The sequence below is a fragment of the Helianthus annuus genome, chromosome 5 (genome assembly GCF_002127325.2).
Source record: "Helianthus annuus cultivar XRQ/B chromosome 5, HanXRQr2.0-SUNRISE, whole genome shotgun sequence".
Taxonomy (NCBI): Eukaryota; Viridiplantae; Streptophyta; class Magnoliopsida; order Asterales; family Asteraceae; genus Helianthus; species Helianthus annuus.
Window position 1 is genome coordinate 130,087,458 of NC_035437.2, and position 72,089 is coordinate 130,159,546.

General features: G+C 37.9%; 2 protein-coding genes and 1 long non-coding RNA gene across 3 annotated transcripts; all 3 read right to left on the reverse strand.

Annotated features, from left to right (window-relative positions):
- Positions 1 to 18,802: 18,802 nt before the first annotated feature.
- Positions 18,803 to 23,746, reverse strand: LOC110888760. Its single transcript, XM_035989972.1, has 5 exons — positions 23,308 to 23,746; positions 22,529 to 23,220; positions 22,400 to 22,450; positions 22,214 to 22,355; positions 18,803 to 22,110 (listed from the first exon to the last, which is right to left on the reverse strand). The coding sequence occupies exons 1-5, from the start codon at positions 23,744 to 23,746 to the stop codon at positions 18,803 to 18,805; spliced, it is 4,632 nt and encodes a 1,543-aa protein (XP_035845865.1).
- Positions 23,747 to 23,990: 244 nt separating this feature from the next.
- Positions 23,991 to 25,049, reverse strand: LOC110888759 (putative F-box only protein 15). Its single transcript, XM_022136267.1, has one exon. It carries the CDS (start codon positions 25,047 to 25,049, stop codon positions 23,991 to 23,993), a length of 1,059 nt encoding a protein of 352 aa, XP_021991959.1.
- Positions 25,050 to 25,500: 451 nt separating this feature from the next.
- Positions 25,501 to 26,000, reverse strand: LOC118492334. Its single transcript, XR_004893236.1, has 3 exons — positions 25,880 to 26,000; positions 25,724 to 25,793; positions 25,501 to 25,619 (listed from the first exon to the last, which is right to left on the reverse strand). It is a non-coding gene; the product is annotated as an uncharacterized LOC118492334 (long non-coding RNA).
- Between the last annotated feature and the right edge of the window lie 46,089 nt (positions 26,001 to 72,089).

A 72,089-nucleotide genomic window follows, 5' to 3' on the forward strand; every position in this document is an offset into this window, starting at 1 on the left:
GTTCACAACGTTTTCCATGTGTCGGAAGAAGTGTCTGTCAGATGAGACCCACGTATCCTCTGAAGGAACTTACGATCGATGAACAGTTGAAATTCGTCGAAGAACCAGTCGAAATCACGGACCGGGATGTTAAGGTCCTCAAGAGCACTAGAATACCTCTTGTTCGAGTTCGTTGGAACTCACGTCGTGGCCCAGAGTTCACCTGGGAGCGCGAAGATCGGATGAAACAAAAGTATCCCCAACTGTTTGAGAACAGTACAACCGCTACTGAGGCTGAAGCTACGGAATTTCGGGACGAAATTCCAGATCAACGGGGGGTGGATGTGACACCCCAGGAAAACCAGGAAAACCATGCAACTTGACTAGCTTCCTCAGTGAGTGCCATCAAATTTCGGGACGAAATTTCTTTCAACTTGGGGATGATGTGACAACTTGAAATTTAGAACTTTTCTTGTGCCTCGATGTAACATGCTTGTACGTTATGTGATTAGTTGACTGACTAAACTTAATGATAAATGTGAAGCTTTTTATGTGATTATGTATTGTATTTGTATGCATGTATGTATGTGTATATGTGAGCCGAGAACCCAACTCGAGACGACAAGGACCCGACTCGAGACCATGTGGTCTTGAGTGAACAATAACCATTAGGCCGGTTTGGGCCTTTGGCCGGTTGGGCCATTTGGGCCGTAAACCCTCACCCGAAACCCATTAAGGGTGCACCACTTGGAACTAGCATATATATATACCACCCTTAGTTATTTTTACCATTTGTTGAACATCACAACACACACACTCTTCTATCCTCTCTCACTAAAACTCTAGAACACAAACACTCCTCATCTTTCGGATCCAATCGGTTAGCACTAGGATTGTCGGCTCAAGCTTGGAATCAACATTAGAGTTCACCTTTCCCATCTCTCAACCGGTTAGTAATCTTTGTTGTGTTTTGTGCTTGGATTGGTGATGTTATGACATTATGTTTGCTTACTAAGTTGTTTTTACATGAGATGGTTGCTTATCAAGATGTTTGTTTGATAGAAAATAGCTATTTGTTGTCAAAAGATGAGATTATAGGCATGACTGTGAGGAACCGGTTAACATGTCTTGATTTCGGATTTATTGCATGAGAGGTGATGATACCTTATGTTTAAATGAAGTTTAAACTACTAGTTATTAATGTTCATGAAATCGGTTTACATAAATCATGTAATCGGCTTAGTATAAAAACCGAGTTTGTGTGTTATGCTAAGTGTTTTGATGCTTGTTCATAAATTTGGTTAAGCAAGGGTTGTTTATGTTATGAATAAACATGATGAATGATTGAAGAACTTGGTGAATGTGTTTGAATATATGAAGAACAATTTGAATGATGGTTGAAGATGTGGAAACCCTTATGATTTTGATCCATTTTTACTAATAGACTGATTAGGAAAACTTGTTAGTAAAATCCTATTGGTTATTTCCTGATTTGGGCCTGATTACATAGTACCATTAGGCTGACTATATCTGAATCAACACGTGAACATGAAAACGACAGCATACGACTCGCAATCACACAGTTGCGACTCGCAACCACAGCGTGACAACTCGAGACCACGCGGTTGCGACTCGCAACCATAACAGGACAAGCCGAGACCACAGGTTGCGACATAGGTTGCGACTCGCAACCATCCATGATCAACACAAACAACATGACTCGAGACCATGCTTGCGAGTCCGGTTGCGAATCGAGACCACACTTATTGGACTAGCTTAGTTACGGGCCTTAGTTAATGGGCCGGCCTTGTGGACTTCTGTGTTAACTGTTTAATACGTGTATTGGGCTTAAGTAGTTGGACTGAACTTGTGAGCCGTATGTGCTACTGTTGATTGAAAATACTGTGAACTGTTAAACGTGTTTGCCATACGTGTTGAACATACGTGCATTGCTGGCTTGAATCTGATACAAAAAAATATCTGTGATAGGACCTAATTGATTACCTGCAATTGATTGACCTTTCTGTGTTACTACCGAGCAAACCAAGGTGAGTTCACACCCTCTACAAAGCATGGGATTCCCTGGGTTGGGAACGGGGTTAAGGAACGTGGATTCCTCGTCCTCCTTGGGTAGGACGTCAGTGGTTCAGGAATGTGATTCCTCGTCCGGATGGACGGATAACACGTACTAGACTAAAACTCTATCACGAAGTCCCTCCTTTTTGTATCGACTAATCGCCGGGCCAATGGCGAGCGGGTCATTAGTTAGATAGCGCTATTTAGGTCTGACAAGCCTCACACCGTGCCGCAGAGGACGGGCGTGAACTAATGGATCTGGGGCACGTCAATGATGATAGACATTGATGTTTTCAGGGCACATAAACATGACTACAGTCAGCAGTCGATATGGTAACGAGTCTAGTGTACGTATGGGGTAGCCCCCACGGCCGAAATGCCTGATAACTAACATGGGGGTAGCCCCCACGGCTGGAATGCCGGAGTAACTGGGAATGAACATGTCACGTTTTTAAACTATGGGGTAACCCCCACGGCAGGATGCCAGTTAAAGTAAACTGTTTTCGAAACAACTAAAACGAACACCCAACCGTGAACTCACTCAACTAGTTGTTGACTTGTTACTACATGCTTTGCAGGACCATAGGTACTCAGCTGGAGCTTGCATGGAGGAGGGTCGTTGTGGGACACGGATTGCTACGTGCTATGTTAAACTTGAAACCATTCGAACTTATGTTTTAACTTTAAGACTTATGCTTCCGCTTGCAACTTAACTTGTTTGTTTTGAAACACCAATCGTATTGGTTAAACTTTTATAACTGCTTATATGCTTGTTCAGTATGATTGGTGGCTGGATCCTGGTCAGTCACGCCTCCAAGCGGTAGTACTCCGCAGGTGGGATTTTGGGGGTGTGACAGTTTACGTAGGTTTTACGTAAGTGTCCTTCACAAACCGAGGACAGTGGTACGCGGGGGTTTACGTAGGTTTTACGTAAGTGCCTATCACAATCCGAGGCAGTAGTGAGTATAAGTTTACGTAGGTTTTACGTAAGTGTCCTTCGCAACCTGAGGACAGTGATGAGTACAAGTATACGTAGGTTTTACGTATGTATCCTTCGCATCCGAGGACGATGGTAGATAGTCTAGTAACAGTGTAAGTACAAGTATCTATTCAATCTCATTCCTTAAATCGCATTCCCAAATCCCGGGAATCCCATGCCTTGGTAGGAGTGTGAACTCACCTTGGTTTACTCGGTATGCTAAACTATGTGCTCACAAGAAATCAGTGAACTCCTATAGTATGCACGTATATCCAATCAGTTCAGGTTCGTAAAGATTCATACACAATTTGTGTCACAAGTGGGATTAGCAGTTAACATTGTGTACACACAAACAGTTGGGCATTCCATACCAAGTTCCAAGTTACATGCAAGTCCCTTACTAATTGTCACGCTTAACAGAGTCAATATGCTTGACTGAGTTAACACACTTAACATACTTAACATACATGACAGAGTCAATCAGAACTAATAGGGTTATCGCACATACTGAGCTTAACATACATAACAAGGTTAACATAACTCAGTTGCATACTTTACACATCTGACATACATAACACAGTTAACACTTAACAAGGTTAATCACTTAACAGACAACAAAACTCAGACCATATATTCATGCATAAAACTCGGACCACCATAAAGCATAAACTCGGACCATTCACTCATGCTTCAATATAAAAACTCGGACCAAGTAAGCTTCACAAAAGTCGGACCTTGTATCCTATATACAAAAGTCAGACCCTTGTATCCTTATAAACAAAAGTCGGACCCTTGTATCCTTATAAACAAACTCGGACAAGAAATCATCCACCAAAAATTCGGACCACCCTTCACCCACAATATTCGGACCCACCATTACCACAAAAATTCGGACCAAACTACCACACAAAACTCGGACCTTGAGTTTTCTTTTAGAAAGAATTCGGACCATGCATTTCATAATTAAAAGTCAGACCATGTTCATCTCATAAAACTCGGACTAGGCACCTCCCTAAAACTCAGACTTTGTGACTTCACAAAACCCTGACACAAGTCTCCGAGTTATCACATGCGTGAGTTCCAAAATCATTTCACAGAATTTCAATGGTACATTTACATTTGCAGACTACGATCAAAACCCTAATCCCAAAACATTGCCAGTGTTGTAATCAAATCAACAATCAACCAATTCTAACATATCATGCATCTCATTGTCAAGCATTTGATTAAGCAACTATTCACAAACCATTTCACAATAACCAGGAGAATCAATAAACACAGAGCCATTTTATGAAGAACTAGGGTTTTACATGAATCACATAATCAAGGATTAACAAAAAATAATCATTAAACGTTTACCTTAGATTGATTCTAGATGAAGAGGGATCAAAAGTGATGAAGAGCTTGTGCCACCAAGAATGATGAAGAAGATGATTGTAGAGAGAATGATTTGAAGTGCCGTATGATGAAGATTAGTGAGAATGATTAGGGTTAAGGGGTTTTGTTTTATTTTCACTATTAACACTAAACACCCTTAAGTATTATCTATTACATAATACATGCACAAGACATACAATTTACAGTTTCATCACCAAGTTCATGTATTTGTCAAATCATTCGTAAAATAACACATAACCATGCAACAATCACAATACACTTTATCAAATCACAACGTATACAGTTACAAAGCAAACCAATTGTGTAAGTAAGCAACTAAACAAACAGTGAACATGCAATAAATGCGAAAGTGGAATCTCGGAAACTCGAGTTGTCACAGTTTTGAAATATCAACTTTTCCAATTTTCTTTTTAACTTCTTCAAATTTTAGTGATGGAAATTCATCATCATTCAATGAAATTTTCTCCTCAACCTGTGGCTCTTCTGGCTTTGTGGAACCAGATTCATCGCCGACATTTTCATCATTCTTTTTAACAATCCACACTTGGTTGTCTTTTTCTTTCTTTTTGTAAAAATTCTTCTTCGAACACTCACCAACCTCATATTTTGAATTTTCAAAAATTTTAAGTCTATTGGTTGGTGGTTCAACATCAACAACTTTTTCTTTTAATTTCTGAGAAACTCCCTGTTTTGTTTTTGCATTTGTCGAACAGTTCCATGCAATGTGACCAGCTTCATTGCACTTGTAACAGGTTCGAGTCTCTCTTTGATAAAACACTTCAGTTCCATTCTTCTTTCTTTCAGCAAGAAACTCTTGATTTGACTGTCTCAAGAATGGTTTCTTCTGTTCATCTTCTGAGCTTCCACCTGACACAAATTCTGTTTTTGTTTTAGAATTTTTATCATTTTTATAGTTTTCTGGTGGAACAAAGCCTAATCCTTTCTTTTTGTAGCTACGATTTTGGTTAGGTTTCTTTTGAAAACCAGGACCAGAATTGTAACCCTTTTTCTTGTTTAGACGTTGTTGAACTCTTGAAGTGTACTTTTTAGGTTTTTCAGTAAGATTTAAATCTTTTATTTCAGAAATATTGATTTCTGTCATTTTGAAAACCTTTTTGATCATGTCAAAACGAACACTTCTTATTGGAAATTCGTTGTCATAGTATAATTTGTCCAAATCATTTAAAGGGTATACAACTTCAAATGTTTCATCATCCAAATTTGCTTTCGATAATAAAAATTCTTTACTGTAAGACCGTTTAACCGACGAATTTTGACTGTTGACTAACGAATTTGACCCTCCAGACTCAGATTTTGACTCGGACTCCTCATCAGTATCCAACACCTGATCGACCACCTTTTTAATTAACTCAGATTCATGATCGGTATCTGACGAGGTAAACGTGACATCAATGTTATCTGGTAAAACGTCAGTTGTTTCGGTTTTTAGCATTATATTGACTGCTTTCTCAAGTTGCTCCTCATTTGGTTTTCAAGGAGAATACCCTTCCCAGATTGGAGGCGGACACTTGTTATAGCTAACAGTCGGTTTCTTAACACTATCTTTCTTCTTTGGCTTGTCATCTTGGAAACTGTGACACCTGTGTCACCACGAACACCAAACAAATGCCAAACCTATGAAACATTGTGTTTCATACCTGGGATGTGTATAAATATGTGTATCCTTTGCACATATCAATTCTTGTTCAATTCCGAGCTTTAAATCGCTTTCTAGAAAGTTATACGCGCACTGGTGCGTAAACGTAATCAGTTTAGCGCGACAAACACTCCGGAATAGTGAAATAGGCTTAACATACTTTAAATGACCTTTACATAACTTAGAAATAAGTTTTGGAAGGTTTGGTATGGCAAAAACAAGTTTATTCGATCGCAGGGACTATTTGCGTCAAACTGCGAAACTATACCGATTCGTAAGGTAACGAATAGTCCGGAACTTGATCATAAGCTAAACATACCATATATAACCTGAACATAGCTTAGAAATAAGCTTTGATAGGTTCGGTGTGCGAAAACATGCTTATATGATCTTGCAGGGGCTAAAAGTGTCAAAAACGACATAAGTTTGCATTTTCGCGCATATCTTACATTCTGACCACATCTGGACATCCAAAATTTTTGTACACACTAAAATATTTTTATTTTTTTAGTGATCGGCATGCAAAAATTCCATTCGTCGCTTAATTTGGATCGATTTTGCGTTCGTTACGACTTCCGTCGTAATTAACCGAACAACGCGATTGTACGATCAAATGAACCGACATCCGAGATATTTTTGAGCATGTTTTGAGTCCCCTATACTTTAACTTCATTTTAGAGCCTTGAAATGAGGTTAACGGGGTTTAAACGCATCGAAAAAAGGCTTTAAACACGTGCAGGGACCAAAACTGCAATTATTTGAAACTTGCTGAATCAGACACATGGTAGCGTAGCGCGAGCATCCCCTGCCTATGCCGTCGTGCTACGCGACCATCACATCTGGGCAGAAAGTCTGTTTTCAGCAACAGTTTGTTAATTCAGGGACCAAACTTGTAATTTCTTTATGTGATGGGCAAGGTTATGTGCTCTCCAAGTAATACCAGCTGTCCCTAACACTTGTATGGTTGTGATTCATTGCTTAGTGGCTAAACAAACCACTTGTCATGATCTTGTTGATCACCAACAAGTATAAATAGGCCACTCCATTCACTTGTTCATTGCTCATTCCTTCTTTCTCTCCTTCACATCTGCTTTGGAGCTCTCCTAAGCTGAATTGGGACTTTGTCTTCTTGTTGAAAAGATAGCAAGGACCTTAGTGAGCTTCTTTCATTCTTTTTATTGCTTTTTTTCTTGATGTAGTGCAGAAAGTCAAACGTTTGGCCAACAGTTTGACTTTCGGTTTTGACCATCAATTGGTCAAGTCAAAGTTCAATTGAACTTTGAAACGTGATTGTAATCACGATAGTTATAATCCTTCGTGATTATAGCCGCTGATTACCACGTTAACTAGTTGTAGTGTCGAGTCAAAGTTTCGGTCAAAATGCGTTTTAATACGCATTTTGCAACGGAACTACTTTAGGGTATCAAAACACTTTGTTTTGATACCAAATCAGTAGGTTAAACATGTTTTGACATGTTTAACTTGACACTATTAGTTTGTGCTTGTTTAGGGTCGTAAGGTAAGCGGTCTAAACAACTGTTTACACTTCCGAACCCGACCCGTTGGGTCGATCTTTAGGATCCGATCAAGCTTAGTAAGTAATCATAGATTCATAGGGAATAACCACTGAGGTTATAACCTTATGATCACCTAGGATTGGTTAGTCATTTGCTAGTTAGCTTGTATGCCCATAGGAAATGACCAAAATGCCCTTTTGAAGCTAAAATCCGTATTTTGATTATGTGAACATATTTTCGACATATAATCTGATTTAGTAACATGTATAGGGATAATTGGGCATGTAAGACTTGACATAGCACATAATTGACCATCCTAACATAGTTTTACGCAAACGACGCATTATAGTGGCTTATACTACCATAATGGGTCGAAACGGGTCAAAAGCACTTAGGTAGACCTTCCAAATCAGAATGCTAGCTCTATTAAATCATACCATATGAGTTGCAATACTCATTTGATTTATAGAACTTCATTCTATCCTATCTCCCGATTTAGGATCCGATTGTTTAACATAGTGATCCATACTAGTGCCACTTGATTCCTTGATTTCCCGAGCTTGGTTAGGACACTTAATCAAGGATACTTGCAATCTCAAGTGAGTACATAGTCCCCTCTTTTACTGTTTTCAATTGTTTTGGGGTGAAATATATATGCCTATCTGTTATTTTCCTGATTTTAAACTATATGATTACACATGCTTAATACATATTCTTTTGACAAATTAAACAATTACCTATGGTTTAAACACTGATTTTCCAAAACTTAATAAACAAATTGTTGGATTGTACCATTTTTATACATTCACCCAGCCGATTGGTAGTATGATATAGCGCTATAGGACTAGACACCCCATTCCTGTTGTATGGAATGTCAGAAACCAAATTTTAACCAAATAGAAATTGCCTTTGTGGTGTTTCTATCGTCTCCAAAGTGTAGTTTGATACACTAAGGCATGATTAAATACCAAATCACACTCTTTTTGTATATGTTGATATACTACAAAAGTACAGTTTGATGTGCTCTTAAATGTGATCTACCAAAGTATATTTTGATATACTAAGTACAAAATCCAACATATGTTTTAACATACTACTTTGTTAATTACCAAAAGCATAGTTTGATATGCTACTGTTTACCAAAGTATAGTTTGATATACTACCAATCTTGTTATTTTAAACCAAAGTATATTTTGATATACTATCCAAAGCATAGTTTGATATGCTACTGTTTACTAAAGTATAGTTTGATATACTACCTACTTTGTTATTTCATAAACTAAAGTATATTTTGATATACTACTAATACTTTTATCCTTAAACTAAAGTATACTTGAGATATACTACCTAATCTAATATTTTAATTACTAAAGTATATTTCGATATACTACCTATTAACTATTTCAAAACTAAAGTATACTTTGTTATACTATTTATACAAATTTTCCAAAACCAAAGTATATTTTGTATATACTATAAACCGTTTTACAAAACGACACGTTTTCAGAAACAAAACTTTTTACATTGGATTCATGGCTATTTTGAAAACATAAAACCTTTTCCTCCTTTATCCAAAGCCATTAATCTAATTCATAAAATCCTATGTTACTCACATGCATTTTTATGCTGACGTACATATTTTCATATATGTTTCAGGTACTGCTTTGTGATGATTGTTGATGCATGCTACACATAGGATGGACTTGTGCCTTAGCGACTTTAAAACTGAGAAACAATTATTTGTATTTATCTGAATTGTACCAAAACATTGAGTTCAATAATTTAAGAAAACAAAACTATTTGATCCATGGTTGTGAAACAATGATTCTGTTACAACACTCCCCGACGTTTCCGCCACGATTTGTTGTTTTACGTGGTCGGGGTGTGACAGAAAAGTTGGTATCAGAGCCAATGGTTATAGAAGCTATTATGAACTGGCAAGAGCCAAAGACACCTACGGAGATTCGTAGCTTCCTAGGTTTGGCTGGATACTATAGGCAATTTATTGAAAATTTCTCAAGGATTGCTGCGCCCTTAACTTCGTTAACACGTAAGAATATTAAGTTTAACTGGGGGCCTAAGCAGCAAGAATCTTTTGACATCTTGAAGCAGAAGTTGAGTAACGCTCCAGTGCTGACTCTACCTGAAGGTATTGAAGAATTTGTGGTGTATTGTGATGCATCACGCACCGGAATGGGTTGTGTGTTAATGCAAAAAGGCAAGGTCATTGCCTATGCTTCACGTCAACTGAAGGTGCACGAGAAGAATTACACCACCCATGACTTGGAATTGGGTGCCATTGTATTTGCGCTTAAGCTTTGGAGGCATTATCTATATGGGACCAAATGTGTGATCTATTCTGATCACAAAAGCCTTCAACACTTGTTCAATCAGAAGGATTTGAATATGAGGCAGCGACGATGGATGGAAACTCTAAACGATTATGACTGTGAAATAAGATACCATCCGGGAAAGGCAAACGTAGTCGCTGATGCCTTAAGTAGAAAGGAGAGAGTGAAGCCGATAAGAATCAATGCCAAGCGCATTGAAATCAAGAACAATTTGAATAAAAAGTTGTTAGCTGCACAAAAGGAAGCTGTGTTGGAAGCTAACTATCCTGATGAAAAATTAGGAGTAACTGAAGAACAGTTGTCCTACGATAAGGACGGAATGTTGAGATTAAATGGACATATATGGGTTCCTGTATATGGAGGACTTCGGATGTTATCCTCAAGGAAGCCCACAGTTCCAAGTATTCCATTCATCCTGGAGCTGATAAGATGTACCAGGATTTAAAGGCAAACTATTGGTGGATAGGCTTGAAAAAGTCTATAGCCGCTTATGTAGCTAAATGCTTGACATGTGCTCAAGTAAAAGCTGAACATCAGAAGCCGTCAGGTTTGCTACAACAGCCTGAGATTCCCACTTGGAAATGGGAAATGGTGACAATGGATCTCATCACCAAGTTGCCAAAGACGAAGAAAGGAAATGATACAATATGGGTCATAGTTGATAGACTGACTAAGTCAGCATTATCCTACCCATCAAGGAGACTTATAGCTCAGTCATGTTAGCCCAACTGTACGTGGATAAGATTGTATCCTTGCATGGCGTACTAGTATCTATTATCTCTGATAGGGATACAAGATACACATCTCATTTTTGGAAGAGTTTCCAACAATCTCTGGGCTCCCAATTGAATTTTAGTACAGCTTACCATCCGCAGACAGATGGGCAGAGTGAGCGTACTATTCAAACGTTGGAAGACATGCTGCGAGCATGTGTAATTGATCTAGGTGGTAGTTGGGACAGGCATCTACCATTGGTCGAATTCTCCTACAACAATAGCTACCATACCAGCATTCAGGCTGCACCTTTTGAGGCACTATATGGTAGGAAGTGCAGAACGGCCATCTGTTGGGCAGAAGTAGGGGATACTCAATTATCAGGTCCTGACATAGTCTTCGAGACAACGGACAAGATTGTCCAGATTCGCGACCGCCTAAAAGCTGCTCGAGATAGGCAGAAGAGCTATGCGGATAAAAGGCGAAAACCTCTCAAGTTTGAGGTTGGCGATAAAGTTTTGCTCAAAGTATCACCTTGGAAAGGGGTGATGCGATTCGATAAGAAAGGTAAGTTAAGCCCAAGGTATATAGGACCATTTGAGATCATTGAATGCATTGGATCAGTGGCTTATAAGTTAAACTTACCTGAAGAGCTCAGTAGTATTCATAACGTATTCCACGTCTGCAATCTGAAGAAGTGTCTAGCTGACGAGTCGCTAGTCATACCACACACAGATGTGCATATAGACGAGAGCTTAAAATTTGTGGAAAAACCTGTGTCGATTGAGGATCGACAGGTAAAGAAGCTTCGAAGGAAGCTTGTGCCTATTGTCAAGGTGAAGTGCGATGCCCGCAGAGGTCCTGAATATACGTGGGAGTTAGAGTCCACGATGAAAGAGAAATACTCTCAATTATTTCCATATATCTCGAGGTCGAGATTTCTTTTAAGGGGGTGAGGATGTAACACCTTGAAAAATTTATGTCCAATAATGTATGAACACGTGTCTTAAGCTCTGAACGTGTGAAAGAATACTTTAGAGGGACTAAAGTTGACAAACGGGGAAACTATGTAAATATAAGGGTCCAAAGTGTCAACGATGGATAATTATATTTAAAAATGGCCCCACAAGATGTTTATACCTTCGAACGAATAAATCATGGAACATATGAAGCTAAATATGAAAGAAAGTGAGGAATTACAAACCAAAGGGGCTAAATGTGTCAACATGTGCAAAGTATACCTCTGAGTGACCTTTTGGCAGACCCGAAGCTTTGTAACGATAAAATATACTCACTAGAATATGTGGTTAAAATTTCATAAAGTTTCGTTATCGTATGAGAAAGTTATGATCAAATTCGTGTACGAGGGGTTAAAAGCGTCAACGTTGAATTCTAAGGCCATATGAGTGGTTACAAGGTTAATCAAGGACATAACCAAGTTAGTAAAAGTCCCAAGGCCCTTAAAAATCAAGTTAGAAGGCTGGAAATGCAATTTAAGGACTTATAACCACGTTACAAAGGACCAGGGACCAAAAGTGCAAAGAATGAAACTTGTTTGGCTGGTTCTGACAGGCCAGGCGACCCACGTAAGACTCCCTTATGGGTTTACGCGGGCCGCGTCAGAGTGCCAGCGACAGAAAAACACCTGCAGGTGTCTGTCCAGCCCGTTGCACCGCCATAAAACCTTGTTTTTACATACCAGGGGCTGCACCAACAGGTTTTCATGCATAGGGGGGCACTTGTCTTAATCTGGAAGCATTGGTAGACCTCTTTGGCATGATCTCCTTGAATTAAAACCCGTATATAAGAGCCCTTAGTTGTGAACAATTGTTCATTCATTTGCAAAGTTCACAAGTTCACTCTCTGGAGCTCTCTGGACAGCAAGCACCCATCTTAGTGATCCCTAAGCATAATTAGGACTCTTGTAAGTGTCCTTAACCTTTCTACATTCGTTTTAGCTTAGTTAATTAGCTAAAAGTCAAACCGTCGTAATTAAGGTTTGACTTCGGGATTAGTCAATAACTACTCACTAATATCCCGAATTAAAAATACCTTTAAGTAGGTAATTATGTGGGTAATAAACCCTTAAAAGGGTATTTCCAGATTACCACTCTAACTATGTTAATTGTCGAGTCAAAGCTTACTTTAAAAAGTCAACAGAATGCTTATTTTCAAATTAATGCATAATTAGCAATGTAGGGTACATGCAACCTGTTCGATCATTAAAATAACTTGGTAATTAATGTATGAACATGTTCCAACATGTTCAACTCGACAATTTTCAGTTTAGGCTCGGTTTGGAACCGAAAGTCGCAAAGTTTGACTTCTGCTTTGACTTTCAGTTCTGACCCGTTTAAGCCAAGATTAGGATTGCCTTAGAGTTTCTTTTGGACCTATTTACATGTTAGTATAACCCTCTGTGGTTATACGACTTGGTTCATTAGATATCCTATTCACATGCATGTTTCTGTTAATCGCTTATATGTTGACCATTATGCCCAAATGACCTTAAAATGAGATTTTTGGAAATGTAAAAGGGTAGACACCTTAGCTACTGATTTATAAACTTGTACCTAAAATTTGAGATCAGTTTGAGGTATAGATTAAGAGTTATGCTCATTAGCGTAAATTTAAGCTTCTTTAGTAATTAAATGGCGTAAATTGCATATAGCCATCTAAACCCGAATTTTTATACAAAACCTTATACCTACTGTTATAAAATAATATTTTGGGTTTTTTGAAGATTTTTATTTATTTTTAGGCTGAGCATAACTTAGTGTTCTAAGCTTAATTCGGTTTATGCCGGTTTTGCCCTTTTAAGCCATAAAATGAGTTTACAAATCTTTTTGACCCCAAACCTTTTTCTACTGATTTGTTATGTTAAATAAATTATTTTGAGCCTGCTGGAATATTAAAAACATCAGCTTTTTACAGAAAACTCGGAAATGGCTCCAAATCGCCTTTTTAAGCGTTTTTAGCACATAAGTATGCCCTAGAACCTTGTTAAGCATAAGGGGTTGAACTTACTGATGTAATTAGTAAAATTTTATATTTTAAACAGTAGGGAAATAAATTAAATTCAGATATCCAGTTTTGACCCTTTAGGCCTATATGAAATTACCAAAATGCCCCTACGGAGCATAGAATGGTTATAAGTTATAAATTTCACATATAATTGATATCCTACTGATATGACATGATAAAATGAGTATAGTTACTGATTTATTCAGACCTGTAACTCAGATTAATATTTAAACTCTTTTACACCCTTTAAAATGACCAAAATGCCCTTATGAGGCATAGTTTTGGTTTAAAACCATTTGGGGCATAATGGAAGGTATCATTCTGATATCACAACATATTTTAGGCATGATAACTTCAGAAACATGTATATGACTCTTATGGTTACTCGTTACGTACTTTACGCGTTCGGATCGGCTTATGTAACTAGTTTACCCATTTTAGCCGAAACGGGTCAAACCATATCTTTTCGGTCTCAAAATCCAGAATGTGATTATTTTACCCATATTAAACAAGCACGCAAGCTTGTTGGGTCAAAACCACATTCTAAAACGGTCTTCGCCTTATCATGCGTTTAAAACCGTAATCCTTATATAAAACTAACCGGTCTAAGCTTAATACCCGTTAGGATTCTAATAGGTTATTAAAACCTTAATTTCCAGATCTAGGAGCCCAGTAAAAGCTATGTGCACTCGCTGTATTTGAATTATACTTTGCTCAGGTAAATACGTTTAACTTATTTTCCCTATACGGGCTTGGGGTATGGTATATAAAATACCGCTTGGTCGGGGAATTAACCTTAACCAGTCGGTGGTTAAGTGTTGTCAAATTAACCCGTTTAAAAATGTTGTTTTGTTTGTTTAACGCCTTTGGGGGTTTAATGACCATGTCCCGGATATCCTTGGCATCATTCAAAGAATGACCACGAACTTAGCACAGGGGTGTAGGCGTACACCCGTAGTGCATTTCAATAAGTATAATCGTAGGTCGAGAGAAGTCTCGCGGCGGAATTATATTAAGTGGTGTGTCTATTAATCTTTAACCCGGCACGACCCGGGCAACTGAACGCATAACAGACATGTAATTCTTTTACAAGATTATTAAGCAAATAATTATCCCAAGTTATAAAAAGTTTTGTGCGACGGGCATTTAAATCAATTTTAAACATTTTCAAAATGAGTCAGTTAAATTGTATTTACCAGTGTAAACTGACGTATTTTCCAAAAAGGCTAAGTGCAGGTACTACGCGTAATAGGCTGGCCACTCCTTAGCATCCGTAGAAGTCTCGCAAGCTTAGGATGCATGAAGTCTGTTGAAATAAAGTTTCCTTTTTGTTTGGATCCGCCTGTGGATCTATTTCGACTATTTTGTGATACTTGGATATTACAATATTATTAAGTTGAAATAAATCTTTCTTTGCTTCCGCTGTGCATTTATATATTGTATGTTTGACTATGACGATATCAACTACGTCACGGAGCCCCCACCGGGCCCACCGGTGACACGTGGAAAATAGGGGTGTGACAGTTATAAATGGAAAGGCAACAAAAAAACTTTACTATAATCGGTTGATTTCCATAAACAATGTAATTGTGCATATTTATTTTTGGATAACCGTTTACATAAATGTTTCGTGCTTTTCCTTCGCAGGCCTGCTTATGCAGATTCGGATTCAGAAGAAACAGTTGACAGTAACCCACATGAAAGGTATACCGTCTACACTTAGTGTTAGTAATGAAAACCCGTACTACTTTTCGATGCATATATACGTAAACATAGTATACCATTTTTAATAGTTTTCTTTTCGTTATTTCACTGCATTCAGTTGGCTGGTGATGGGATTCGGGATGACGGTGGCATGCGTTAGCTAAAGTTTGGTCTATGTGTTATCTAATAAGATAGGAAGGCGTGTGAGAGTTTATGCGTGTTTCCTTTTTCTGTTTCATGTTTTTTTTTTCTTGGAAGACATCTTTTTTCACTTCTTTTTGGCCGGCAAGTTTTGCCAAGGAAACAACTTATGGTCCATGGTTTAATAAAGTTTTACCATGCCCCTTTGTAGGCGTATTGTCTTACATGTTATGCACCGGCCGTGTCAGACGTCTTACCACGAACAAACAATAGCTATTATGCATGTCGTGCATCGCACGGACTTTCTCCCTAGTACTAAATAATAAAATAATATATCTTTAAAAACCTCATTTATTGCATGGGTTAAATAAATATAATTTTATATATTAAATAATAAAAAGTTATATCTATAAGAACCATATTGTACGGGTTGAATAAATGTAATTTTATATACCAAATAAAAAAGTTATATCTTTAAAACCATGTGTATTACAAGGGTTGAATAAATGTAATTTTATATACCAAATAATAAAAAAATTACATCTTTAAAAATATGTGCATTACACGGTTTGAATAAATGTAATTTTCTGTAATAAATTATAAATATATATCCTTAAAAACCCCGTGTGTTGTACGAATTGAATAAATCTAATTTTATATATCAAATAATAAAAAGTTATATCTTAAAAAACCTCATGTATTACATGGGTCGAGTAAATGTAATTTTGTATAGTGAAAATAAAAATATTTACAAAATTAATACAAAGTTTGGTTTTCGTGATAAAAATAGATTATTCTTTTGTTGCAAAATTTGTTAACGAAGTCTCAATAAATTTAACCCTTTTATTTAAAACTCTGTAAATTTATAAATGATACATAATATTAGTTAATTTTATTTTAAGTTTCATAAAATCTATTTGACACCAAACTAAACAAAACATTCAAATATAATTAATTCAAATAAATAATATTATAAATGAGAAGAAGATTAAACTAAATAATAATTATCTATAAGATATTAAACTAATAATATTTAGTAGGAGGGTTATTATAATATAAGATATTAAAATAAATAATATTTAGTAGGAGGTTTATCTCTAATTAGTTAGAAAAGATTAAACTAAAATAATAATTATCTATAATAGATGGTCTAATATGATGACAAGTGTCCCGAAAGTGGTTTCTTTTATTCTATAGTATAGATGTTTATATATCTAGTTTTTTTTTAAGTTTATTCCTTACACATAGGTTGAGATTAGGGCTCTAAATGAACGGAACGAAACTGAATGAGACCTAATTCATGTTGGTTCATTAACCATTTGTTAGAAAAAAATGTAAGGGTCATGAACATATAACTGAACGGAATTTCATTTTCATGTTCATTCGGTTTGTTTGTGTTTATTTGCTAATTCATAAACGAACACAAACAAATATATATCAACTTGTAAAGAGTAAATTGTCATTTAAATCCACGAGGTTTGATCAAACTTGTCACTTTAGTCCAAATAGTTTTTGTCATTTTAGTCCAAATAGTTTTGTTTTCTATCATTTTAGTCCTTGTCTTTTGTCATTTTTTTGTCATTTTCATCAAACCCACTAACTCCATTAAAAAAATTAGTTAACTTAGGTGAATTTTGGTCAAACCATATTTTTCTTTCTTTTTTTTTGTAGGTGCGATGGTATGGGGATGGTGTTGTACCGTTTTACAGTGAAGATGATAGTGGTGATTGTTGGTTTTACAATGATGGCGGTGGTGTTGGTTGATGACGTGGGTGGCAGAAAAGTGGCCAATGGTGGTGGAAATGGTGGGTGGTGATGGCGGTGGAGTGGGTGGTGTCGGTGCAGGCAGGTGGTGGCGATGATAGAAGGTTGTGATGAGGTGGGTGGTAGGAGGTGGGAGGTGGTGGCGGCGGTGTTTGATGAAAATGATAAAAAGTTAGGAACTAAAATGACAGAAAATAAAATTATTTGTACTAAAATGGTAAAAAAAACTATTTGGACTAAAGTGTCACCAAAATCAAAACAAAGTTAAATAATGTATAACATTCTTAAACTCAAGCATTAAACATAATCACCAAAATCAAAACAAAGTTAAATACTTAACATAAGTATCTAACTAAGTATAAAAGTTAAAGTAGTATACTAATGAATATTACTAATATAAGAGAAAATATAAGATTTGTCCTTTATTTATATATCTAATTTCAGGCGGTGTTTTTTAGTGTTAATATTGTTGGGATTTGTACTTTATGTTTCAAAATCTTGCACGTTGTGTCCTTCGACCCTAACCAAGTTAATTTTTCTTATTAAACTAGTTAATTATGTAGGGATTAGTTTGGGTTAGTTAAAAATTACCATTTTAAAAAATTGTGGGGTTGTAAATTGAAGTATAGTGTAGGGTTGAGAATGTAATTTTTAAAAGTTGAGGGCTTGTATAGTAGATGTAAAAGGAGGACCATTTTTGTAAATGCCAAAGACTTGTGAGGGTTTGTATAATAAACTAATAGTATACAGGTTAAAAGTGTAATATTTAAAAGTAAAAGGGTTGTATAGTAGGTGAAAAAGGACCCTTCCTGTAAAATGAACCGACATTTGTCTTTAAGTTTTATAAAAATATGGTTATGTATCTTGCACTTGAGGGCATTCTAGTTAATTCAACTCCCTATGAACTATTGTGCAATAAATTATATGAAGGGACATTTATGTAAAAAGTAAAAAAGATGTATAAATGAAAAATACCTCTACACACACTCTCTCTAAACTCCACCTTCTCTTCTCTTCTCTCTCTCTTTCTCTCTCTCTGTATATATATATATATATATATACTAGTCACTTACCCGCGCGATGCGGCGGGAGTGGCGATTTACAATAGGATACTCGTTTACCATTAGTTTATCCGTTGTCTCGTGATATATCGTATAGTACTTAAGTTAGTTTTCTTATTCGTGATCTTCTACAAGAATAGTACAAAACAAGGAAGTAGATGTAATTAAAAACAAGAAGAGTTCAAAACAGTCAAGTAGCTGGACAAAACAATAAAAACAAAATGCGGGGAGTCTCTTGTATCTCTTCCTGTTTTACCAATACATCCGTTCGCTTATGACTTTCTTGTATCTTCTCCTGTCCTGTACCAGATTTCGACACATAAAAAAAATGTTACACGCTTACAGGTGCTTTAAAATAGTAATTAAAAAGTAATTTCTGGAAGCAAATAAGGCACAAAATCACTAACTTACCTTCGTTTTGATACGGATGCGATTAATTAATCACGCAACACTTCCTGGTAGACAACATTTGATGTGTAAACTCCGCGTTGTTTGAATTCTTTGGCGAGATGTACCAACACCTTCGTACTTTGTCTTGAAATCCCTCTTGATAACGCGACATAAAGTTGTCCATGTGAAAATACAGAATCCGGTAGATAAATACCAACGTTCGGAATTGTTTGACCTTGAGCTTTATTAATCGTCATGGAAAAGCTAAGTCGAATTGGAAATTGTTTTCTTTTCAGCTTGAATGGGAACATGTCATCTTCAGAAAGGGTTAGAGGGATTCTTGGCAAAAAAACTCTTTTTCCGGCATGTTGACCGACTGCAATTTCCGCATCAATAACATTTCGCATGAAACCCTTACATATCAACCGCGTGCCATTACACAGGCCATGTGATGGATCGATATTACGTAACAATATTATTGGGCATCCAATTTTTAAACGAAGCTTATGAGGCGGCAAACCACTAACATTTAGCGAATTTAAGAACTCGACCGGATAGAAGTTGCGCTGATCGTCTTCAGCTTCATCAAAACTGTAATAAACTTTTTCCTCCCCTTGAAAAATTTCAATCATTTGATTATTAATCTCGTCAACACTATCATTTTTAGTGGACAATATTGCTCTAGAGATTATATAATCCGAAGAATATACATTATCTTCAATTGATGGAAAGATGGCATGGATCAATTCTTTTATTGCGTTTTCTCTGTTGTTGCACTGAATTGTCATGTCATCGGGTATGCGGATAAAGTTTCCTTCGATTGGTTCTTCAGTTCCATCGCCGACTCTTAAAAGAAATTTAGAAAACCATGGATCTTTCAGCGCTCTCATATTTATGGTCAACCGCATCTTCTTATTCAAAGACCAAAGAGGTGACATTCGTACGCTGGAGTCTACAATCTGTGCTCGAGTGCCACGTTTAATAACCGGCAACACCTGTCTGAAGTCACCTCCCATAACCATTATCTTTCCACCAAATGGGAGACTAACACCTATAATGTCTTGGAATGTACGATCGACTGCCTCTATCGCTTGTCGTTTAGCCATCGACGCTTCATCCCATATGATTATTTTGGCAGAGCGAATCAGTTTAGCGGCCCCACTCTGCTTTTTAATATTGCACATTGAATTATTTTCAAGATTAAGAGGAATCTTGAATCTCGAGTGAGCCGTTCTACCTCCTGGCATATTATTAGCCGCTGCACCTGATGAAGCTGTTGCGAGAGCAATAAGACCACGTGACCGAATTTCAGCAAGCAAGGCAATGTACAAAAATGTTTTTCCAGTTCCACCTGGACCATCAATAAAGAACACGCCTGGAAGATCATTATCAACATGCATCATGATCTCATCAAACACGTTTTTTTGGTCCGGATTAAGTGAATGTTTGGCACTCAAGTGTTCAGGTTCCAAAACAATCCCATACTCTTCTTGTAACTCACGATAACCTGCATCTTGTAAGTTAACATCGTCTGTTATCTTAGGAAGGTCGAACTCATTGAAATTTTTACCCATGGATTGTACCAAGACACTAATTTCGGTAAGAACCATATTTTGAACTCGTTCTATACTTTGACAGTGTAACCGATGATCTTCAGACAGTGAATCAAAGTGGTCATTCCATAACTTTCGAATATCTCCAGGTTGGCAAAAAATCATTATGGTCGCAAATAACCTTCTAAGAGCATTGGGAAATTGAAACGTAGAGGCTTCTTCGAGACATTGTGATAGATATTCATCGTCTTCTATTAAGCCTAACTCAAGAGCTGCTTTCCGAAATGTCGCACACTGTTGACCATTAACTGTGCAAAGATGTTCAAATGAAGTAGGCCCTCTGACATTTGACAAAAGTAGGCGTAAGTAGTACCTTTCTCCTTCGGCTGGATTAGCGGAAACGATACGACCTCTTTGTTTTTTACCGAAACGACGACTCCAACGGCGTGTGCTTCCATTCCACGTAAAGTGTTTTGGAAAATCTTTATACAAATGTACCCTTGCTGTTTCATCGTTTCTATTTATCTCAAAAAATGCTGTTAGCATGGTTCTCTTATCCCTTTCCCTATCAACAATATTAGGCATCAAGTCATCATCTCTAAATCTAACCATCTGATTATTTGGGAGATGAAGTTGTAAGGCTAGAACAGCAGGAAAGATTTGAGAAAGAGAGAAGGAAAAAATGCGCCACATAGCTTCTGGGGGCGATATGTAGCGTGCATCTTGAAATCTTTTTATCTCATTAATAACAACCCCTGGCTCACTTTGATCGACTTGAATAACCTGTTTGTCATGTCCTTTATAAACATATTTGAAAAGATATTTCACAGATTTTATACTTGAGCAAACTTCAACATTCATGTGGCAGTTAAACATCATCAAAAGCCTTGGGTTATATGGGACCACCCATCTATTATCAAGTGTTTGTCCTCGTAGGTCCACTTCTATCCCGGTGTCTCTCCTTCGATACAACGGATACGAATCTTCTCCTTGTGTCGTCTGTTCGTTAAATTGTCTAGGATAGTGAAAACGACAAATTTTAGGATCACCCTGCATACAAGGACTGCTTGATCGTAAATTGCCGCAAGGACCGTGAATCATGTGCTTGACAACCATCTCATGCAATCTGGGATGTGTTAGTTTGTTAGGAATTTCAGCACACACAACCTTATCATAATGGTCCGCGTTATTGATCTTGTGTTGCGGGTACATGATTAGGAGAAAATGTGCATGCGGCAAACCCCGCTTTTGAAATTCAATGACATAGACGTATGCCTTAACTTCCCCGAGGACATGTTTCTTGAAGAGTTGATCCTTAAGATCTTCTAATTTAGCCCGGAACACTCTTGAAACAAGGTCTGGACGATCTGTAGCAGTTTGACCAACATGTAAGTTATCACATATCTCAGGCCACTTAGGATTGCATGTCATTGTAAGGAATACATCAGGCTTGCCGTCATCTTGAACTAACGTCATCGCGTCTAGAAACCGACGTCGCATGTCGCGAGGCCCCCCGATGAAAGATGCAGGCAACACAATTCTTTTCCCGACTCTGTTTGCATGAACCTCACCAGTATTGACGCAATCCACAATACCTTGGTACAATTCGGCCCGAATCTTAGCCTGGTTTCTCTCACAAAATTCTAAGCGTGACGTCTCAATTTTGATGTAAACATCAACCACAAACTGCTGTAGCAGTCTACCACCGAACAAAAGCAAATTATCGGTAGATCGAATCTGGAACTTGTAACAGTAGTACTCTCGCATAGCCACGGTTGTTCTACCACTTCGTGTGTTTGCCTCTGAACGATGAAGATGTATTAAAAACAAACAGATAATAAAAATAAAACGCATTACGCTATTTTTATGATCTTCACTTAAAAAAGGATAACAAATTGTTGGTACCTTCCATTTCTCCTTCGATGTTGTCATTGTTGCGAACCTCATTGATTGATACTCCGTGACGTGGTATGTTAGCATGCCAACCCGACTCACCATTAGGAAAAAATAGAGGATACGACAATGGATCGTAACAGCTGAAGTACGGCTGAATTGTTTGACTATATTCAGACCTACCGTACACAACAATACTTGTTTATACGAAGTGATATTGTCATTACCTTCAACCCAAATACCAGCAACCTATATAATTGTGAACTATAAGTACGTAAAATAAGCAATACAATTAAATAATTGCAATTAATATAATATTATATATACCTCCGATGTCGTTGGTCGGTTGTACACCCTTTGGTCAAGTTCAACCGAAGTATTCAAAGTGACTCTATAGTTGTCCAGAGGTCCTAGTTCCGCAAGTCTTCTAAATGTATCGACATATGGGTTTGTAGAAAGAACGCGTGTTAAAATCTGGGTAATACGCCGATCAAGATTTGGCCATCGGAGTCTGTGATCTAACTCAGTATCAGGATCGTAAAAATACAACTGCAAGTACCTAGGGGTCCCATCCCTCGGAACTAATTGGTCGATTCTGTGATATATTCCTTTATGTGCACGAAAAGTATATACGCCGTCTCTCATATTGTTCAATGTATCATCCAATGTCACACCCATTGAGGCAAAAGAAAAATTGGTGTTATAAGCATGGATGTTTTGCCTAAACATATCTCCAATTTCATCTTGAGACGTGAAAAGTCGGTACAATTCCTCTGGAATTTCTAAGTTTGCTAACACAGTTTTCCCACTCATACAACAAAAGGTATCAAATTCATACTGAAATCGTTTTGCTCCACAATTAGGACATGCACCTCGTTCCTTTAAAACACGATGCTCTCCAGGTACACCATTGTAAACAAAATTATAAGGATCATCTTGCACGCTCCCATCTTGGAAGGAAGGTTGATAAACTACTTCAGCAAATTGGGGTAATAAAGTACGCGGATGAATTCGAATACCTAAAAAATTGGTGTATTAAGTAATGAAGGTTGTAAAAGATGTCGAGTTCGAAAAAAAAAAGAAATCATTGTTAAATAAATAGAAACCTCGTGATGTTCTATGCCTGACTACGTCAATTACAGATGGGAATGTGGTTGTCGGCGTAACATCATCTATCGGGGTTTGGTTGACTTGACTGCCAGTTGAAATACGCATTCCATTATCGTTTCGTGTATTAGAATATCCTTTATTGTACTCCTTGCGTTTTATAGTAGAAACACTTGAGGCGTTCTCATTTGTTGTTTGTGTAAATTGAGTAATATTAGTTTGTAAACTTCTTAACGGTGTCCTTTCTGTTGACCTATTACTCATTAAAGATATTGATGAAGCACTTTGGGAGGCATCACCACTCCCAAATTTAGATACTTTGTTATTTTCTTTGCGTGCAGCATAGTATCTTTTGTGATACTCTTTTCGTTTTTCAGCTTTAGTAGATCCGCTCGAGCTAGAAGCATGATTACGATGGTTTGGTTGTCCATTAGTCATTGTAAATTGACAAAGTGACAAATACCTTGCAAATTAAATAAAAGAGAGTTATCATAGATGATGAAATTCTCAAATCATTACAACATTCAAACACATGACTTAGAGAAAAACAAACCGAATGATAACATTGAAATACATAATGATAACATTAAAATACATGACTGAAGCCGAATATCATGACTTAGAGAAAAAAAAATCCTTAAAATATTGACATACATAATGATAACATTAAGTGAAAGCCAAACTAAATACTTGGTGAAACAATGGTCTCCACAAACACCGCACCCTTAAAACCTCGAAACCAAGTAACGGGATAAAAACATTCGAAGGGCTTCATATCCATTTCAATTGTAAACAACTTCCCTAATTTAGTCATCACAAACCAATTACCATTTGTCACATAATGTGTTATATCGCACCACAATGACAATGATATCGGGGGGATCGGAGGACATGATAAGACCTTAATCCAGTAATCCCCTTGTAGCGTCCATAGGTCAATTGTCATCTCAAACATGCTAGTGCTAGCAAACATGTGAAGCTCATTTTTTACATTCACTAAAACACCTTGAACCATTCCTGTAGAAGGAACGGGTGGAAAGCTTATCTCCTTGAACTGCTCCGAATTAACATCAAAACAAATCACCCTGTTCGTACCTCCAAGCCAACATTCGCAAACAGTGAAATATAGAGTACCACCACAAAATGTGCCAGCTGACCAATTGAAATGAGGGCTTAGGTACTCTTGTCTTGTTATGAAAGGAATATTTCTCCAAGAGTCTACTTCCCTAGAATAAAGATGGACACCAAGTACACCACTCCTACGCTTTATATGCAAGACCTTGTAATCATCGTCAGCGTCAACGTACAAACCAACGGCATCAAGGTTATTTATATAGAATCCATGAGAATCAGGAGTTGACAAACGCTTGAAACCAGTAGTTGTTGGATTCCAAAGAAGCAGCTCGTATGTATGATTCAAGCAAACACACAACAATCCGTTCAAATGTGAAAGTATTGAGACATCATTATTTTGGTGATGGAATGGAAATGTAACTATGGAGCTTGGCCCATAGTCATTGGATTGAAAGATGATCGGACGAACAGAGCACGTTAGGTCGTCAATTAGTAGAACTCTCTGGTTAGATGAAACTAATGAGCGAGAACAATGTATCCTTACGAAATCTTTTGTTGACAGTAACGCGTACCATTGCTTACACACACTCTTAGAACGACCTACATCCTTTGCTGGCACCCTCGTTAATATCTCAAACACGATTGTATGAATAGGAAGGTCAGCCATGGTTATACCTTTGTTTAACACAGATAATGATTATTTAGTTGTCCAATCTAAGAAGATTATAGTTTGGTGAAAAATAGATGTAACCATTACATGTAAATCAAGTAATATAACATACTTGTTATAACAAAGTAAAGTATACTTCTACAATTACATCAATATGAGGGAAACAAAAGGCAAAACACGAAACACCAAGAGAGACTTTAATATTCAACAACTAAACATATAACAACACCAAATGTTTCTAACTTAAACACAAACTTGGATAACGATCCATAATTTAAATATCCCGTGCCTCGACCATATCCGGTTCGTACGTAATCGTACTCAACTCCGTAGACTTCAAAATATTAACTGAAATAACAAATAAAATATAACTTTTATTAAACTACATGAGCCATTAAATCTAACTAATTATTAGAATGTTCATGTGTAAAGCATAACATACTATCTGGTAGATGAACCAACTTGAGACGTGATACATATATGATAGACCTTTCTTGCACGGCTCGAATGGAACGTATAACATCGGAAGGCTTCAGGGAAGACAAAAACAATTGTATTGTGTGACCACTGTATATTATGATTTTGGGTTAAAGTTCTTCTAATAATAATATTTTCTTACATATAATGTAAATATTATGTTTGTAATATGTTAATAATAAATAATAACGTACGTCTTATCTTGAAGAGAAAGTTCAAAACAACATCGATCACGTTTGCCTTCTATTATTCTCCCAACCACATCTAAAGCCAAATCAGTCAAATCGTATAGACCATATATAAAGTTTTATATATTTAATAAAAATTATAGATAGAGAATTTATATGTACCAACAATATCCATTTGAGGTCTCCTGTCATGCTTCAATTCTATAATGGAAGGGACCAATGGATATAAAGAAGCACCCCTTGGAATCGTAAGCATAAGTGAAGAAAGCTTTGTATATTCGTTGATGACAATTTTTTTTCTCGGACCAAACTAACACGTAATTCTGGTACTTTGGGTACTCATGATAGTTGAGATTCTCAATTTGGAAATGATTCAAGGAAAAAAAACCTCCCATCAATGACGTGTCATTATATTTGTGTATCAAATGTTGTGGGACGAACGCAACAATTTTTTGTCTCTAAAATGAAAAGAAATTTAGTGGTGGAAAAACGCTTACTCGTATAACACAAAGTAAATTAAAATAATGTTCTTACGTGTTGATCAAGAAATATAACCACTAATCTTTTTCCATCGACGTCATGCCAAATAAACTCCACCTTAACAAAGATTATATTATACCATGCTCTATCATTGAGAAATAATGAAAATTCTTCAACGGAAAAATGATCAGACATATCCTATTAAGTGTTCAATGTTAGTTAACTAAAAAAATAAAAACTCCAGAAATTAAATTTAAACTAAAACATGATTAAAATTAAACAACAACAAATTTAAATTTAAACTAATACATAATTAAAAGTTAAATAATTAAGATTCAAACTAATTCGAGAAAACAAAAAGTACAGTCATCATAAAAGTTGTTCTAAGGTTCCCAAACCATTTCTTCATCCAATGGTGGTTCGTAAACTGCCCCAGGGTCAGTTTCGTACCCTTCGGCCCAGGTCGGTAGTTCTTGTGTTTGACTGTGGTTTTCCACATAAGGGGGGTTTGAAGGTGGAGGATGCATAGGCAGTATAGGAGTGTTTGGCACCGGACGATGGCACCCCTCAATTTGTAGTCCACCAAATTGTAGTTGAGCGAAGGTATAGTCATACGCCCAATTCAACTCTTCATCCGTCCAACCAAATGGATCATCATGTTCAGGGTTTGCCACTGGAGGTGGGGTTGAAACCGGAGGTGGGGTTGAAACCGGAGGTGGAGTTGACACCGGATGTGGGTTTGCCACCAGACGAAAAGGGTTTCTAACTTCAGGGTTTGAAGTTAGAGGGTTTGAATCAGGAAGGTTTAAATGGCGATGGGATGATCGTCCATGGTTTGTTGATCCTAGTGGTTCAACAGGAATTGGATAACCACCACCCATACCTCTCAATTGATATGTGTTTGGAGTGATTTGTAAACTGAAAAATACAAAAAGAAAAATAGATAATACTTGAATTTAGAGTATCCAATTTATTTAACTACTTACTTTTTATACTTGTGTACTAATATGGTTAGAAACTATAGGTTTACTTTTTATACTTTTTATACTCAGATGGCATAGCAGAAAATATAGGTTTACTCGACTTTAGTTTTGAGTTTTAACTTATATGGTTAGAAACTAATGCTGTTAACGGAAGATACTTTTAAATCTTATAAATTGTGGTAGTTTGATGTGTAAAAAACAAAATTGACCAGTGTGGAGTATTTGGTCAAACTTCTACTTTCTGTGAAAGCAACAGATGAGAGAACTTCTGCCTGTTTTAGATACTACACATGATGAATGATACTTTTAAATCTTATAGATTAATCAATATAATCCTAAAAATCAAGATTAAATTGTGTATTATTACTGGCTTTTTCACATTTCTTTAAAAACTGGAAATCAGTATACGGTTATACCATGAGGTGATGATTTGTACATAATATTCATTTATTGCAGTATTGTAATTGAAGTTATAACATGAGGTGATGATTTGTACAAAATATTTATTTATTGCAGTATTGTAATTGAATTTATGATAGTGATATACTGTCGTTAACTATGAATATTTTTTGCGTCCATATTCATACATACATATACGTAAATAGATAATTAGTTAGAAAAGTGAAAGTTTTGTATAATGATATACATATATGTAAGCAGACAATCATTTTGAAAAATGGAAGTGCAGCATAAAAATTTACATATATGTAAATAGACTATTAGTTTGAAAATAGAATGATTAATATGAAAATTTACACATATGTTAATAATGTATTGGTTTGAAACATAGATGATCACTATGAATGGTTACATATACGACATATACGAAAATTAATAGACGTTCCTCTTTGAAAAAAAATATATGATTAGTTTAAAATTTATATATATGTAAATAGTAGAATTACACATGTACAGCTGCTTATACAAAACATTGAATCGGAACTTGAATGAGTTTAAAAAATGCACTATCACATTAAAGATAATCTTAATCTTTCACATATGTGTAAGTTTTTTCTAGTAAGTAATTTGGGAAATAGCTGCATAATAAGATTAATACAAATAAATTAATGCTACAAACGAATTGATCAACAAAATCACTTAATTAAAAAAATGAGAACTTACTGCAATCTTTTATCCAAACCAAATTTCTTGTTTGTGTGTAAATTACATTGATTTCAAACAGTTATTTTCAGTTCTTGATTAATACCCATAAATTTCCAAAAACACAACGTTGGAAATTATATATCTCAAATACAAGCAACTCTTCAATTCCGTAGATGTTGATCGACTTTCGTCACCGAATTCAAGAAACTAACAAACAAACGTACCCAGTAAACATTCGAATTTAAGAAACTCCACTAATATAAATCGAAGTATATGTGTAATAATATATTTATGTGTAATGATTAGTAATTTCTTGTTGAATTTAATAAACCAAACCAAAAAAATAACACACAAACGTAGTCAGTAAAATCCCGAATTTAAAAAACTCCACTTATATAAATTGAAGTACATATGTAATTATATATGTGTTGAATTAATAAAAAACAAAGAGGCAGTTAAACAAAGAGGCAGTTAATAAAAAAAACATTTGGCAGTTAAAAAAAACATCTGCATGTCTTGTCAATGTATAAGCATGAACTTCCTACATAACTATTAGCTCGACTTTTTAATTAAAAAAACAAAGTGGCCAATGGTGGTGGAAATGGTGGGTGGTGATGGCGGTGGAGTGGGTGGTGTCGGTGCAGGCAGGTGGTGGCGATGATAGAAGGTTGTGATGAGGTGGGTGGTAGGAGGTGGGAGGTGGTGGCGGCGGTGTTTGATGAAAATGATAAAAAGTTAGGAACTAAAATGACAGAAAATAAAATTATTTGTACTAAAATGGTAAAAAAAAACTATTTGGACTAAAGTGTCAATTTTGATCAAACCTTAAAGACTAAAATGACAATTTACTCACTTGTAAAATAATGTATAACATTCTTAAACTCAAGCATTAAACATAATCACCAAAATCAAAACAAAGTTAAATACTTAACATAAGTATCTAACTAAGTATAAAAGTTAAAGTAGTATACTAATGAATATTACTAATATAAGAGAAAATATAAGATTTGTCCTTTATTTATATATCTAATTTCAGGCCGTGTTTTTTAGTGTTAATATTGTTGGGATTTGTACTTTATGTTTCAAAATCTTGCACGTTGTGTCCTTCGACCCTAACCAAGTTAATTTTTCTTATTAAACTAGTTAATTATGTAGGGATTAGTTTGGGTTAGTTAAAAATTACCATTTTAAAAAATTGTGGGGTTGTAAATTGAAGTATAGTGTAGGGTTAAGAATGTAATTTTTAAAAGTTGAGGGCTTGTATAGTAGATGTAAAAAGAGGACCATTTTTGTAAATGCCAAAGACTTGTGAGGGTTTGTATAATAAACTAATAGTATACGGGTTAAAAGTGTAATATTTAAAAGTAAAAGGGTTGTATAGTAGGTGAAAAAGGACCCTTCCTGTAAAATGAACCGACATTTGTCTTTAAGTTTTATAAAAATATGGTTATGTATCTTGCACTTGAGGGCATTCTAGTTAATTCAACTCCCTATGAACTATTGTGCAATAAATTATATGAAGGGACATTTATGTAAAAAGTAAAAAAGATGTATAAATGAAAAATACCTCTACACACACTCTCTCTAAACTCCACCTTCTCTTCCCTTCTCTCTCTCTATATATAGAGAGAGAGAAGGGAAGAGAAGGTGGAGTTTATATATATACAGAGAGAGAGAAAGAGAGAGAGAAGAGAAGAGAAGGTGGAGTTTAGAGAGAGTGTGTGTAGAGGTATTTTTCATTTATACATCTTTTTTACTTTTTACATAAATGTCCCTTCATATAATTTATTGCACAATAGTTCATAGGGAGTTGAATTAACTAGAATGCCCTCAAGTGCAAGATACATAACCATATTTTTATAAAACTTAAAGACAAATGTCGGTTCATTTTACAGGAAGGGTCCTTTTTCACCTACTATACAACCCTTTTACTTTTAAATATTACACTTTTAACCCGTATACTATTAGTTTATTATACAAACCCTCACAAGTCTTTGGCATTTACAAAAATGGTCCTCCTTTTACATCTACTATACAAGCCCTCAACTTTTAAAAATTACATTCTTAACCCTACACTATACTTCAATTTACAACCCCACAATTTTTTAAAATGGTAATTTTTAACTAACCCAAACTAATCCCTACATAATTAACTAGTTTAATAAGAAAAATTAACTTGGTTAGGGTCGAAGGACACAACGTGCAAGATTTTGAAACATAAAGTACAAATCCCAACAATATTAACACTAAAAAACACCGCCTGAAATTAGATATATAAATAAAGGACAAATCTTATATTTTCTCTTATATTAGTAATATTCATTAGTATACTACTTTAACTTTTATACTTAGTTAGATACTTATGTTAAGTATTTAACTTTGTTTTGATTTTGGTGATTATGTTTAATGCTTGAGTTTAAGAATGTTATACATTATTTTACAAGTGAGTAAATTGTCATTTTAGTCTTTAAGGTTTGATCAAAATTGACACTTTAGTCCAAATAGTTTTTTTTTACCATTTTAGTACAAATAATTTTATTTTCTGTCATTTTAGTTCCTAACTTTTTATCATTTTCATCAAACACCGCCGCCACCACCTCCCACCTCCTACCACCCACCTCATCACAACCTTCTATCATCGCCACCACCTGCCTGCACCGACACCACCCACTCCACCGCCATCACCACCCACCATTTCCACCACCATTGGCCACTTTGTTTTTTTAATTAAAAAGTCGAGCTAATAGTTATGTAGGAAGTTCATGCTTATACATTGACAAGACATGCAGATGTTTTTTTTAACTGCCAAATGTTTTTTTTATTAACTGCCTCTTTGTTTAACTGCCTCTTTGTTTTTTATTAATTTAACACATATATAATTACATATGTACTTCAATTTATATAAGTGGAGTTTTTTAAATTCGGGATTTTACTGACTACGTTTGTGTGTTATTTTTTTGGTTTGGTTTATTAAATTCAACAAGAAATTACTAATCATTACACATAAATATATTATTACACATATACTTCGATTTATATTAGTGGAGTTTCTTAAATTCGAATGTTTACTGGGTACGTTTGTTTGTTAGTTTCTTGAATTCGGTGACGAAAGTCGATCAACATCTACGGAATTGAAGAGTTGCTTGTATTTGAGATATATAATTTCCAACGTTGTGTTTTTGGAAATTTATGGGTATTAATCAAGAACTGAAAATAACTGTTTGAAATCAATGTAATTTACACACAAACAAGAAATTTGGTTTGGATAAAAGATTGCAGTAAGTTCTCATTTTTTTAATTAAGTGATTTTGTTGATCAATTCGTTTGTAGCATTAATTTATTTGTATTAATCTTATTATGCAGCTATTTCCCAAATTACTTACTAGAAAAAACTTACACATATGTGAAAGATTAAGATTATCTTTAATGTGATAGTGCATTTTTTAAACTCATTCAAGTTCCGATTCAATGTTTTGTATAAGCAGCTGTACATGTGTAATTCTACTATTTACATATATGAGATGGTGGGTTAGGGTTTCATTAGATCCGAGACGATGGCGAGTTTAATGGTGGTGGGTGGATGGTAATGGTGGATGTAGTGGTGGTTGGTGATTATTATTATTTTATTTTTTTAACAAGAAAAATTAATTTGGTTACAATCAAAGAACACAACGTGCACGATTTTAAACATAAACTACAAATCCCATCAACTTTAACCCTAAAGGACACCGCCTAAAATTGGATACATAGATAACGCTAAACACTCTCAATCTCATCAATTTTAACCCTAACGAACAAAACATGTAAGTTACTCTAACAACTAATCAACCAACTATACACAAAGAAACACTAAACACTCTAAATCTCCCCTCTTTGGCAGGCAACAGTCGCTTCGTCTTCTCCCTTCTTTTGTTGGTCCATGGCGGGAAATTTAACAAAGTTCTATGTGGCCAACATCCCTGATGGTGTAGACCTTGGGATTTGGCAACTTTTCTTGGTAATCATGGGGAGATTGCAGGATCTTTTATTGCGAGAAAAAGAAATAAAGAAGGCCTGAAATTTGGTTTTGTGAGCTTTAAAGGGGTTAAGGATTGGAAGGAGATGGAAAGGAACATGCAGGGTCTTAATCTGGGGGGATTCAAGCTTAAGATAAACCATGCTAAATTTGCAAAAGAAAACAACGTGGTAGAAGAAACACGGATACCCCCAGCCAAGCCTCAGCAGTTTGGGAAGGTTTCGGAGGAGATAAGGAATAATCGGATGGACGCTTTTATCTGGAATGGCTGTTCATTTTCTTCGGCTCTCCTGAACAAGAAGGGGTCCTCTTTGGGTGAGTTTGGCCAAGAGCCCGGGAAATATTCGATGGTAGAAGTCCACAGCGAGACGAGTGCTTTCTTTGATCTGCATGGAAGAGCGGTGGTGGGTAGGGTGAAAGATATTGAGGTTTTGATCAATTTAAAGGAGTTATTTAGATCGTCTGTTGCCTCTGAATTCAAATTTCACTACTTGGGAGGTCTTAATATCCTGGTAGTATTTGATGATGAAATAGATGCGTCCGATTTCGTTCTTAATGTTCATCTTTGGAAGGAATGGTTTGACTCCCTCGATGTGTGGTCTGGTCAAACATTGGCGTATGAGAGGATAGCGTGGTTGAAGTTTCATGGTGTTCCTCTTCATTTGGCTGAAAATAAAGTTTTTAACGATGTTGCAGCGATGTTTGGGAAAGTGATTAAAGGGTCTTGATGTGCACAAAATGCAACATATAAATTACATCAAATGTGGCATAAAACTAACACTTTTTTAGTACTAATGTTGGAAAAAGTGTGTTTTTTCCTTTTGTATTTTTAGGAGTAAATGAGCTCAAATGAACAAAAGAAGCAAAAAGACAGCTAAATCTAGCATAAATACAAGAAAATGAACAAACGTGGCATGCCCGACCCCCCAACAGCATCTTCCCAAGCAAAACAAGAAAACAGAAGGCTGAACACGCCCCGTGCATAGTGAGCACAGGGGTATGCCTAAGTGTCTGCAGAAAAGACAAAGTTGTAGAAGCTTCTATCACCCACCACGGGGGCGTGCCCAACGGACACGGGGCCGTGGTCAACTCTAAGATTCGCAGAATCTGAGGAAATCTTGATAGTATAGATACGCTTCTGCACACGGGGTCGTGCTCAGCGGACACGGGGGCGTGGTCAACTAATGCAGCCAAACTGCAATTAATAAAGAAAGAGAGGAGGGATGGACACGGGGCCGAGCCCAATGGACATGGGGTCGTGCCCGAGCTTCTTTTCAGACTATAAATAGGGGTGCTTGGCTCACTTGCAATTCATCCCTTGGCACAATACCTCTCTCACACTTCACCCACCACCCATCACCATTACAACACTATCATCCACCACCATCCTCCATTGTCCATCATAGAGTGTGTGAGTCGTCTCGGGATCCAAGATTGATCGTAAGAGTTCTTGACAATCAAAGGCCATGTTTGCCTAAGTCTCTTACATCACTTGGTGAAGACAAGCATTTAGTGTAATACTTTTTATTTTTAATCTTTTCACACTTTTTATTTGGTTATGTATTAATGACTTTAATAACTAGTTTTATATGTTGAAGGTGATTCTTCCTTATCATTTGTCCGTGGTGTCTTGGCATTATTTTACTGTCTATATAAAATAAAAGATTTTCACCATTCATATCTCCATGGTCTATGGTCTATATGGAGGTATGTTGGCTACCTAGTCGGGGGTTAAGGGAATGGTTTGGTAAGAGTCTTGCCATTGTTCAGTGTATAGATCCTGCAAAGGACCTGGGTCAAATTTAGTAGGACCTCCTTCAATACCCAATGGTATTGGATGGCGGGGGTCCAAACTCTTTGATCCCCTCATATATAAACTACTATTAAAACTTTAACCCGGCTACTTAGGACAATATCCCTACTGACTCATACTACTTAGCCGAGGGTAACGTCACCTTCAAAAGAGGGGCCTACCACATTATGCATTAAATATCGTGCTGACTCACGATGGGTGCATTTGCCCATATGTGTGTTTAGTGTTAGTAAATATCGTGTTTTATAAATTTAAAACTTGGTTAAAAAGGGTTAAAAGGCTTAAAATATACATTTAAAATATACGACACTACACGCACATCAGTCTCAACTTTCGTCTTCTGATTGGGACCTGTCATCCTCTTGTGTTGGTGTTTTGGTGGACACTGGGGCGAGAATTTCTGGTTCGACGATGATTTTATGGAGGAATAAGAAATTCAAAGTATGGGTGGTGGAAGAACTAGATGACTGGATACCGGACTGCATGTCTGTTGATGAGCCGGTTAAGGATCTTAATAGTCAAGAGTTTGATCAGGTAGATGAGGAGGAGCACGAAGGAGAGGAGGAGCACGAGGTATCGAAAGATTCGAGCGATGAAGAAGGGGGATCCGCCAGATATGAACGGAGACCAGGGTGTTATGTCGCCGGAAATTTCTTCTCCGGCAGGTGGCATCGAACAGTCTAATTCTTTTAATGTTGGCGGAGGTCAAAAGGAAACTGTCCTAGGTAAATCAAACTTCTTCGAGTCGGTTCAGGTTCCCTTCCCAATATGGGAAGTGGTTTTGAAAATAGAGGTGGGGACACAGGAATTAATTACGCGGATGATTCTGGGAAGATTTTTTCTCTCTCTTCATTCAGGTCAGACTTTAACTTGGGTAGGCCCAATAAAGGAGTTAGAAGACTTAAGCCCAGGAACGGTAAAATGTCCAGATGCGCTAATTCTAGCCCAGCCTCGGACCAACGACCCAGGAATCGGTCTCGAGAAGATATGGAATTTTCTTTTGATCTCAATAAGAAAGCTGAGAGTCTATATTATGACTCTCGTCCTTGGGAATCTCAAAGAGATAACAGTTCTAACTTGGTGGCCTCCGTTGATCCTGTTGTGAGCCTGTGGTGGATCCCCCCCCACAGAACAGAGCCAGGTCGATTTCAAGGAGAGAGGAAGGAGAAGTTTCTGCTGTGAACGAGGTAAACGCTACTCTTGAATCTCCTGTATATAATAATGAAGTTAGTCCATTAGAAGAGAAGGAATTAATGATGTGGAACCCTGAATTTTATGTCTGTTAATTTGAGAGGAATCGCAGGGGAGGTTAAAGCTAATTGGGTGAAAGATATTCGTATTGCTAATAAGATTAGTGTGGTTGTCATTCAAGAAACAATGGTTGCTTCTGTCTCCAGTTCTGCGGTTACGAGACTATAGGAAAATAATTCAAGATATCGACTATAGAAAGAGAGCGGGTATCAAGCAAAGAGGGCGTTTGAAGTGGGCTATCGATGGTGATGAGAACACTAAGTAATTCCATGCCATGGTTAACAAGAGGAAGGCAATTAATAACATACATGGTCTCAATATTGATGGTGAGTGGTGTACCAAACCGTCAAAGATCAAAGACGGTATTCTCGTTCTTTGGTGAGAAATTTAATGAAAAGATAAAGATCAGGCCGAATTTGCAATGTTATAACATTAAAAAAAATTCTGAAGCTGAAAGCTTTATGTTAGTTGAGCCTTTCTCCGAAGTGGAAATAAAAAATGCAGTTTTTGAGTGTGGGATGATCGGTCTCCAGGTCCGGATGGTTTCAATTTCAGATTTATTAAGCATTTTTGGGACATTCTCAAAGAAGATTTTGTTAGAATCTTTGCGTGGTTCTATGATCACCGTGTGATCAATGATGGTTGTGGGGAGTCGTTTATTGCTCTTATCGCTAAAATTCCCGATCCGGTTTCTTTAAAAAATTATAGACCGATTAGTTTGGTCGGGGTTATTAGCAAGGTCATCTCTAAAGTTATGGCTAATAGGATGAGGATGGTTCTGGAGAGTGTTATTTCGGATTCCCAGTCTGCTTTTTTAAAAGGTAGATTCATCCTGGACGGTCCCCTAATTATCAATGAGCTCATTTCGTGGATCAAAAAGAGTAAATTGATGGCGTATTTTTTGAAGATTGATTTTGAAAAGGCCTACGACAATGTTAATTGGAACTTCGTCATCAGTATTCTCTCTCAAATGGGCTTTCCTGATTTGTGGTGCAAATGGGTTTTGGGGATTCTGAAGTCGGCGTCTTCGTCTGTGCTTGTTAACGGAGCCCATACGTTCCCTTTTAGATGCGAGAAAGGTACGAGACAGGGAGATCCGCTATCTCCATTTCTTTTCCTAGTGGTCATGGAGGCCCTTTCGTGTATGAACAATAGTGCTAGAAATGCTGAGTTGATTAAAGGTATTGCTACTCCTAATAATGGGCCGGTTATTACATATCTCTTATATGCGGATGATTCTATTGTGGTGGGTGAATGGTCCAAGCTGGAAGTGGTTAATATAGTAAGAGTGCTTCGGTGTTTCTTCATGTGCTTGGGTCTCAAATTAACATTGAAAAATCCAATTATATGGAATTGGGGTGGGGCAGGAGGATATCAATGCTATGGCTAGTGAGGTGGGCTGTAAACCGGATGTTCTTCCATTCAAATATCTTGGACTTAAAGTGGGTGCGAATATGAATCGTATTAGTAACTGGCAGCCTGTGTATGACATTTTCGATAGTCGGTTGGCTAAGTGGAAATCGAACTTGTTATCTATTGGTGGAAGAGTCGTTATTATTAAATCCGTCATGGAGAGCTTACCTTGTTATTATTTTTCTTTATACAACGCTCCCATGAATGTGATATCTGACCTGGAATCCATGATCAAAAAATTCTTATGGGGTGGTTCTCTCGAAGAAAGGAAGACGCATTGGGTCGCTTGGGACCGGGTGGCGATTCATAAAAAGGATGGGGGATTAGGTCTTAACAAGTTATCGGAAGTGAATATTTCGCTTCTATCTAAATGGGGTTGGCGTTACAAAACTGAAGTTAACTGTTACTAGAGAAAAATTATTGCTGCCTTCCACTCTAATCGGATTGGTTGGGAAGGATTTCCGATTAAGAAATCTCTGAGAGGAGTTTGGAGTAACATTGTCAAAGTTCTGCTCCACAGTAAAATTGGAGTAACTTTCTCGGGAACTACATTCAGGGAGTTGTTGGCAACGGAGGAAAAAAATTCTTTTTTGGCTTGATACGTGGATCATCGTTGAACCTCTTAAGTTGAAATTCCCAGATTTATTCAGAATGGAGGCAGAGAAAAAATGTTTTGTGGCGGACAGGGTCTTAAGCACTGGATCGAGTTCGGAGTTCTCTTGGCGCTGGAAATCGGACTTGTCCGATGCTGCTTTGTTATCGGATTTGCAGCAACTCTACAACTTTATAGTGTCGGTTCAGATTGTTGACAGACAAGATAAGTGGCGGTGGTCTCCTCATAGTGAAGGTATTTTATTTGTTAAATCTGTGAAGCGTCTGTGCTATTCGGATAGGCCCGTAAGTCAAAACTTTGTTATGGAGTGGAGTGACTGGGTCCCCGATAAATGTAACATCCATATGTGGAGAGGGAGATGGAAAAAATCCCGACTAAGGTAGCGTTAAGGAAGAGAAATATTCTTCAAGGTGAGCCGACTTGCCCACTGTGTTCATTCCCTGACAAGACTGCCGATCATTTATTTACTGCCTGTTATGTCTCCTCGATTGTTTGGAACGTGGTTAGTCAGTGGTGTAGGATTCCCGCCATATTTGCTTTTTCTATTAAGGACCTTCTTTGCCTTCATAAGAGCCTCTCGGCCTCGTCCAAGAAGAGGGAGGCGGTGCACGGTCTTATTATTATAACATGCTAGAGCCTTTGGCGTGCCAGGAACAAGTTGATTTTTTCTAATAGTCCGGTTAGGATTGATAGGATTATTAGTGAAAAAAGGCGTTAGGTTTTTTTGGTTTTCGAATAGATCTAAGCATAAAGGGATTTCCTGGGAGGAGTGGGTTTCTTTTGTAAATATGTAATTTTTTGTGTTTTTTGGTCGGCCCGATTTGGGTCGGCTTATTGTGAATGAAGTTTACTTTTCAAAAAAAAAAATGTAAGTTACTCTAAAAATAAACATTTTGATTGTTATAAACTTAAGCTAAATAATCCGTATTATAATAAATAATTTCAAATAATATCACGTATTACCACCATATTTATTCTCCTTCTTTTCGGTTATTTATAATTGCTTTTAGGTGATAACCACCATATTTATTCTCCTTCTTTTCGGTTATTTATAATTGCTTTTAAATTTCATTTATTGCTATTTAATAATTAATAATATGTGGTTTTAAAGAATTCTACGTGTATCACCATATTTATTCTCGTTATTTTCAATAATTTATGGTATCTTTTAATTTGTTTTAGAATTATTAACTAGTAGTAAGACCCGTGTGCAAATGCGAGTGGTTTTTAGAAAACCATGAATAACACATTTTAATAAAAAGTAAAGATAGATATATAGAAATTGTATCAAAACGTGTTATTTATTATAGCTAACTAGTAGTAAGACCGGTGTGCAAACACGGGTGGTTTTTAGAAAACCATGAATAACACATTTTAATAGAATGTAGAGATAGGTATATAGAAATTATATCAAAACGTGTTATTTATCATAGCTAATTAGTAGTAAGACCCATGTGCAAACACGGGTGGTTTTTAGAAAACCATAAAGAACACATTTTTATAGAAAACAATTTCAAAAAATACTCATACAAATTTATAATGAAACATATATCGTGTTTATGAAGACATAGGCATTCATAATTAGAAAAAAAGAGTCATACAATACAAATGCATAAAAGTCTAAAAAAAACTAATCAATAGTAGACACAAACATAACACATAACATACTTAAATAAATTTACAAAACATAACATTAAAATTGTTTAGATACAACAATTGCAAAAACACATATATATAATTGCTTAAAATCACAAACGATTAGGTTAGTACAAAACACTAATGGAGTTTGTAACAACAACCACAACACAAACTACATAGACACCTTCTTCAGAATCAACTTGCCAACATCAGGTTCGTAAATGAATGTGCATTTCTACGGTGCCTTAATATCGTTCGGAATGAGGAACTTTTTTCCCCATTGACTTGCAGCATATCTGAAGCCTTGACCAAGCTTCTCAGGTCGGAAATCAATGACAGTGTCTACTCCATGCAGATTCTTAATGGTCAACTTCAGCGACATGTCAATACACGACATCTCGGCAACTCTTGCACTAGGTCGCTAAAAATAAAATAAAAATACAATAATCAATATGAAGATATACATGTTTTTAAAATAACTTTAGCAAATTTACTAATCGTGTCTAACAGATGCATAAAATGAATAGATAACATAACTTACAAAGCGGCGGTCAAATTTCCTTACAAACTGTAACAAATGATAATCAGGATCATCTTTAGCATCATCAGAAGAACCATCACTATCTTCATCATCCTCATCAGCAGAAACATCATTCATAGAAACGTCACAGCCAGAAGTACCATCACCCGAGTCATTATAATCACTATCCTCGTCCAGTGAATCAGATTCACCATCAGGCTGGTTGGTTATCAGGTAACTCAACTACTACAGGAGTAGCATTAGATGTCTGACTAACAGGCTTATCAACACCACCAGCCATAGTTTCCATTGCAGCTTTAGGTACCAAAACTTCACATCGATTTACATCAAAGAGAGTCAAATGAAAGTTGTAGTTAAAAAGGTATCTTATAGCAACAACACATTTTTCATTATAACCTAAAAAACCTATGACCTTCTTCCATCCATTACCAAAGAAATAACACTTGCTAATATGATATTTTTCAATAAAAACATCAAACCAATTCCACGCATTGATATAAACCTTCATCGCTCCCTTTAGCTTAGAAAAACCAATAGTGTTCTTCACAAAATCAGTGGGTAGAAGTAACAATAAAAAAAACGTTAGCACTAACATCCTTAAAAATAATATAGTTTATTTAAAAACATGAAGAAATAGATATGACTATAATTTACCAAACATTCAACTGTATTTTCATTAACAAAATGGCAGAAAGACTCAATATACTTTTTATCCACAAAAGATGAAATAGCGTTGAACATAACAAACTTTTGCTGACAAAGCGCATAAGGTGCAACCTTCATAAATGTTGGTGCACTTGTGTCTGTACTTTGTCTGTATTTTGTAATGTATAAAACAATGTCTTTTGTCTGTCGTGTTTACGTCTTTTGTTGTATTTGTTTAAGTGTTTGACTGTATGTTTGACCAAGTCAACCATCCTCCTGGTTTGACTTGGCCAAACAGTCAACATTATATTTGTAAGATAGTTATGCTTCGAAGGATGTCATCGAAGGATGTTATGTATCCTTCGATGAAAGACATCTTTCGATGGATACTTATGGACCTCGAAGGATATATCATCCTTCGAGGTATGTATGGATCCTTCGGTATCTTTCAGTGGATATTCTGGTCGATAGATGATCCTTCGACCAGAACTCCTTATCCTTCGTGCATGTCATCTGTTATGGATATAAATATCCATGTTGGGGTTCATTTCATAGTTAGTCATTCGGAGACACTTAGAAAGATATTGAGAGCATTGTGAGTGAACCCAAGGTCTTGTAAGAGAGCATTTCAGTTTGGTCAAGGGCTGTAACCGTGTCCACTGAAATACAAGAGAAAACTTTGATATATTGCGTGTCTACTCTTTCTCTTTGTAATCTTTGCTTTCATCTAAACTACGGTTTGCACTCTAGCTTGGATTCCGCACTTGCTAGTGTGTTAAACATAACAAGGAATAGGTTTAACCTCAACCTCCGAGGGACCTACAAGTGGTGGCTCTTTTCCTTGTTAAAAACCGGGTTTGTGCAAGACTTTGGAAGTGTTTGGACAAAAACTCACTTGGTTTAGCACCCGTTTTTAGTGTGTTTCTTGCATTTTTAGCCTTAAAAACGTGTTCTAAACTAACCGGGTGTGTTAAGGGAAGGTTTGGGTAACTTGAAATCTTGTTCTAAAAGAGTTTGGTTATTTCCGGCCAAGATTCCGGCTAAACTCCGGTACTGGGTTCTGGATAAGAAGCCTTCCTTTTTGGGCAATATTTCAAAAAGTCAAATCTGAAGTTGGTGAAAAGTTGGTTTCAGAACATCCTTTCTGCCGAAAGTTGGTTCACCAACCACATCACCTTTTCACCAACCTGTCACTTTGTGTCATTTGTGTCAGATCTCATCGAAAGATACCTTTCGAAGTCGAAAGATCATCTTTCGATCAAGGAGGTTCGATAGATACCCATCCTTCGAACATCTTTCGAAGTCAGTGAGTAATCTTTCGAGCCAAGGAATCTTTTCGAAAGATACATCATTCGAGCTACTGTTACATTTCGAAAGATAAGGATCCTTCGTGTAGGAGAATCTTTCGAAGTTATTGTTCGAAACTCAACAGTGATCTTTCGAACACTGTTGATCCTTCGAACAAGTGTCTTTCCTTCGAACAAGTGTCTATCTTTCGAACTAGTGTTTATCCTTCGATCCTTATTTGTTTAAGATTAACAGTTGTGTTTTTCAGTTGTGTTTTTCAGGTCTTTCGATCCTTGATCTTTCGGCTGTTTGTTTCTCTTCAACATTTTAACATAGTTTGTGAAAATTAATTTTTCAAATTTTAAATCAATTTTCACTTAATATATTAATTTTTATAAAATGGGAACGAATGGTCAGTGGGATCCATCCGCGTGGACTACAACAACTTTGACTCCACAATCTTCAGCAACACAATCATCAGCAACGCAATCTGCGCCAGAGTTCAACAAAACTGCATGGATGAAGGCTATTGCCCCACCTCAAGCTGCAATGATAACTGCAAATCAATGGGCATTGGTCACAAATCAAAGCAGCAGCATTCAAGCCATAATGCAGAACGACAGTGAAACTGGTACAAGCACAAAGCCGCCAAAAGTAAATCACATCAATGATTGGGGATGGTGGAAAGAAAGGCTGAGAACTTATGTTCAGGGGCAAGGTCAAGATCTATGGATGTGTTTCTTCACTCCATTTGAAAACGAGTTGGAAGTTGCAGGATCGAATCCAGAAACTTACAGCACAATGTCTGATGATGATAAGAAGAAATTTGAGTTGGAAAAGAAAGCATTCATGATTCTCACGCAAGCTCTTCACGGAGACATATACCACCAGTTCGTTTACTGTACAACTACTAAAAGCTTGTGGGATATGCTCACGTTACGGTGTGAAGGAAACGCTCAATCGAGGAAGATCAAGCAAGAGCTGCTGAAGAAAGAATTTGAAGGTTTCACGTGTATGGAGAACGAGGGTTTGGCAGAATTATCTACAAGATTCCATCACCTGTTGAGTGAAATGTTTGCCTTCAGAGTCACTGCCACTCCACAAGAAATGGTGAAGAGATTTGCTGATGGCTTACCAGCAAAATGGAGCGGTTATCTTGAGATTCTCAAAGAAAACGGTGTTCTGGACACAATCACCGTTTATGAGCTAATTCAGAAATTGGAGAACAAAGATGTAGAAGAAAAACTAAAGGCAAAAAGAACAATAACTCCTCAGAATCCAGAGATGTATTTTGGGATTGCAGGTGGCATTAGTGGAGAAAAGCCAGCCTCTCAGCATGCTAAGCTTCAAACAGCTTTCATCTCTAACACCGGACCTTCCACAACGAATCAGTTTGATCCTTCAGCATACACGATGATGTATTCAAGACCAGATTCTTCTTCTCAACAACAACAACAACAGACAGCTCAACAATTCACACCACCGCCTTTCTTAGACCCAAGCAGAGCTCAGCAGCAACAACCGCAACAGCAAGGGTTTTATGGAAACTCTTCAAACTTTCAAGCCACTTCTAATCCGAACACAGTCAGATTAGACACTTCCAACTTTTCCAAAGTCACTGTTGAAATAGCCAAGGAGCATATGGAGATGTTGAATACCTTGGTTAGTGCTTATTGTGGACTAGTTGCAGGTCAGATTGGGAATATCAATCTAACCAATGAAGATTATCAGCAAGTGGATAAAGAAGAGTTTGAGATGATGGATATCAAATGGGCTCTTGCTAGCGCTATTCGAAGAGCAAAAGAGTTCATGGAAAGGACGGGGAGAACCAACTTGGAAAGCAACAACAACACCAAGTATGGTTTTGATAAGAATGCTGTCACCTGCTTCAACTGTGGTGAAAAAGGTCATTTCAAGCGGGAATGTCAGAAGCCGTCTAAGCAAGGCAATCAGAATCCTTTCAGGAATCAAAGACAGCCTCAACAACAACAGAACAACAATTCTGACAGACAAATAGTTCCCGTGGGAGGAAATACATCTGGATCCACAAATACTAATCCCCACAGAGGGTTAGTGGTTCAAGCTGATGAGATTTGCAACTGGAATCTTTAGCTTGGTGAAGGAGGAAATGGTGGAACAGCATGTTATGCTAAAGTGGTTGAGAAAGTTGTAGAACCCGTGTCTGCTGGTGAATCTTCAGAAGATGAAGATAGCTCGGGTTACAGTGGGAGCATGGATGGGGAATCACTTGATGCTGGTGATTTATCAAGTGATGCTTTAGATTTGGAGGTTGATGAGCTCTTGGCTGACTCTGAAGCATTATGCAAGAGGAGATCTATTTTTGCCAGAAATCTGCTGGAACTTCCGAGAAGCTTTCTCAATTTTTCTCTGAAGACGGATCTTTTTCTTTTCATACAGCCTTTATGGCTCATGTAGAAGGTCAAACCTCTCAGGTATGTGATTCTAACTCTGACTCTATTTTTGCGTCTGTTGAATGCGCTAAATGTTTAGAATATGCAGAAAAGGAAAGTCTGTTTGAAATCACACACAAACACAATCAAGAGTTGATTGTTGATCTTTCTAAAGCAACTGAAGCTAACTTGTTTTTAACCAGAAATGAAAAGGAGTTTAAAGCAACAATTGCGTCATTAAAACATGATGTTTCTGAATTACAAAAGGCTGTTTTGAGAAAACAACATGCTAACAATAATCTAATTGACACAAGTGAGAAACAAATGGTAGAGTTAGCTACAGCTAGATGCGAATGTGAAACAATCAAGCAGAAATTGGAAAGCTATTCCAATTCCCGGTATGTTTTGGATCACATTATTGATGTCCAAAGGAAAAAGGGGGATGCAAAATATATTGGTTACAAATCATGCCCTCCCCCAATGAATCACAATTATTCCAAATTGCCTAATGACGAGGATATGCCCCGTTTTGAACCTACTGTGCCACTTGGTCTAGATGACTTTGCAGCAGGCCTCGGGTTCACAACTGGTACATCATCCTCAGGTCAATCAGAATCTGAGAATGTGACAGATTCATCATGTGTTAAGGAACAGAGTCCTCCCATTATTGAGGATGCTGATTCTTCGGACGATGAATCTGAAGAAATTGTGAAACAACAGTCTGACTCGGTTACAACAGATATTCCTATCGAGAATCACATTCTGTGTGATCCACCAGTGAAACCGAGTAAGACTGGAATGTCAAAAGCAATGGAATCCCTTGTAGTTAGCTCTGAAGGGAATAACTTGTTGTATACGCTCAAAGGAGATAGCAAAATCTACTCTGACAAAGATTTTCCAATTAAAAATGTAAATCAAGATTTAATTGAGCAAATTTTTGAAGGAGGTACTGATAAGTTTTTGGGAAACAAAAGTAACAAAGTGACAGTCACTCAATGTGATCCAATTCCGGGTGAACAAATTAGAAAACAATACGGAAACCAAAAACTACCAGTTGAGCGAAAACAACAAGTCAATTCAGGAAAGGGTAAGGGCCAGGTACAGGGAAAGAAGGCTTAAAACAAGAATGCTCAAGCACCAAAAATTCAGCAGTCTAAGACTGAACAACCAAAGGTTCAACAACCCAAAGTTGAGCAGTCTAAGGCTCCTCAACCTAAGGCTGCACAACCTAAAATTCAACAATCCATGGTTGAGCAACCTAAGATTCAAAGGGTGCAAAACAAAAGAGCTCCAGCTAAGAAAAGAGAACAGAAAGTGAACTTTGTTGGATCCAAGGGTACGGACAAACTTGAAACATTTCAAAATAAATCTAACATTGATTTTGTAAAACAAGTTAGAATTTTAAAACGAAATGATCAGAACAATTATACCCAACACACCAATGGATGTGACTTAGGTCCAACCACATCTAGATCACAAAGTTCAGTGTCTGGTTCTCCGTCTGGTCATCAACATGTTTCTCCGAGGTTTGTAGAGCGGAGAATGTGTTTTGAATGTGGCACAATTGGGCACATTGTAAGATACTGCCCATACCTGCAAAAGTTGAAAGGAAAAACGAGTGATCCCCAAGAAACCAATTACCAAAAACAACCGGTTTCCCCGAAACAAGACCCACGTGTCTTGAAAGAAAGGGAAAAGAAGTTAAAACAAAAGAACCAAAAGGTAATTGAGAAGGCCTTAAAATCAGAGGTCAAAGAAGAAAAACCTGTATAAGCTAAATCCACAACTGTAAAACCAGTAAATGCAAAAACAATTAATTCAAATACTGGTAAGGGACAACAAGCTTGGAAACAAAAACAGGTAATTCAGTCAGGGGAAGCACCAGAGGTTCTATTTCCTAATCATCAAGTGATTGAAATCACTTTCCTTGATGATCAAGGACGACCCAAGTCCACAAAGGCTTGGGTCCCCCTCTCAAACTGATATTTTAGTTGCATGTGCAGGCAGCTCCAGGAGGAACTATTAATAGTCTTTGGATTGTTGATAGTGGGGCTTCCAGGCACATGACGGGCGACTATCGTCTTCTTTTCGATGTGCGAAGTATAAGAGGAGGATATGTTGCGTTTGCTGGAGACAAAGGAGGGTATATCACCGGCGAGGGAATGATCTCAAATGGAATTGTGAGTTTCGACAAAATCAATTATGTGCAACAGTTGGATCACAATCTCCTGAGTGTTTCTCAGATCTGCGACAAGAAGTTCACCGTGCATTTTGATGATGCCGGTTGTTATGTGCTGAAGCCAGGATTCAAGATTCCCGCAGAATGGATTCTCTTATCAGCACCAAGAGTTAATGATTTGTATGTCCTTGATATGAGCCAAGCAATAACTCAGTCAAAACAAGTTACTTGCTTTATTTCAAAAGCCACTGAAAAGGAGACGATCTCTTGGCACAGACGGATGGGTCATATTCACCTCAGAAAAATGAATCACCTTGTCAAAAACAATTTGGTGAGAGGTGTCAATGTGAAGAACTTTCAACTTCAAGATGTCTGTGTGCCGTGTCAGAAAGGAAAGCAGATCAAGAAATCACATCCATTGAAGAAGGTTAACACTGTCAACATGCCACTCGAGCGTTTGCATATGGACCTTTTCGGCCCAGTCAAACACAAGAGTGTGCACGGAGAAGTTTTCTGCTTGGTAGTTACTGATGACTATTCAAGATTTTCATGGGTTGACTTCATGGTCCACAAGAGCGAGACTCCAGAAATTCTGAAGAATTTGATCACCTTGTTGGAAAATCTGTATAATCTAAAGGTGAGGCGAATTCGAAGCGACAACGGTATCGAGTTCAAAAACAGGGTTATGGATGAGTTTTGCACTGCAAAAGGAATCCTTCATGAATACAGCTCTCGGTACACGCCACAAGAAAATGGAGTCGCTGAAAGAAAGAACAGAACCTTAATTGAGACTGCAAGAACCATGTTGGTTGAGTCTCAGCTTCCAGTTCGATTCTGGACTGAAGCTGTTGCCTCGGCTTGCTACACGTTAAACAGGGTTCTCACAGTGAAAAGACATGGCAAAACGTGCTTCGAACTCCTACACAAGAAGACTCCTGACTTGGAATATCTAGAACCTTTTGGTGCACCATGTACCATGATTGAGCCTGACGGGAAGTTTGGTGCCAAAGCTATCGAAGGTTACTTCCTTGGGTATGCTACTCCTAACTTGCGAGTATGGAACCAGACTACCAAAAGGATTGAAGAATGGGGTGAAGTAAGAGTTCAAAGATATTCTAATCCTCCGAAGCCTTCTGGAGACCCATGGATGTTCGATTATGATGGTCTTTTCGACTCATTCAATCTGCCGACATTTGATGATGACAATGCAATTGCTCAAATGTTGTCTGAAAGCGAGAATGCGACTGGCTCTCAGTTAGCTCGTCCAATCATTGTTGACTCACAAGCATCTTCTTCTGTCAACAATCTCGTTTCAAATGAGGTGTTTAATGATGCTGTCGATTACAATTTGTCATCGGAAGATGAGGAGTATGTTGATGCAAATGATGGTGAAGCACTGCGTCCGGTTCAAGGTACTTCAGAAGCAACGGATCCAGTGTCTGCGCCAATTATCCAAGAAGAAAATGCATCATCTTCTACAACTCACCAGCTTCAGAATGATATCGGGAATTTAAATATCAATAACTTGAGGTCAAATGTTGAAGTTCCTCCAGTTTCTGAAACCCGAATTCATAACATTCATCCTCAGCAGAATATTATAGGTGATGTTCTCAGTGGTGTAAGGACAAGGAATCAAATCAGAAATAACGAAAATGCTGGCTTGTATGCTGAGATACGAGAATCGGGACAACAAAATGATTGGTCTTTCGCCTGCTATGTTAGCCAAGAAGAGCCTAGATCTTGGAAGGAGGCATTGAAAGATGATTCCTGGGTGGAAGCCATGCAAGAAGAACTTCAGCAGTTTGAGAAGTTGGGGGTATGGAAATTGGTTGATAGGCCCGACAACTACAAGAAGATCGGAACTCGCTGGGTGTTTAAGTGCAAAAAGGACGACCGTGGGATTGTTGTCCGAAACAAAGCAAGGTTAGTGGTTCAAGGCTTCAGTCAGATTGAAGGTATTGACTACAATGAAGTGTATGCACCTGTTGCTCGTCTGGAGGCTATTAGAATCTTTCTAGCCTACGCATCCTTCAAGAAATTTAAGGTGTACCAGATGGATGTTAAAAGTGATTTTCTACACGGAGTAGTCGAAGAGGAAGTATATGTCGAGCAACCACCGGGGTTTGAAGATCCATTACATCCTGACAGGGTTTTACTACTTAACAAGGCATTATATGGTCTTCATCAAGCACCTCGGGCCTGGTATGAGACATTGTCTACCTACCTACTGAGCAATGGGTTTAGACGGGGTTTGATCGATTGTACCCTCTTCATCAAGGAAAAAGGTGAAGATCTTCTGTTGGTACAAGTGTATGTCGATGATATTATCTTTGGTTCTACCGATGATAAGTTATGCAAGGAATTTGAAAAGGTGATGCAAGATCGATTCGAGATGAGTGCGATGGGTGAAATGACGTTCTTCTTGGGTTTGCAAGTTAATCAGTCCGAATCTGGAATTTTTATCCATCAAACCAAGTACGTCGGAGACATCTTGAGCCGGTTCCAGATGTCCGATTCGAAGCCAATTTCTACTCCTCTTCCGCAGAATCACGGGATTACTCCGGATGAAGAAGGGGATGCTGTGGATTCTTCACTTTATCGTGCTATGATTGGATCCTTAATGTATCTCACCGCATCAAGACCCGACATTATGTATCCAACTTGTCTTCTCGCTAGGTACCAAGCGAATCCGAAGGTCTCTCACTATGCTGCTGTCAAAAGGATTTTTCGTTATCTGAAGGGTTGCCCTGACACCGGGTTGTGGTACCCTAAGGATGATAACTTCGATCTCAAGGCTTACAGTGATTCTGATTTCGGCGACTGCAAGAAAGATGGAAAATCAACTACAGCAGGATGTCAGTTCTTAGGCAATCGCCTAGTCACTTGCAATGCAAGAAGCAGACATGTGTGGCTACGTCTACATGTGAAGCAGAATACATTGCTGCGTCTAGTTGCTGCTCCCAGGTTCTATGGATCCAACAACAGATGCGGGACTACGGTTTTGAATTCCTAACTACTCCTATTTATGTTGATAATGAAGCTGCTTTACAGATCACTAGAAATCCTGTACAGCACTCGAAAACGAAGCACATCGATATTAAATATCACTTCATACGTGATTGCTTTGAAAAGAGACTTATCGATGTGGTTCACATTCATACCGATCACCAACGTGCCGACCTTTTTACCAAAGCATTTGATAAATCAAGATTTGATTATTTACTTTTGGTAAACGGCATTAAGGTGAAGCAAGAGTAACCGACATCAGGAAATCGTTTTTGTAAATATTTTTCTAAAAACCAAAAATCCAAAAAATATTTTTCATTTTCTTTATTTTTGAATTTTAGGGGGAGAAAGTTTCAAGAAAAATACAAAAACATTGAAAAACCACAAAAACACAAAAATATGTCTAAATTTATTTACTTTCTACATTTAAGGGGGAGAAAATTCAGAAAAACACAAAAACAATAGAAAAACAAAAATGAGTTTCTTGGTAATATAAGGGAAAGTGATATTACATCAGAGGTCGGTTGAAACATGTTTCTAAAAATCAAAAGGAAAAGAAAATGATAAGTAGCTTCACTAATGATGTACCGGTAGACTCACGATCATGTTAAAGTATGCAGGAGATATAAACATAACAGACTGAAAACCGCGTGGGAACCGCTCATTGGCATATGGTCTTGGTACCGAAATTTCGTTTGATAGATTGCCGAGGTTCTGAGATATTCGGGGTTTATGCTGTTTATCATCTGGGTATCATGGTTGTTTCTATAAAAGACAAAGTCTAAGTTCTTCCATGATACCATACATACGTGTACATAATTCATACTGCATTCGACCTCAATAAGTGATAAACAATCACATGTCCATACAAATAAGTGATAAAATATCACATTTATCCGGGAGTCAAGTTCGTCTCTCTGCTGTACGGAAGTACTGACCTGTTCACGGACTTGCTCCTGTGCCCTCATGCATCGAAAATCAAGTTCCTCATCAATAAGTGATTCTATCACATAGGGCTTGTTTTCAAACTCAAATAAGTGACTTGTTCACATTGTATATATATACGTTAAAAACGGATGATAAATGGTATACTCCCCAGTATGATGAATCTCGTGCATACCTTGATATGGGAATGTGTCGTGAATGGATGAACACCGGTCGGTAAGTATAAATTATACCTTAAACGTATCTCATTGTATGATGATTACACTTGATTGTTGAGTTTAAGTGGATAACAATATCGGTAATTGTGGTAGAATACTTATCCGCTTCTGTAAAAGAATTTAAAAGGAAATGTGTTTTGACAAAAGACCGCAAGCTGATATGATTCTCTTCGCCAGAAACTCGCAAAAATATTGTTGTGTTTGTACATATTTATTTACTGCTTTATTTTAAACAGTTTTGTCGTTTGGTGCATATCAGCACGACATTAGCGGTGATGTCGTTTGATAACATTCAAAGGATATTAAAATTGTTGCCTTTCATTTTATCAAACCTCAAAATCCAAAAAGATTTTCAATTTAATATTATTTTTGATTAACTGATGTTGGTGCTCAATCTGATACCTGACAAGCCGATATACTTCATAAAACTAACCTTTGCAGAACTTCATAACGGACAACTTTTCAAAATGGTCATTTCTGAAAACCTCCAAAATTTGAAGGGTTTGAATTGAAAAATCCCAAAAATCCAAAGTGTTGGTGGAAATCTGATCCTTCGAGGAAGCAATGGCCCTCGAAAGATCAGATGGTCAAGAAAGTCAACGTAAGTCAATCATCTCAGTCGAAAGATGATTTGGTCAACGAAGGATTTGACCAAATTCATCCTTCTAGCTGATCAGATCTTTTGAAAGATGGTTTAGATCGAAAGATATCTTTCGAAGGATTCCAAAAATATCTGGTATCCTTCGATCCAGATCTTTCAAATATCTGGATCCTTCGAGCCAAATGGGGATCCTTCGAACCCAAGGTCATCCTTCGAGACACCTTTACATCTTTCGAATGGTTTTGGGTCCTTCGAGACGGTTGGACTTTCGAGGTAAGGGTATATAAAGGGTCTTCTTCTTCATTTGCACTTAACAGTTTCAAACATCATCTCTCAAAACCCTCTCATCTTCTCGAACCTCTGCCAAAATTTTTCAAAATCAGTTGAAGTATCAGGATTTTTAAACAACACTCGGTAGGATAATCATGCTTTCCCATCAAACATTAACTCAAAAAACAACTTTATGAAATCTTCAATTGATCATAATCATATTACACTGTATTGTTCTTGTTTTAGGATGAAATGTGTTCATATTATGTGTTAATGTTGATAGAATAGAGTTAAGTTTTTGATGATGATCAGATTATTTCAAATGAAACAGGTTTTGTTTGAATCTTGTTGTCTAAGTGTTTGGGTTGGTTAAAACAGAGTGATGGTTAGGGGTTTTTGGTTCAGGTTAAACAAAACTTGGTGTTGTGTTTGATTCAAATCAGTGAATCCGGATTGTTTTTAGTGTTTTGTTTGATTCCAAAATGGTAATGTTTTGAATAGATTTTGATGTTGATGATAACCTGGTATAAAATCCATAGTTAAAATCCATTTAAAACATTCACCGGAAAAACACTTAAAACCCACCGGAAAACATTCCGATGAACAGTTGCCGGTAATCAAAGCGAAGGATGTTGACTCTCACCTCGATAGATGTGATGCACAACATCTTTCGATCTGAGACTCGAAAGATGTTAGATTCCTCGAAGGATCATCCTTCGATTGATCAAACCTTCGAATGATCAAGACATCTTTCAAACTCTTGATTCTTCGAAAGATGATCTTTCGATAAGGTTGTCATCCTTCAAGAAAAGTGACATCTTTCGAACAGACTGACATCCTTCGAACAATCTGCCATCCTTCGTGCCATGTTCAATCCTTCGATGGATAATTTGGATCCTTCGAGAGTTCAACACTTGGAATTTTTCAAGAAATTGAAAATTTTTCTAAGTGTGGAATTCCTTGTTGACTGTTTGACTTTTTCTTATTACGTGTCTATGTTTGATGAACAGAAATGGCACCGAAAGTGAGAAAGGAACGGGCAAAGCCAACAAAGAAGAAGAAAACTGAGGTTGAATCTATGTCTGAATCTAGACATAACATGGCTGCTTATTTACAACCGGAAGGCAAGATCAGTCCGGAGTTTACTGGAATTATGGAGTACCTTCATCGTGCTCGTATCAATTATGCTATCACAACACAGCACATTGCCTATCAGTCGCACATCAAGGAGTTTTGGAGTTCAGCTGTGATTGAAACGGTGGAGAATAAGGAAGTGATCAGGGCATCAGTTGCTGAAAAACCCGTGGTTATTACAGAAAACACTATCAGAGAACGTCTACGGCTTGGAGATCAACCAGAAGATCCTACTTCTATAGATTTACAATGTCAGCGGGGGTTACTGATGAGGCTGCGGTACAGCGACGACGTTCTTGCCAATCAGATCAACAAGAAGTATATGCCGCTTCGATACAAGCTCTTGTTGCATATCCTTATTCATTGCCTGAGCAACAAGCGTTCTGGATATGATCTGTCACCGATCGATTTGACTGGATTGTTTACGGCTCTGATTCTGAACAAGCCGTTCAACATATCTCGCTATATCTTCGACAATCTGAAGGAAAACGCTCGAAGGCCACTTCCGTCAGCAACACAGCGAACATCTACCAAATTCTGGCTATATCCCAGATTTCTGCAGATGATGATTGATGATCAGATTCCTGATCTTCCAAAGGCTGAAGCAGATGTTCTACCTGTTAATCCAATGAATGAGCGTACTCTGCTGATATTCAAGTCCATGGCCGCCTATAAGGAATCGGATCCAATTAGGAAACTTATTGGTCATCTCGATGTTCCTAACTACGAGGCACCGCAGAACAACAGATGGCGTCGAGACGCGAGCGATTCTGATATGAAGAGCCAAAGTTAATCGCTTTGGCTGACACGCAGCTCGGGGCTAAACATGGAATCAAGGCAACAAGGAAGTCTGCTGGCAGTTCTAGTGCTGCAGCACATGTCGAGGTTGATGTGAATGTTGCTGCCGAAGAGGTTCAGGGATTGTTTGTAGATCCTGATGCTCGTATTGGTGCAGGTGGTGATGGTGGTACTGTGGTTGTTGAAACAGGTGGTAGTGCAGTTGGTGCTGGTGGTGTTGCTAGTCAGTCCGGTACTGTTGCGACTGACAAAGGCAAAGGAAAGGTGGATGAAGCGAGGAAGCTAGTTGATGAAAATAGCTCGTCTTCTGAAGAGGAAGGAGGTTCTGGTGACGATGGTTCGTCTTCTGAGGACGATAATCCTCCTCCTCCAGGAATGAAAAAGGTCTATGATAGTCGCGGGAATCCTCGTTTTGAGCGAATAGAGAAGACGGCTAGAACTGGAGAATCTGACAGGGATGAGGATTATATCCTTACTTCTCCGGGTTTTATCAGAAAGAGGAAAGCAAAACGACATGGTATTCGTGCGTCAAAGAAAACTGCTGGTGATTCCTCTGTTCCTGCTTCTGTTCAGCCTTCATCTGCTCCTGAGCAACAGCTTCCTCCTGTTAGTGATCAACTGACTGAAAAAGAGACGCTGGAGCTAATGTCTTCTCCTCAGAGGTCTTCTGGGACACGCACGGTGACTTTTGATCAACAGCCGCCTGCAACTCCCACCTCAGGTACACATGCCCGACCTACTCTTGTTATTACTGGTCCTACAGGTGCTTCTGGTCAGGCTGGTTAGTCTGGCTCCTCAGGACCTGAGCCTTTGCGACCGACTCTGGCAGAGACTTTATCTGGTTTATCTGAATCTGAAAAGATTCAATTCCTGATTGAACAAATGAGTGAATTGGGTTCCATAGTTGGTCGGCATACAAGAACAATTGAAGAGTATCGTGTGCAGCGAAAACAGGATGTGGTGGCACACAACACGCTGTGTTCAATTGTTAATGCTCAGAATATTAAGATCAAGGAACAGGCCGAGGAAATTGAAAGGTTAAAGGAAGCAAACAGGGCTCGAGACAGGGAGGTTGAAATAATGAAAAGGCATAGTACTGTGTTGGAGAATGAGGCAAAAGCTCTAAGGCAGAAACATGATGAGTTGTCAGAGCGGTATAAAAATCGTGATGATAAATTAGTAGAAAGCTTCAAGCCTGTGTTCGCAAACTTGAAGAAGGTTAATCAGAAAGTGGGTACACTGTGGAGTGAAAGGTGCAATGCCTTAGGTATTGTTCCCTCAAGACGTGAGGATGACAAGGATGATGATGCAGCTAATCCAGATCAACCAACTGCCGCAGGTTCCGGTGCAACTGCATCCGGTGCTGCAGGTGGATCTGGTACACCTCAAGACACTCCTTCTGCTCCTCCAACAGCTACCACTGGCCCATCAGAACAGATAGAAACACTGGAAACGTCTACAGGGCCTGAACATATTAGCCTGGAACCAGAAATGTTTGAAGATCTCCCTGAATCCTCAGGTTCTCAGAAGTATCATCCTGTCACGGGTGAACTGCTGGAAGAGGGAGAGTTTATTTCTGAAATGTCTGATGAACAAATACTGATCTTGACTGATTTGGATGAAGTTGCTGTATGTATGATTGATGCTACTCCGTTGGTACAGGATCAAACTGATTTCTCTACAATTGAAGAAATCTTCATCAGTTCGGATCCTGAACGTCCTGTATATGTTGGAAAGGACAATGCGGAGGTGAATGCTCTGGATGATGATTTTGTGGCAGAAAAGACTGCAGAGTTTGCCAATCTTTCTTCTGATTCGCCAACAGCTCAAGAAAACCGTGAGAAAACTGTGAATGAATGGCGAGCGGATTTCCTTGCTAGGAATCCTCCTCCGCTCGCTCCGTTGGACCAGGTTAACTATATGAGTCTGGAGAAGAATCGGGCTCGGGGTCGCATTATTAGTTGGATGTTCGTCAAGGAACTTCACTGCATGGTCGTGAAAAGAGAAAATGGTCTTCAGTATTTCAGAACTCTTCTCAGTATTCTCACACTTCCGTACTATGATGTTGCAGTGTTAGCTCAACTAGATGTAATCAATCGAGACGAAGAAAAGATGGTGGATCTGTTTGCTAAGAAAATCAGGTTGGAAAGAAGATTGGGTTGGAAGGATCCTTTATACAAACCACAGTTTCCCAGATACGAGCAGATCAGATTTACACTTGATCCAGAAACAAACACTGCTCGCTATCGGTTGGTGTATGATCCTCCTAAAGTGATGAAGAAGATACCGTTGCTAAAGATGAAGACCGACTTTCTTGGAAATTTTCGTTGCTGGGTCTATGACGCGGATACTGGTGAAGCCGTGATCCTATTCAGAGATAATCAGGAGAACTTTAGAATAATAGATCCGATGTGGATTACTAACATGTCCAGATCGGATATTATTGTTCTGAAGGATCATGAGATAAACTATGTGGTTCGGGATCGAGATCAAGCTATGAAGTTTCAGAAGATGGCCTTGTACTGCTTCAATCTGCTGGTCAACGCAGGAAGTGCATGGTCATCTCATCATCTGACAGTGGAAAGGACGTCCGAGACTTAAGACACCAAGACCGAGACAAAGCTACAGCCAAGGGGGAGTTTGTTGGTGCACTTGTGTCTGTACTTTGTCTGTATTTTGTAATGTATAAAACAATGTCTTTTGTCTGTCGTGTTTACGTCTTTTGTTGTATTTGTTTAAGTGTTTGACTGTATGTTTGACCAAGTCAACCATCCTCCTGGTTTGACTTGGCCAAACAGTCAACATTATATTTGTAAGATAGTTATGCTTCGAAGGATGTCATCGAAGGATGTTATGTATCCTTCGATGACCTCGAAAGACATCTTTCGATGGATACTTATGGACCTCGAAGGATATATCATCCTTCGAGGTATGTATGGATCCTTCGGTATCTTTCGGTGGATATTCTGGTCGATAGATGATCCTTCGACCAGAACTCCTTATCCTTCGTGCATGTCATCTGTTATGGATATAAATATCCATGTTGGGGTTCATTTCACAGTTAGTCATTCGGAGACACTTAGAAAGATATTGAGAGCATTGTGAGTGAACCCAAGGTCTTGTAAGAGAGCATTTCAGTTTGGTCAAGGGCTGTAACCGTGTCCACTGAAATACAAGAGAAAACTTTGATATATTGCGTGTCTACTCTTTCTCTTTGTAATCTTTGCTTTCATCTAAACTACGGTTTGCACTCTAGCTTGGATTCCGCACTTGCTAGTGTGTTAAACATAACAAGGAATAGGTTTAACCTCAACCTCCGAGGGACCTACAATAAAAGGTGTCAGCAAAAAAGTATATGGTCTGATTTTTCTAAATACAAGCACCGTTCCTTCTGATAAAGAAAGATCAGCAACAACTTTTTCCCAACCTTCCATGAAAGCAAAACGACCATTGTGTCCTACAAAATTAACCAACCAAGTCTTATTATTCACACACCTTATGACAACATTGTTATTATCAACAACAGATGATAACCATGTCTTGCAAAAGAGTTCGGGTATAATTGTAAGATAAACACAAATGCAATCAACCAATGATAAGAATTTCAAAATACGTATTAGTAAAACAAATAAAATATGAATTTAAATCATAAACATTAAAACAATACCAAGAATTCCTTGGTGATTGCTGAAAAACACCTGTAGAAAGACATTCTCTCTGTATTCCTGTTGAATCTGAAAAAAGAAGACATCCATAATGATACAAAGTTCAAAATATTTAGAAGTTACAATGATGAATCCAGAAACAAATAAAATGAAAATAAAAAACAACAAACAATGACAACACAAAATTATTTTAAAAAATAAGAAATAAAAATGGAAAGAAAAGATCATAAATAAAGTGTAAATTTCATTTTTGACCCCTGTGATTATATCATTTTTACTATATTAGCCCAAAATAAGAACTTTTAACATATATGCCCCCATGGTCTCTATAACTAACCATTTTGGCCCCTAAGTTTAGAGATCATGGGGGCCAAAATAGTTAGTTATAGAGACCATGGGGGCCAAAATGGTTAGACTTAAGGGCCAAAATGGTTAGTTATAGAGACCATGGGGGCAGATATGTTAAAAATTCTTATTTTGGGCTAATATAGTAAAAGTGATATAACCACAGGGGCCAAAAACGTAATTTACTCTAAATAAAAAAATAAATCTGAAACAGACAAAAACATAAAAAAATGCAAGTATTACTCAATAAATCTTGAAACAAAGAACATAAAATCAGTATTTTATATATCCCTGAAACAGAAAATATCTACTGAAACAGAGAATGTCTATTGAACCAAATAACCACTGCTGATAAACACAAAGACTGTTGAACCAAACGTCTGCCAAAGAGAACCTCTGCTGATGAATACAAAACTATAATGAAGCTAACGTATGTTGTGGATGAACAAATGACGCAGTTCAACAGAGGATGTTTAACAGAAGAGCTTTAACAAATCATGATCAATAGATGATAAGGTCTGTTAAAGCAAAGTCTGTTCAACAGATCCTAATGTATTATGAAGTCAAATTAAACACGAATTTAAAGCATTAACGTTAAAACAGTACTAAGAATTCCTTGTAAGTATTACTCAGTAAATCTTGAAAACAGAGAACATAAAATTGGGATTTTATATATCCCTAAAACAAAGAATATCTACTGAAACAGAGTATATTAATCGCAAAAAAAGAAAACTTCTAAAACTGCATTGAATAAACCCTAACGATACTATATAACTGAAAATCTGGATTTTATGATAAACACTAACATCGGCTAATATCTATGCCTGAAACAGAGATTATCTACTGAATTTTTTTCCAAATAGTGATCCTTTAACATGTTCTCCATAAATAATACAACTACTTAACTAAAACCTTTTTCAATTTGTATTCGTAAGTGTCTATAATGGTATATCTACAATGATTCGATTCATTTAAGACCGAAAAAAGACTACAAACTTCATCCTAAGTTGAAATCAGACGAATGAAGTCTGTCGTAGAAGAAGACGACGATGAATGTTGAACCCTTTTCAAACACGGCGATAAAGAAGTATTTTGGGTGAAGATTTGAAAGATGATGGATGTTGATGTGTAATGATGGTATGTATGCACAGAACTGTTCTTTCCCCCAATTTCAACCGATTTAACATATAGTTACACAAACAGCCCTCATTGATTTATGATATTAACATAAGGGTAACATAGCTGTTCTTTCCCCCTTTGCGACTTCAGACATTCTTCATCAGCAGATACTCTCTTTTGCCAGACTTTAGCTACAACAGACCTTTTACAACAGCAAGTATTGACTCTTTGTAATTTGGAGGGTCAAATTCTTCAAAAGACTCTTATTGATGATCAAATTTTATACATCATTTTGTGTTTACACTCATCTATTCACCCTTAAACCATCCTTTAATCCTATTAAACCTCTGATGAGTTACCAAACATCTGTTCACACATTATTCAACATCAACATAATCTAAATCAAACTCAGACACAATTACATATCTACATCAATATCGGTCTGCAATCCTCAGATGGTATTCAAAACTATATAATAATACTTATGCTTGCTAAAATAACCAAAAGTAAAATGCGACAACAAAGATTAATAGGATTAAAATTTATTCATTTATTCAGCAGTGGTAAATCAACAGTCACTAGGATAAACAGTTGTTTCATAAGAATGAGAAGAATGATGTCAGCAGCATGCTTATATAAAGATTACAATTATAATGTTCACCTAGTGAGCAACATCTAATAGCCTAACAAACTCCCAATATTTGCTATTAGCCTAACCACTGTTACTATAAAGACCTCTGTTGAGCAGCATAATTGAATATCATCTGTTGTTCTTTAACATCTGTTGGCCCATAGCAGACCTTTGCTTCTTCAGACTTTCTTCATTAGCAGATGTTCTCTTTTACCTTTTATAGCCACAACAGACGTTTTACAACATCAAATACGGGTGTGCTTGTAACTTGGAGGTGCAAATTCTTCAAAAAACTCTTATTGATGATCAAATTGTATACATTATTTTGTCTTTGCACTCATCTATTCACCTCATACAAACCTTTAATCCTATTAAACCTCCGTTGAGTTACCAAACATTTGTTCACACACGAAATTCAAAATCAACATAATCTAAATCAAACTCAAACACTAAATAAGTAAAAGTAAAAAAGCGACAACAAAGATTAATAGGATTAAAAATTATTCATTATTCATGACATTAAAATATCAACAATTACATAACATACTGAACAACAAAACTTTGAAATCTAACAATAACATCAAGAATTAAAAAATTTTGGCTTCAACTCCATCGATTGCTGAACCTCTCGATGTATATCCTTGAGCATCGCCATGAACTCCACGTCTCTATCACCGCAATCTGTATTACTGACAACACAAAGGTCACAAACGGAAGTTGAAGGCATCGCTATCAGGTTTCTGGAAACATAGTCTCTAGTGAACAGACCAAGATGCAATCCATCAAAACACCTCTTCAACTCTTGAAGAGTAGCCCTATCCTCATATACTTGATCCTCAATTTGCTTGATAAAGCACTGCTTTAAATCATCAGAGCCTACAAAAGTGTATTATCACACCCCAACCGCGTGTAACATGCAACCGCGGCGAAAAACGTTGGGGAGTGTTGTGGACATAATTAATTGTTTCATAACCATGGCATACAAAGTTGTATTTTATTTATAAACAAGAGTGCTATATCGTTCCAAAACAAGAAATACAAAGTTCATAACATATTTAAACTAGCCTATCTTCATTTTTAGGCTCTAAGGCACAGGTCCGCCCTAGTTTCGTGATCAACATCTTATGGAACAGCTCCTGAAAACACATGTGAAAGTAGGTACGTCAGCATAAAAATGCCTGTGAGATACATAGGTTTTGTGAAAGTGGGATTCATGACTTGAGTTTTAAAGAAATGTTTAATAATAGTCAGTCATGAACCTCGTAATTTGTCTCGCTTTGTAAACCATTCAAAAAACGATAATATCAGATGATATGTATAGATAAACGTAAGGTTAAATGAATAACCTAGTAAAATGAGTTGAATAAGATAAGTTGTTTTGTAAGACAATGTCTTATGAAAAGTATGTTATTTGTATAAAATGTTATATGTCTAAACTGAAATGATTTAGATAACGCTAAGATATGTAATATTATACAAAGATTTATATATAGGAAGTACCAGCGGCGTATCCACCATGTTTGCATCATATTACATACTCCACGTTACTCAAACCATTTACCCAAACCATCCACCATGTTTTGTGGAAAAATGCATGCTCTATTGATATTAACATTTATGCGGTATTGTGAAATATGCATACATCCAAGCCTTGAGACTGTGGCGATAAACCCTTAAACAAATTAAAGGTTTATCTAAGTTATGTATATCGAATTCGGTCATTCCTTCCAATCCTATTAAACCCAGGATTTCAGGAGCGGGAGTTGTCAATTCCTATGGTACCACTACCTACTAACGAACGGCGTAGCTAATGTTAATGAATGTATTGTCCCATGTTAAACAAACCAAATGTCATAACAACATGAAGGCATGTGATGTAAACAATTGTACTAAGTATGCTAAGTAAACATACGAAGCAGAAATGTTCATGTAAATCAATGTGCCCATATGCTGAGTAAACATATGCAGCAGAAATGTTCATGTAAATCAATGCGCCCATATGCTGAGTAAACATATGCAGCAGAAATGTTCATGTAAATCAATGTGTCCATATGCTGAGTAAACATATGCAACAGAAATGTTCATGTAAATCAATGTGTCCATATGCAACAGAAATGTTCATGTAAATCAAATGTACTAAGTACGCACACAATGGGCATACATAGCATGAAATGTAATGAAATCGTGTACTATAATGTACTAATAACATAGCAGGCAAATGATGTGAAAACATGGAAAGCATGAATGTAACAGATAGGCACATGTGTTTCACCCCAAAACAGTTTAGAAAACAGTAAAAGAGGGGTTTAATGTACTCACCTGAGATTGCTTTGGAGTTCTTGTATAATAACCAGATAATGCTAAAGATCACGGGATATCAAACGGCACCTAATAGGTAGCTATGTTAATATACCGGACCAAATTCGGAAGGATCGGATAGTATGCGGGTTCGTAAACCAAACGAGTATGGAGACTCGTGTAATATGGCTTAACAAAGCCTACATACTAAAATGAAACCAAACCTAAGTGCTTGCGACCCATTACGACCCGTTTAGGTAGCTTATGCCACCTTAATGCGTCGTTCGCGTAGAACGCGTTTGAAACGCCTAACATCGTGACCACAAGGCATAACCTCGGAAGGTTATAGCTATGGTCACCTAATGTGTTTGGTCGGATCCTAATGATCGACCAAATGGGTCGGGTTCGAAAGTATAAGCGATGGTTTAGATCGCTTACCTTACGACCCTATAAAAGCACTAAACTAAAAGTGACGAGCTAAGCATGTTAGAACATGCTTAACTAAGTTTAGAAAACCGGTTTGGCATCAAAACAAACGGCTTTGATGCCCACGAGTAGTTTGGTTACAAAATATGCAAGAATGCACATTTTGGCCGAAACTACAACTCGTCACTGAGCCTAGATAACGTGGTAATCAGTAGGTATAGTCACTACGGACTATAACCATCGTGATCACGCTCACGTTATGAAGTTCCATGAACTTCGTGTTGACCATAGGCTGGTCAATGCAGAAAGTCAACAAAACGTTGACTTTCGGACTCGAAAAGCGAATAAAAGAGCGAAAGAATAGTTACGGAGGGTCCCCGAATGCTAATCTAGATCAAAATGGCTCATGTATGAAACAAAGGTTCTAACTTAGAGCTCTTGATCAGATTGTGTGGGTTTTTACAAGAATGGGGGTGGGGTATTTATAGTATTTCCCGAACCGTTAGGATCATTTCTTGAAAAACGTGATCGAATCTCGTGCGTACATTTGTCGAAAACTTGTGGTTACTGAAAATGACCCTTGGTGAGCTAAAAGGGCAAGTATTGAGTGTGTGGTTGTGGTTTAATCAGCTGAAGCTGACTAGCTGATCTTATCTGTTCTGGGAGTCAGACGCGCCCCGCGTAAGGATTTGGGCAATCCTTACGCGCCCCGCCTGAGGGTCATAGATCAGAATTTTCAGTTTAGTCCCTGCACTTCAGAAACATGCAATTTGGCCCATTTTTGGCACTTTTAAGCCCTGTTAACCTCATTACAAGGCTCTAAGATGAAGTTAAAGTGTAGGGGACTTGAAATATGGTCAAAAATAATCCGGATGTCGCTTCGTTTGGTCGTACGATCGCGATGTTCGCTTAATTACGACGGAATGCGCATAAGCGCGAAAGACGATCCAAATGACGCGACGAATGGATTTTTCTCATGCCAAACACTAAGGCATAATATAAGGATGCTTACATAAATTTTTGGATGTCCGGATGTATTCAGAACGTAAGTTATGCGCGAAAGTGCAAACTTGTGCACTTTTTGACACTTTTAGTCCCTGAATGATCCAAAAGTTTATTTTAGCATACCAAACCCCTCAAAGCCTATTTCTAAGCTATGTAAAGGATATTTATGGTATGTTTAACTTATGGACATGTTCCGGAATGTTTGTTACAGTTCAAATTGGCATACTTTCGCAGTTTGTCAAGTTTAGTCCCTGTAAGCGAATTAACTTGTTTTTGCCATACCAAAGCCTTGAAAACTTATTTCTAAGTTATGTAAAGGTTATTTAAGGTATGTTGAGTATATGTTGATGTTCCGGAGTATTTGTCACGTTAAACTGAGTACGTTTACGCCCCAGTTTGCGTATAATTCTCCATAAAGCAATGTAGAGTTTGAAATTGGACAAAAGTCAAAACATGAAAAATGTAAAACACAACCAAACAAACATTGGGATCAAATAACATTGTTTTATTGATAACTAAACTGTTCACAATGATTACAAGCACAAATGTTACAGTCTCCCCTACTTGTGGAAATTTCGTCCCAAAATTTATTTAGAGGAAACTCGTGGAAAAAGATGTGGAAATTTCGCCTTCATTTGATCTTCACGTTCCCAAGTAAACTCGGGTCCACGTTTAGATTCCCAGTGAACCTTGACCAAAGGAATGCGCTTGCGCTTGAGCCACTTGACTTCACGTTCCATGATTTCCACCGGTTTCTCGACAAATTTCAGTGTTTTATCGACACGAATTTCGTCAAGCGGTATGTGGAGGTTTTCATCAGCTAAACACCTCTTGAGATTGGACACGTGAAAGGTTGGATGAACATTTCCAAGTTCAGGAGGTAACTCAAGTCTGTAGGCTACCTTACCGATTCTTTCGACGATCTTAAATGGTCCAACGTATCTAGGTGCAAGTTTTCCTTTCTTTCCAAATCTGATCACACCTTTCCAAGGTGAGACCTTAAGTAATACACGATCACCGACTTGAAAATCCAAGGGCTTGCGTTTTAGGTCCGCGTAACTCTTTTGACGGCTTCTAGCTGTCTGAAGGTTATCACGAACTTTCTTTACCTTATCTGTTGTCTCTAAAATGAGGGCAGGTCCAGTAAGTTGAGCCTCGCCAATCTCATTCCAGCAGACTGGTGAATGACATTTTCGACCATAGAGAGCCTCGAAAGGAGCCATGTTGATGCTGGAGTGATAACTGTTGTTGTAGGAGAATTCAATCAATGGAAGATGTGAATCCCAACTACCACCAAAATCAATCACACAAGCTCTAAGCATATCCTCCAGTGTCTGGATTGTTCTTTTAGATTGACCATCCGTTTGCGGATGATAAGCTGTGCTCAGATTAAGTTGGGACCCCATAGCAGATTGCATGGTTCTCCAAAAATGAGAAGTGAAACGAGCATCTCTGTCAGAAATGATGTTCAAAGGAACACCATGTCGAGCTACAATTTCATCTACATAGATTTGAGCAAGTTTGTCAGCCGAAAAATCCTCACGGATTGGCAAGAAATGCGCTGACTTGGTAAGACGATCAACGACTACCCAGATGGCATCGTGACCTTTCTTTGTGCGCGGGAGTTTAGTAATGAGATCCATGGTAATGTTTTCCCATTTCCAAACTGGGATCTCTGGTTGCTCCAATAAACCGGAAGGACGCTGATGTTCAGCCTTAACCTTAAGACAAGTAAGGCATTTTGATACGTATAAGGCAATGTCTTTCTTCATACCAGGCCACCAATACTGAATACGAAGATCCTTATACATCTTATCTGAGCCAGGATGAATAGAATAACGAGACTTATAGGCTTCATCCATAAGCAAGGTACGAAGATCATCTTGGCTTGGGACCCACAAACGGTCCATGAAGTAATATGATCCATTGTCCTTCAGTTCAAGAGCAGGTGTTATGTGATAAGGAAATTCCTTATCCATCAAACCTTGCGAAACACAAGATTGTTGAGCCTGAGAAATACGGGCTTGGATATCAGTTTGAATAACAGATTGGACACGTACACAATGAAGCTTAGTACGTTCCTTGCGACTTAAAGCATCGGCTACGACATTCGCCCTACCAGGATGGTAGCGAATCTCGCAGTCGTAGTCGTTTAGAAGTTCAACCCAACGTCTTTGCCTCATGTTGAGTTCTTTCTGATTGAAGATATGTTGAAGGCTTTTGTGGTCTGTGAAAACCACACATTTTATACCGTACAAATAGTGTCTCCAGATTTTAAGAGCGAAGACAACTGCACCCAACTCCAGATCATGAGTGGTGTAGTTCTTCTCATGTATCTTCAACTGCCTTGATGCGTATGCTATGACTTTGTTCCTTTGCATCAGGACGCAACCAATACCCAATTTAGATGCATCGCAATAAACGACGAAATCATCATTACCCTCGGGCAAAGTTAGGACAGGCGCGTCACAAAGTTTCTGCTTCAAGTGTTGAAAAGCTTCCTCTTGCTTGAATCCCCAATCAAAGGGTTTGTTCTTCTGAGTTAGAGCAGTTAGGGGAACTGCAATCTTTGAGAAGTTCTCAATGAAACGACGATAGTAACCCGCTAGACCAAGAAAAGAACGAACCTCAGTAGGGGTAGTAGGCGCATCCCAATCCTTGATCGCACTGATCTTGGAGGGATCTACATGAATACCTTGTTCATTGACAATATGTCCTAAGAATTGAACCTCTTTAAGCCAGAATTCACACTTGGAGAATTTGGCGAAAAGTTGCTCTTTCTTTAGGAGTTCCAATGTAAGACGAATATGTTGTTCATGATCAGCTCGCGTCTTAGAATATATCAAAATGTCATCAATGAAAACGATGATGAACTTATCCAAATAAGGTTTGCAGACACTATTCATTAAGTCCATGAAAACAGCAGGAGCATTAGTCAAACCGAATGGCATGACTGTAAACTCATAATGTCCATAGCGAGTGCGGAACGCTGCCTTGGGAATGTCTTCTTCATGCACACGAAGCTGATGATATCCAGATCGTAGATCAATCTTTGAAAAATAAGAAGCACCTTGCAATTGATCAAAGAGATCATCAATGCGAGGTAGGGGATATCGATTCTTGATGGTGAGCTTGTTAAGCTCACGATAATCGATACACATCCTGAAAGATCCATCCTTCTTCTTTACAAAAAGGACGGGAGCACCCCAAGGTGAAAAGCTAGGACGGATAAAGCCTTTGTCGGAGAGCTCCTGAAGCTGCTTAGACAACTCTTGCATCTTGGACGGTGCAAGACGATATGGAGCTCTGGCAATGGGATTTGCACCAGGTACGAGATCAATACGGAACTCGACTTGGCGTGCTGGAGGTAGACCAGGTAACTCTTCAGGGAAAACTTCAGAATAATCCCGAACGACAGGAATATCTGAAATAGACTTACCCTTGCCTTTATCTGCTGTAACATGTGCTAAGAAAGCCACATAGTGCTTTCGCAGATATTTCCGAGCATTAAAACAAGACATGAGTTTGAGACCACCGGTAGGCTTCTCGCCACGAACCTGTAGGATCTCGTCTGTCGACAGCGGCACACGAACAATCTTCTCAGAACAAACTATCTCTGCACGATGCTTAGATAACCAATCCATACCCACTATAACGTCGAAGCTTCCAAGTTGCATTGGCGTGAGGTCAATAGGAAAAATATGGTCGTTAAGGTTCAACTGGCAGTTGCGTAGAACAGAATCAAGAATAATGGGTTCACCACTGGCAACCTCTACTGTCAAAGGGTTACCTAGTTTCGTTCTAGACACGCGAAGCATTGTCTCAAAAGACAATGACACAAAGCTCTTGTCGGCACCCGAATCAAAAAGAACAGATGCTGGCTGATTATTAATAAAGAACGTACCGTTCACCACCTCGTTGTCTGCTTGTGCTTCTTGTGCATTCATGTTGAAGACTCGACCTCGAGCCTGTGCCTGATTCTGGTTTGCATTCTGGTTCTGGTTGGCTAGCCTGGGACACCGATTTCTGTAGTGGGTCAGATCCCCACAGTTATAACAAGCACCTGGTGGGTAGTTTGGTCGTGCAACCTGACCCTGTTGCTGAGCAACTTGTTGAGCAGGGTTCTGAACTGCGCGATTCTGAGCAAACCGACAAACATCGGCAAGATGACCCGACTTCCCACAGTTAGTACAGAAACGGCATTGATATTGCGGCTGATGGTGACTGTTGCATTGATTGCACAAAGGTGCACTTCCTGAATAGGGCTTCTTTGCTGGAGGCTGGTTGGGAGCTGCCTGGTTAGCTTGGGCAGTGACAGCATAGTTTTGGGAAGCCTTACGCTTCCTTGACCCCCTTGAGGAACCAGAATCCTTTCCCTTCTTGTTTTGACCTTTCTTGCTATCTTCCTTGTCAGCCGACTGTTTCTTGCCCTTGTCGCCCTTCCTGTGTAGCTTATTCTTCCGAATCTGCGACTCAGTCAGTGTCGCTGATAACTCGATTGCCTGACGGAGTGTTGTAGGGTTTCTACCAGTGAGGATGTCTTGTACTGAGTCAGGTAGGCCGTCGATATACCTTTCGATGGCCTTATCGAGTGGGGTAACCATAGTTGGGCAAAGCAGACTCAACTCCTCAAACCTATCAGTATAAGCCCTGTGCTCGCCACTATCTTGCCTCAAAACATCAAATTCTTTCTCCAACGCTCGTTGTTCATGACGAGGACAAAACTCCCTCATCATAAGAGCTCTCAGTTCAGCCCATGTCTGAGCTAGAGAAACTTCTGCACCTTGATCTCTCATAACCCTATTCCACCATGTAAGAGCCCTCTTTTGAAACACGCTTGAAGAAAACTCGACCTTGCGATTATCCGGACACTGCACGTGGCGAAAAGTGTTCTCGATGCTCTCGAACCACTGAAGAAGCCCAGTTGCTCCCTCAAAACCACTAAACTTGAGTGGCTTAGCCGAGTTAAAATCCTTGTATTTGCATGTACCATTGTTTTTGTTGTTGGCCTGGTTCCATTGAGCAAAGAGATTTGGGAATTGAGCAGCCATCTGCTGCGCAATAATTTCTGCCAGCTCGGCAGTAGCTATCTGGGTGTCGCGTCGAGGAGGCATTCTAGAAGAGAAAAACATGAAATGAAACGAGTGAGATGATTGGATGAAGAGAATGAGATGAAGCAAAATCAACAAAAGCAAAGATGGCGGTTATGCATCGCAAAGCAAACAAGCGACATGAAATGTCTAGTCAAAGTAAATGGGTCAGAATTAGTGTATCGCGAAGACATGCTCGCCTATAAGTGAACACTCACCCCAAGAGTTCCCAGGTAAGAGTGACTGGTCCGATTATGTGGATTTGTACGAACACTCTAGCCTTAGACAGAAAACCCAGGGTACAGGCATTCACTCTTCCAGTTCGCACGTGTTCACACTATTAACCCAAAACTTTGATGGGATTTTTGAAATCCAAAGAGGTTCAAAACCATATAACAGAGGGTTCAAAACCTTATAACAGAGGGTTCAAAACCTAGCAATCAATCATCCTAGAACAGATGATTAATTTTCAAAGCGGATTCGGAACCGAAGTTCCCGTTGTGGTTATCACCTAAGGATAGGTGATGTGCATGTTTTAAACTCTAAACACAAGATAACTTGTGTTAGGGTCCTAGAAAGTTATAGTCTAGGTCAAAGCATTACTAATAACCTAATTCCCTATAACCAATGGCTCTGATACCAACTCTTCTGTCACACCCCGACCGCGTGTAACATGCAACCGCGGCGGAAAACGTCGGGGAGTGTTGTGGACAGAATTAATAGTTTCATAACCATGGCATACAAAGTTGTATTTTATTTATAAACAAGAGTGCTATATCGTTCCAAAACAAGAAATACAAAGTTCATAACATATTTAAACTAGCCTATCTTCATTTTTAGGCTCTAAGGCACAGGTCCGCCCTAGTATCGTGATCAACATCTTATGGAACAGCTCCTGAAAACACATGTGAAAGTAGGTATGTCAGCATAAAAATGCCTGTGAGATACATAGGTTTTGTGAAAGTGGGATTCATGACTTGAGTTTTAAAGAAATGTTTAATAACAGTCAGTCATGAACCTCGTAATTTGTCTCGCTTTGTAAACCATTCGAAAAACGATAATATCAGATGATATGTATAGATAAACGTAAGGTTAAATGAATAACCTAGTAAAATGAGTTGAATTAGATAAGTTTTTTTGTAAGACAATGTCTTATGAAAAGTATGTTATTTGTATAAAATGTTATATGTCTAAACTGAAATGATTTAGATAACGCTAAGATATGTAATATTATACAAACATTTATATATAGGAAGTACCAGCGGCGTATCCACCATGTTTGCATCATATTACATACTCCACGTTACTCAAACCATTTACCCAAACCATCCACCATGTAAGATTGTTCTTGTATAACTCAATTGTCAAGTGTTATTGTGTAAATCATGTCAAATGTCTATGTTCAATGTAAACCACCAAATGTGTATGTTAATGTCAACGTGTTTATGTTCAATGTAAATCATGTAATGTGTATCCCAAAATGTATCATGTACGGTAAGCGAAATGTATCAACTTAAACCATATGTAAAATGCACAAAACAAGTCGTTGAAGTAAAACGTGGTTTAAATCAACGTTATGTTCTGTGGAAAAATGCATGCTCTATTGATATTAACATTTATGCGGTATTGTGAAATATGCATACATCCAAGCCTTGAGACTGTGGCGATAAACCCTTAAACAAATTAAAGGTTTATCTAAGTTATGTATATCGAATTCGGTCATTCCTTCCAATCCTATCAAACCCAGGATTTCAGGAACGGGAGTTGTCAATTCCTATGGTACCACTACCTACTAACGAACGGCGTAGCTAATGTTAATGAATGTATTGTCCCATGTTAAACAAACCAAATGTCATAACAACATGAAGGCATGTGATGTAAACAATTGTACTAAGTATGCTTAGTAAACATACGAAGCAGAAATGTTCATGTAAATCAATGTGCCCATATGCTGAGTAAACATATGCAGCAGAAATGTTCATGTAAATCAATGCGCCTGAGTAAACATATGCAGTAGAAATGTTCATGTAAATCAATGTGTCCATATGCTGAGTAAACATATGCAACAGAAATGTTCATGTAAATCAATGTGTCCATATGCTGAGTAAACATATGCAACAGAAATGTTCATGTAAATCAAATGTACTAAGTACGCACACAATGGGCGTACATAGCATGAAATGTAATGAAATCGTGTACTATAATGTACTAACAACATAGCAGGCATATGATGTGAAAACATGGAAAGCATGAATGTAACAGATAGGCACATGCGTTTCACCCCAAAACAGTTTAGAAAACAGTAAAAGAGGGGTTTAATGTACTCACCTGAGATTGCTTTGGAGTTCTTGTATAATAACCAGATAATGCTAAAGATCACGGGATATCAAACGGCACCTAATAGGTAGCTATGTTAATATACCGGACCAAATTCGGAAGGATCGGATAGTATGCGGGTTCGTAAACCAAACGAGTATGGAGACTCGTGTAATATGGTTTAACAAAGCCTACATACTAAAATGAAACCTAACCTAAGTGCTTGCGACCCATTACGACCCGTTTAGGTAGCTTATGCCACCTTAACGCGTCGTTCGCGTAGAACGCGTTTGAAACGCCTAACATCGTGACCACAAGGCATAACCTCGGAAGGTTATAGCTATGGTCACCTAATGTGTTTGGTCGGATCCTAATGATCGACCAAATGGGTCGGGTTCGAAAGTATAAGCGATGGTTTAGATCGCTTACCTTACGACCCTATAAAAGCACTAAACTAAAAGTGACGAGCTAAGCATGTTAGAACATGCTTAACTAAGTTTAGAAAACCGGTTTGGCATCAAAACAAACAGCTTTGATGCCCACGAGTAGTTTGGTTACAAAATATGCAAGAATGCACATTTTGGCCGAAACTACGACTCGTCACGGAGCCTAGATAACGTGGTAATCAGTAGGTATAGTCACTACGGACTATAACCATCGTGATCACGCTCACGTTATGAAGTTCCATGAACTTCGTGTTGACCATAGGCTGGTCAATGCAGAAAGTCAACAAATCGTTGACTTTCGGACTCGAAAAGCGAATAAAAGAGCGAAAGAATACTTACAGAGGGTCCCCGATTGCTAATCTAGATCAAAATGGCTCAGGTATGAAACAAAGGTTCCAACTTAGAGCTCTTGATCAGATTGTGTGGGTTTTTACAAGAATGGGGGTGGGGTATTTATAGTATTTCCCGAACCGTTAGGATCGTTTCTTGAAAAACATGATCGAATCTCGTGCGTACATTTGTCGAAAACTTGTGGTTACTGAAAATGACCCTTAGTGAGCTGAAAGGGCAAGTATTGATTGTGTGGTTGTGGTTTAATCAGCTGAAATTTGCTGACTAGCTGATCTTATCTGTTCTGGGAGTCTGACGCGCCCCGCGTAAGGATTTGGGCAATCCTTACGCGCCCCGCCTGAGGGTCACAGATCAGAATTTTCAGTTTTAGTCCCTGCACTTCAGAAACATGCAATTTGGCCCATTTTTGGCACTTTTAAGCCCCGTTAACCTCATTTCAAGGCTCTAAGATAAAGCTAAAGTGTAGGGGACTTGAAATATGCTCAAAAATATTCCGGTTGTCGGTTCGTTTGGTCGTACGATCGCGATGTTCGCTTAATTACGACGGAATGCGCATAAGCGCGAAAGACGATCCAAATGACGCGACGAATGGATTTTTCTCATGCCAAACACTAAGGCATAATATAAGGATGCTTACATAAATTTTTGGATGTCCGGATGTATTCAGAACGTAAGTTATGCGCGAAAGTGCAAACTTGTGCACTTTTTGACACTTTTAGTCCCTGAATGATCCAAAAGTTTATTTTAGCATACCAAACCCCTCAAAGCCTATTTCTAAGCTATGTAAAGGATATTTATGGTATGTTTAACTTATGGACATGTTTCGGAATGTTTGTTACAGTTCAAATTGGCATACTTTCGTAGTTTGTCAAGTTTAGTCCCTGTAAGCGAATTAACTTGTTTTTGCCATACCAAAGCCTTCAAAACTTATTTCTAAGTTATGTAAAGGTTATTTAAGGTATGTTGAGTAGATGTTGATGTTCCGGAGTATTTGTCGCGTTAAACTGAGTACGTTTACGCACCAGTTTGCGTATAATTCTCCAGAAAGCGATGTAGAGTTTGAAATTGGACAAAAGTCAAGACATGAAAAATGTAAAACACAACCAAACAAACATTGGGATCAAATAACATTGTTTTATTGATAACTGAACTGTTCACAATGATTACAAGCACAAATGTTACATGTATGATGACATTTTAAGTTATCTATTACTCAATAGGATATGAAAGATGGATATGTTGGTAGTAAAACGTGATGAAAAATAGGTGAACTGACAATGATATTATATAGTGAAATAGCTAACAACCCAAAGGCCAGATTTAAACTCATTTTAC

Coding starts and splice junctions, on each gene's coding strand:
- LOC110888760 (XM_035989972.1), bottom strand. CDS start 23,746: ATGACTAATGGACAACCAAACCATCGTAATCATGCTTCTAGCTCGAGC. Junction 22,451..22,528: donor ACCGACCAACGACATCGGAG/GTATATATAATA, acceptor ACAATTATATAG/GTTGCTGGTATTTGGGTTGA. Junction 22,111..22,213: donor CATCGAAGGAGAAATGGAAG/GTACCAACAATT, acceptor TTCATCGTTCAG/AGGCAAACACACGAAGTGGT.
- LOC110888759 (XM_022136267.1), bottom strand. CDS start 25,049: ATGGCTGACCTTCCTATTCATACAATCGTGTTTGAGATATTAACGAGG.